Source organism: Arvicanthis niloticus, chromosome X (assembly GCF_011762505.2).
Source record: "Arvicanthis niloticus isolate mArvNil1 chromosome X, mArvNil1.pat.X, whole genome shotgun sequence".
Classification (NCBI taxonomy): domain Eukaryota; kingdom Metazoa; phylum Chordata; class Mammalia; order Rodentia; family Muridae; genus Arvicanthis; species Arvicanthis niloticus.
In genome coordinates, this window is record NC_047679.1 from 25,061,261 (window position 1) to 25,133,349 (window position 72,089).

Below are 72,089 nucleotides of genomic sequence, written 5' to 3' on the forward strand. Positions count from 1 at the left end.
ATCCAAGGTTCCCACATTTTCAGACCCTAATTAAGAAAGAGGATGTGCTTTAATGATTGGTCTAGTGGTACAAAATGCAAAGAATATTCTGGTGGATCATAATCATGGAAAGAGGGGAGTTAACGAAGAGGAAAAGCACACAGTCTGGTTTAGAAGGCTTGGATGTACTAGACAAGTACTCTAGCATTGAGCTACATCTTCGGGCCAGAATGGGTGTAGCTGAATAGCTACGGTGAGGTGTTAGCCCACCACAGCAGACTGGCTGCTCCTTTTGGAAAGGTGGCTTCTCACTATTGGCAAGTAGAAGCACGAGTTTGGTCAGTACAGGGAGTAAGGGTATAGTGGAGGAAAATGAACAGCCGGATGGATATCAAGCCTTTCTTTAGTCTTAGGAGAAGTTTCTTTGCTGTGAGCTGGGAATTAGGGGCATGGCTGTTGTTATGAGTCATTCAGAAAGCTAACAGCATTTCCGTCAAAGTATGGCATAATTCTCTGGGTGTTTCCGGGAGGATGTCTCACCTTGTTTATTGCAAAGGGAAGCGCAACCGCAGTCCTGTCACCATTGGGAGTCTGCGAGCTTCTGTGCCTTTCGACTTTTTATCTTAAATTACTTTGATATTAAAAAAATGTGACTGTAGACATGAGATTGGAAATGAGCAGCATGCTTATTTCCCCAGAGGTAAAAACCCCACAAAAAGAGAAACTGAACAAAAATGTGGTTTTGCTGAAGAAGAAATCGAAGCTGCAGCTGCTGGATTTTCCATCTTATTTTTTATTCTCTCTCTCTCTCTCTCTCTCTCTCTCTCTCTCTCTCTCCCCTCTGCTTTCAGTTCCCTAATTTGTTGTTGTTGTTGTTGTTATTGTTACTTATTCACACTTTACATCCCAGTCATTGCCCCTCTCCCAGTCACCCCTTCCCACAATCCTTCCCCCTCCCTTCTCCCCTTCTTCTCTCAGCAAGTGGGGACCCCTTGGTTAACCTCCTACCATAGCACTTCAAGTTTCTGTGAGGCACATCCTCTCCCACTGAGGCCAGACAAAGCATCCCAGCTAGAAAAACATATCCCACAACCAGGCAACAGTTTTGAGGATAGCCCCCTCTCTAATTCCCTAATTCTTTATCCGTAGTTTCTACTAACTTGTCTCAGCATATCTTTTTTCCCCTCTATTCTTTTTTGTTCACGTGACTTCCAAGGAGAACTCCGAGTCATGGCTATCTTTCTATTTCTACCTTTTGTACCTTGAAAAGAAGTGGGAACTGACGGCTCAGTTTCCAATGTTAAGACCAGAGTTATGAGCCATGGAAATGCAGTCATATTGCTTCTCCTCCCCCCCCATCTCGTCTCCTGGAAGAGGAGTGCAGATAGCCTTGCACCACTGGATGCTTTTATGGACTGCAGAAGAGAATTGATGTTGGTTATTTCTAGGACTTTGTCCTCTGTCTGTCCTCTTTCCATAGATCTTACACTAGCTGTTATCTGGCTAGTTATCTTGGTTTGTATGGAACACAAACATATTTGAAATACACTCAAATGGAACCATGCATGCTAGTGTAAGCATACTTGGAGGATAAAGTAGGATTACCATGAGTTCAAGGCTAGCCTGGGCTAAAAGGCCAGCCAAGTTATATATAGCAAGAACATGTCTCAAAAATAAAATATAATGTCCACAGAGTGAAACAGGAAAGGATTGGAAAGGGAGGCAGAAAAAATGGAAATTTTCAATGCATCTTTGAGGTGTTTCCCCAGGCTGACAAGTCAGCAGCCACTTTGAAATTGCATGCTGACCATGCCACTTCATTCTCAAGACTGACTGACATGGAGCACCTAAAGCGTGGTCTGGTGGCTTACTTTTTGCTGAAAGTTCCACTCTTCCTACTCAGCAGAGGTCTCCATATTGGGAGATGAGTTCTGTGGATAGCACTGTGAGCCATGTTCATAATGAATTACATTTCTGATGCTGGAAAAGCCTATTTGTAATGGAAGGTTTTAAGCACATACACAAACAAAGGCAGAGCACAAGCCCTAGGTACAACCAGTCTTAAGGACCTGCCAAGCTACTCCTGTTTTAGTTTTGCGCACCCCCCCCCCCCGTGCATTTCTCCACTTCCCACATGATGTTGAAACAAGTCCTGATTATCACACCATTTTGGCCATAGTATTTCAGCAAGTCTCTGTGGGCCAGCATGCCATCTTACAAATAAAGTTTCCTGGAATGCAGCCACACTCGTTGTTCATTTTCCTACCATCTCTTGGCTCTTTCCCAGAGTCAGCTTAAGGCTTCACAAAATCCAAAATATTTATCATTTTGTCCCTTAAGAAAAAGTGTACTGAGGTCTGCTTTAAACAAAGGATTGAAAAGTTATTAATTAAACAATAAAAATAATGGCTTTTAAAAAACAATTATTATTATCATATCTCAAAAGTGATAATACTTGACAACATAGTCACTTAAATTGTTTAGGAATTTTTACATTTTTTTATTCATTTTCAGATTCTTTGTTCTTTGTTATTTCCTTTGAATCATGCAAAGCGAGTGTCAGAAAGAAAACCAAACCATAGTATTCTTTAAATTCCCTTTGTATGCAAAAACACAGAAGCATAGAGAGTTTTTAAAAGAATGACCCTTGACTGATCAATTGAAGAGAGTAAGAAACTGTGGTGTGCTCAGAATTAAATGAATTTTATATATTACCCACCCCCAAGGGATCTTCAAGGAAGGTTGGGGCGGGGCAGAAAGATTGTAAGAGCCACAGATGATGATCAGCTTCAAGGAAATTGTTTTCTGGTCACAACAGGGTAGTTGTACTTAGGAACTCACAGAGATTGTGACACTTTGACAAGATGTCCATAAGCTCGAGTATGATAAAATTCCAAGATGGAACAGAGGAGCTGTTGGCACTGACAGCTGCAGGAGAAGGAATCTATTATCTTAATAGTCTGACATCTAGTAGGTCAACCACATTCCAGGGCACCCCACACACACACACACTCCCAATGTAGCTAAGCAATACAAATTGGACTCAATATATCATTTTTTTTAAAAAATAAAACTCAAAGTTGGGTAGATAGGGACATGAGGGTAGAGAGGGTGGATCTAGGAGGTAATATGAATATGATCAGAATGCCCTGTATGAAATTCTTGAACGACTGATAAAATATTATTTTTAAATGACATAAGCAAAGGCAGGTAGTTCAAAGACCATTTGAATAGGATGCCTCTACTGAATATGATGGGGCATAGAGAAGTGTGAATCTTGTAGTATGTGACTGATAAATTCCCATGTGTTTCTTAGGTGCTATGTCAAGAGTATTTGACTTGAAAAAGCTAGCATGGGAAATATATTTCAGACATGACTTGGAGTTAATTTAAGGTGAGCCTCCTTCAAGCAGTAAAAGTAACAGCAGTTTTATATTGAGTGAGAGTTCCCATGGAACCACTTTGAGTCTTGAGTGCCATACTGGCATTTGGAGGAAAAAAATCTATGGGTAAATCTTTTCTAGCATCTTCCTTCAAGAAGAACACAGTGTGTTATTTTACAGGCTAGATGGGCTGGGGCGGGGGAGGTGAAAAGTGAGATTTGAACTCTTCAGTTCCATGACCACCTAGTGTCTGGAGGTACAGCCTGGCTCATTTGTTCCTTAAAACCTGCTAAAAATACAATAAAACATAGATTTTTCTTAGAAGACACACATTGGAATTTTTAACTGTTTTTCTGGAAATTCTACTCTATATTTGAGAAGAAAATCCAAAGAACATATAAAAGTGGCAATACAGTATGTTCAACAGTACTTTAAAATCTATAAGGATAATACTTTCATTTGTTATTTTATTTATTTACCTATTTATTATTTTGTGACATGATCTTTTTATGTAGCCCCGAATAGCCTCAAGTTCCAGATCCTCCTGCCTCATCCTCATAAATGCAAAGATTAAGAGCATAGATCCTTAGAACTGGAGTCACAGATGGGTATCAGCTATCTGATATGGTTGCTGGGAACTGAATTCTAGTTCTCTGCTTAGCCACCGAGCCATCTCTCTGGCTCCTCATTGCTACCTTTATATAACTTGAAACCCCTCAAAACAACTGAAGTTCATTACTGAAGCAAATTTCAGATTGCTTAAAGGGCATGCTTGTTTATACTGACTAATGAGATAATTTTTTAAAAAGACATGTAAAATGTTTTCCACAGAAATCAGTTAACTCTTTGGGAGCAGGGCCCACGACTTGATAATTTCTGTATTTTCAGGATGTAGAACTGGATCTGGCAAGGAGTATGGCATTTCTTATATGTAGCACTGAATGGATATCAATATCATTCTTTATCTATATATAATTAAAATCACATTTCTAGTAATTAAGAGGAAACGATTACCCTAAATATCACTTTACAATGGAGAATCCTGGGAGGCACCACTTTAACCAAGTGATCAAGTTTAATATTGCCACTGAGGAATGACATGAGTATCTAATACCTGTTGTGGACTTAATAATGGCTCCCAACAGTATCCAAAACCTGGTCCTACATCCAGTATAAATATATCCCTTTATATAACAAATGAACTTTGTAGACAAAGAATTTTTATTAAGAATTAATAAAGATATTTAAGATGTAGAGATTATACTGGATTATCTAAGTGGGGCCAATGTCCCACAAGGGTCCTTATCAGTTGGAGGCAGAGAAGACTTGCTCATAAAGAAGAAAAGGCAATGTGATGACGGAAACAGAGAATGGAGTAGTATGGCCATAAGCCAAGGGAATACTGAGTCCAGTTCTCCCAAGAGCTTTCAGAAGGAACCTGCCTGAACAACAATCTGAGATTAGTCTTAAAGGTTCTTTTCAGAATTTTGGGACACAGAAGTGGGAGAAAACGAACTCTTCCTCCTCCCCTCTCCCCCTCCCCTCCCTCCTCCTCCTCCTCCTCCTCCTCCTCCTCCTCCTCCTCCTCCCCCTCCCCCTCCTCCTCCTCCCCTCCCCCTCCTTCTCCTTCTCCTTCTTCGACATCAATGATGCTCCTTTGTTATAGAAGCAATTAACACAACTTACAGATAAGAGTTTGTTGTTTATTTTCCCTCCAGAATTCATCTCACAAGTCTAATAATGAAGTGTTAGGAAAAACAAAATTGAAGAATATCCTACAAAATACTTAAATCATACTCCTTAAAATAGTGTTAAGATCAAACTAGGTCTAGTAGCACAGGTCTGAAATGCCAGATACCCGGGAGGATGAGGCAGGAGGATCCGCACATTTAAAGTCTGTATGAGCTAGAGAGTTAGAGAGTGAATTCAAGGCCAACCTGGGTTCAATCTTTAATAATGAGCATGCACGCACGCACACACACACACACACACACACACACACACACACACACACACACACACACGCAGAGGGGGGGGAGGAGAAGAGAAAGTAAGGGAAGTCTGAGAAGCTGTCACAGATACAGCAGATGCAGATTCAGCACTGGACTAAAGAATCATAATGATTAACTACCACGGAGCATCTTGGATTGGACCCTAAAATTGAAGATGACAATAGAAGGACCAGAAGTCTGACTAAAGTCTATAGTCTGTACAATAACATTGTACCAATGTGAATTTCTTAGTTTTGTAAGATGTTAACACTATGGTGAGTTGGATGATGGTTACATTTGCAATCTTTGCCCTGTCTTTTCAACTTTTCTGTAAATTTAAAGTTATTCTAGACATCTATTTATGGAGAGGTAGAAATAACTAAATGATACCTTTCAGGGTATTTAGGATTCTTCAGGGAGGAAAAGAAAAGACTGGGAAGAAATGGCTGATCTTAAAATGGTGCCTCTCTTGTATGCTGTAACTGTTATTGGTTGGGACTGATGCCTCATGTTGTACTGGGGCAAAGGCAAAAGGAAAATTTCCCTGTATTTCACAGATGGAAAACCACAGCACAGAGCACTTCAGTAACAAATAATGCTCATTGAATTGATTTGACTTGCCCAAGCTCACTGAGCAGACATAGAGATGGCATATAAATTGTCTAATTTAATATGGTGGCCAAGCAACTAAGTTCAGCTCATTTATACCATTTTCAAAATATATATATCTCATGCAGATAAGAAACTTTGGTGTTCTTGGATGACAAATGGATTACAGTCTGCATAACTTCTCCAGACTGGACCAGATTTTTACAACAAGGAACATCCTGTCTAAATACTCAAGATTCAATTTAAGTTTACAACACTTGCCTCTTGTGGTCCTTTGTTTCTTTTTTCTATTTTTAATGATTTGTCTTTCTTCCTCTTGTCCATCCACTGTACTAAGTGTATTCCATTGTTGTGTAACAAATTACCATCAACCAGTGGTTTAATAGTAACAAACAATTATTAACTCACAGTCTCTGGTGGTCAGGAATTTGGAAGTGGGGTGGTCCTGAGTCAGGGTCTGTCATGAAGCTGCAGTCATGGATCAGACAAAGCCTTGGCTCTAGATCAGTGTTTCTCAACCTGTGGGTTATGACCCCTTTGGGAGTTGAAGGACTCTTTACAGGGGTCACTCAAGACCATTGACTTACCAGATACTTACATTATGACTCATAACAGTAGTAAAATTATAGCTATGAGATAGCAATGAGAATAACTTTTTTGGTTGGGGGTCACCACAAAATGAGGAATGGAACTAAAGGGTTATCACAACATTTGGAGGGTTGAGAAGCACTGCTCTAGACGGTCCTACTCCTAAAATGACACACTGCTAGCTATATCAGTTCTTCATCAAGTAGGCCCATCAATAAGGACCCTGAATTCTTGTAATTACCTAGCCTTCTTTATATTCATTTCAGGACCCCGCCCATAGACTAAGATTGCCCACATTTAGGGTGGGTCCTCCCATTTCAATGAACCCAATCACCAAAATCCTTTATAGATATACTCAGGGATTTGTTTCCAAGGTGATACTAAGCTCATCAAGTTGGCAATCAAGGTCATCCATCACACATATCAAGAACAGGTAGAGTTAAAAGCCACAACATTGGACATTCCTTTAACTCTAAGGTGGGTTAAGAATATAGTCTTCTTCTTGAGGCTTTCTCTGACCATCAACATCTGTTTCTGCATCACTGTAGAGCTTAAACTGATTTGGGAACACTCCCCTCATCTTTCATGGAAGTTTCTCAGCCCATGAAAAGTCAAGAGTATTGAGGACAAAAAAGGGAACTTGAAACAATCCCAACATTGTAGGATCTGGAGAGACTCATCTGCCTTGTCTGTTCCTGCTGCAGCACTAAAATTTGACATCTCTGATTCTTTTCAAGCAAGAGTTGCTGCAGTCCTCTACCCAGCTCCTCCCTTCTGCTGTCACAGCTCTCACATGGAAATCATGTCCAGTGCCCACAAACCCTCAGCATATCACCTTGTCATCAAATCTGAATGTCAATCTACTCTTGACTCTTTTGTCCTATGTTTGGACTGTTTGGCATTTAGCATTGTGGTTCTCAGTTCTCTTCATTACTTACCTCTCTGTGTTCATCTCTCATTTTCAGTGATTCCTGTTGCTATAGTGAATTCAGTTTGCACTGAATTCAGCACGCTCAGAATTTCCCTCTGGAGTGACTTCTATCTTATTCTTGGTTTTTTATTCTCAGAGTGATATCCCTAAAAGAAAAAAAAAAAGAAATCACCATCCTATGGGTGAACTGGCACATACTATGATTCTCAAAAATCAGAAGGCAGAGGCAGGTGGATCTCTGTGATTGGAGTCTTGCCCCTGGGTGTAGTGATGTAGCCTAAGACACTGGACCAACTCTCAGCCATTATCAGGGATATGAAGAAGCCCTGATGCAGTATTTTACTTTTTTTCTATTTGTTCTGTAGTCTGAAACTCTTGATCCTCCTGCCTTAGACTCCCATGTATTAGGATTACAGGCTCACATTACCACACTGAGTGCAGGGCTGCAGTAGTTCTTAGTTAAATGTGGTTCAGTTAAAGAGGTGGTTCAGTTGCTGGTTTCATGCTGAGTGTGAGCCTCTAGTCTCCCCTACTCCAGTGAGCCTAGTTTCCTGTTCCTATTCTGTTTTTTAAAAACCATTTTCCCCAGATATTCTTGATGCCTACATCCCTGCATCATAGACTTTAAACCTGCATATGAATTTCCTGGGTGTCTTGTTGTAATGAAGGTTATTTCTTTTAAATGCATTTTGCTAGGGGGACTAGAGGAGTGCCTAGGACTCTGCATTTCTAAAATTGTATTTATTCATTCATTTATTTACTTAATTTTGCATGCACGGGCATGTACATGCCACACAACATGGAGGTCAGAGGACAACTCTCTGGAGTCAGTTCTCTCCTGCCACCTTGTGGGGTTCAAGGATTGAAGTCAGGTTGCTAGGCCTAAGCAAATGCCTCTACAGGTTGAACAACACCACAGTGCTCACGACTCTAAATTTCTAGTAAACCCTGAGGTCATGCTGCTGGATTAAGTATTTACTCTGGGTAGCAAGAACACATAGCAGCAATCTAAATTTTTATATATGTTCCCTTCCTTCCCCCCTCATCAGAAGGAACAGAATATGGACTGTCACGCTGTCATAATCCCTATAGCCTATGCTGTCTGCCTCGGTAGCCCTAAGTGGAACAAAGCACTAGAACCCCCGAGGGAGCTAATGGAAAAGAATCATTATTGGGTTCTGTCGTTGAAGATTTAAACTTAGTAATATAGGGTAGGACCTCAGAAGTTGTATTTTTATGAAGCATCCCTGACAATCTTGCTTATGTAAGAACATATATTTTGTCAAGTATGTTTATATGTGTATCTCTGTGTGGGTACATGTTTGTCAGTGCTGATACCTGCAGAAGCCAGAGACATGGATTCCCCCTAGAACTGGAGTTTGTGGGATGTGGGTGCTGGGAACTGAAACCAGGTCCTCTTGAAGAGTAGCCACCTTTCTAGGGCCACTTTTTTGTTTGTAAAGATTTGCATCTTATATGTTAATGCCAACCTGAAATCTTAAATAAAAAGTCTTCCCCAATGGATCCGATGTCCTTTATTCTATTCTATTTTGGTCTCTCTCTGTCTCTTTCTCTATCTCTCTCCTCTCTCTCCTCTCTCTCTCTCTCTCTCTCTCTCTCTCTCTCTCTCTCTCTCTCTTTCCCTCTCTCCTCCTCCCCTCCCTCTCCCTATCTTGCTTTGTTATGGACACAGTCACTGTAACTAATTCTTATATATGTATACATGTATATATATGTATATATACATATGTGTGTGTGTGTGTGTGTGTGTGTATTTTAATCTAGCAAATAGTAGGTGTCAAGCCTCAATATACGTTCACTCTTAAACTACCATTAGAACATTTCTATATGGTTGTGGAAGGCACAATACTAATGGCAGCTTTGAGAAATCAACACCTGTCCACATCCGCTTAACTTACATGGGAAGAAACACTAGTAGCCTAATTGGACTTAAGTGAGACTGACTCAGCACACTGACGAAAGGATGGGGAGAAATAATGCCCACAAGTCCTCTTTGTGTACCCAGACTCTACAGACAAAACTTCATAGCAACAACAAAGGATTCAGTCTCGCCCAACTTGCCTCCAGCTGTGTTTCATGTTGTACTCTCCTCGCCCTGTTTCTGCTCATTTGAGTGACCTTTATAAAGGGGCTTATAGTGGTTCTCTTGCTCAATGCTTCCCTGCTTGCTTTGTGCCATGAAGCATGTCCTGCTTTTTCTCTGTTCAAAAGGCCTAGCACACACCTAGGAAGTCTTTAATGTCAAGTGTCACATTTTCTGGGGTAAAAAAGGTGGTTACTCCAATCTAGAAAGGTAATGGGTCTAACGAGTGATCACCTTGATCAGTGCCACTCTCTAGCTTCTTACATATGTAGTACGTGGCAGCTGTACATCTCTCTTAAGTAAACAGAGGAGTTGATGATCCACTGGTGTGTGTGCACTCGCGTGTGTAACTCCTGTTTATTGATTTGAGATCAATCAGTCTTCTGAGCTGTTCCAAAGCAAATCTTTTCCTTTCAATCCCCAAATGGTAATCATGGTAATAGTGATAAGCAGCTAAAATTAATCAAATGGAATGAATACTATACAGTCTAACCAGGAATTTTTTTAATTGAACTTCATAATTATCCCTGCTCTACAAATAAAGAACTTGAACCTGAAGATGCATAAGTAGCTTGCCCAAGCAATGTGCCAAGGTAATAAATGGAAGGGTCAGTAAGGACAGAAGCTCATGTCCTGCATCAGTAAGTTGTACTTCTAGCAACTGATTGACACCACGAAATTCATGTTTATTGACTCAGTCCTGGCAGTGCTGGACTCCACTAAGAAACTCTTCTACCTGCAAGCATGTAGTGTCCGTCTTCTGACTGCTGCCTACAAGGAACCTTTCATATTACAAAAAGGGTACCTCAGCCACCTAGGCATCAAATGCTGCAAGCATCCATGGCAACGCCGTTGGAAGCTTTCTTGGTGGTCCTGACATGGTAGCAAACACACATTTCTTTATTTCTTATGGGTCCTGAAGCATGAGCCTTTCACTACCACCATCTGTTATTAACCAACTTTCTGACACAAATCAAAAAGGGCCAGCTCAATAGACATCATGAAGGTATAGCCTTAAGATGTATTTATTAGTGATAGCTAAAGGTCAATCCTTGTTCTGATAGCATGTTTAATAGAGTCTTTCTCAGCACTCTTTTGACCATAACTCATTTCTTTCACCAGTTCCCCCCTGCCCACCCCCGTCTCCCATTTCCTGTTTCTTGGGAGAATCTACAACTGTTGTATACTTCAGAGGAAATTGAAAGCTTGCCAAAAAATGCAAAAAGCTACACCAAAAAGCCAGCTCATATGATTTTTAGATCAGAAGAAAATAGTGCTTTTTTTTTTTTTTTTTTTTTTTTTTTTTTTTGGTCTGTAAAAGATCATTGATCTATGTGCGCCGAGCAGGCAGCTGCCTCCATGGTTAAGGAACACAGACAGGGGCTTGGGAAGTTTTCAAGAAAGAGCACATGTGCACCAGGCTTCTGGTTTTCCTGAAGTCTGTTCCTGTAGGTTTAAGGTGTGAGTCCTGTGCATGCAATTCTCCGTAGCAGTCGCTATTCCAAAGGAACTAATTGGGACAGCTCACACACAGACCCAGATGTGCCATTTTAATACATTAGTAAAGATGAGAAACAGGAGGCTCATGAGTCACATCTGAACTCATGGAGATAAGTATCAGAGATATCCCCAGACTTTGCAGTGAACAGGATTTATTAAATGCCGACTATAGGTTCTGCCAGCTTAAATGAAAAGGCAAAGGTATCTGTTAAGCCACTTAGGAGTTGCGATCTGCTGCCTGACTCTCATTTGGAGAAAGCAGGCAGCTGGGCAGTGATTGAAGCGTCCAGCAGGGGGCTGGCATTCGCTGTCTATACTTGGTCCTGGCTCCTCTTCAGAGCGGCAGCTCAGGAGAGCTGCCGTTTGCTGGGGAAGCCAGTGACGTCCAAAGCATCCTGCCTATAGGATTGGAGGCTTTCTTGGTGCAGTTTTTTTCTACCCACTTTAAACCTTCAGGTTCTACAAATCAGGGAAGACGGGAAATGCTGTGTGAAAATAGCAATCCAAAAGTTCTTAGTAAACTGCAGCCAGAGAGACTCAGTCTAGGATGGAGGTAGGAAGAGCTGAGACAGAGTGGGCTTAAATCTAAGCTTTTCTTCAGGCTGAGTTTCTGTTGCTTGTTAACTTAGTGAATTTACAGATGTATTGCTTACTGGTGGTGTGAAGGCTGGGACAGAACCAACATCAACATACTGAGCTAGAGTTTGGAATACCAGTGTGTGTGTGTGTGTGTGTGTGTGTGTGTGCGCGCGCGTGTGTATGAATTCAGTGTTTTTAAGGGAGATCAAGAGCTTCGAACAGATCTTCAACCCAGAAGTTACAAAGCAGCATCCTGAAGGCACATTTGAAGAGAGAAGTCTTGAGATGGCTCCCAATAATTGTTCCCAACTGAACTTGGAAGTGGACCCTTTCTTGTCCTGCAACGACACCTTCAATCAAAGTCTGAATCCCCCCAAGATGGACAACTGGTTTCACCCAGGAATCATCTATGTCATTCCTGCAGTTTATGGGCTTATCATCGTAATAGGCCTCATTGGCAACATCACGCTGATCAAGATCTTCTGTACCGTCAAGTCCATGCGAAATGTGCCAAACCTGTTCATCTCTAGCCTGGCTTTGGGAGACCTGCTGCTGCTGGTAACATGTGCCCCTGTGGATGCCAGCAAGTACCTGGCTGACAGGTGGCTATTTGGCAGGATTGGCTGCAAATTGATCCCCTTTATACAACTGACTTCAGTGGGGGTGTCTGTCTTCACACTTACAGCACTGTCAGCTGACAGGTAAGTACTCATTGAAAGTTATATCCTCTCTTGGGGTGGTGGACCACTCAGTGAATGACACAGGAGAGCTGTCTGCCCGAAAGGGAAGTTTTACTCAAACTCACATCCCCTTCCAGGCATGGTTTTGTTCTGGAAATTACTTCTGGAGTTTGGCATATTAGTTTAAGAGAAGAAAAATGAGTGAATGGTGGAGACCCGAGGAGACAAATGAGAATTAAATCTCTGAGCCTGAGACTGAGGGGCGTTTTTTTTTTCTGAAGAAAAGTCATTGCCTCTCCCTGTCATCTCTTTCTCTGAAAAATTAATTGAACAGTGAAAAGGACAATCCTACCTCATAGTTTCAACCTCAGGCTAATGTTTCTTAGAAGCAATTCCGAATCTTTCAGAAAACAGAGGAGTTCCCACTGACCCTCTGTAAAATCTCCTTTGAGAAAGAAAAAAATAGGCTCCATTTTCTGAACTTTGTCTTCCTCGGACAGTCTTAACTTTTCTTACAGCTCATTTTTGGGTGTGACTGAACAGAACAGTTGTGTGTTGATTTTTCTAAGTCTCTCTTCAATGACTTTAAACATGATTGCTTCCTTTGGCTCAGCTAAGCAAGTTCAAGATTGATTTCTAATTTTAATAGCTTTATTAATGTCCTATGTACAATGACTTTGTAGTTTGGTGAGTCTGAGTGTCCCCTGTTCTGAAAACTGCACATCTGGAAAATACACATGATATATGTATGTGTGTATATATATATATATATATATATATATATATATATATATATATATATATGTGTGTGTGTGTGTGTGTTATGATTTATATTGATATAATCTTAAGCCCATATTTATCAAATATCTACCATGTTAAAAAAGAAAACTCATGCTTGAACAAGCAAGTAAAGGTATATTTGAAGGATATCCACACACATTGCTGATTGTATTTTATGTTCTGAAAATTGAACACAGAAATGATTAGACTATCAGATACAACATATACTAAGTGGCTAAATTAAGAAAAATGGGTCTAGTGAACCAGAGCTTATAAATTGTTATCTTAAGTCAACTATATGGTATATGTTAAAGATACATAGGATCAGAGTGTATACTGGAGAAAGTATAGCTGCAATTCTTTAAAGTTTAGAATCTGAAGAAAAGGGCCTACATTTTACTACTTGTGCTTGAGTTTTTTGCTATAAAAGAACAAAACGTCCTCAGGTGATGTGGCCTTCATAAGTAATGGACAAATAAAGATAGTGTTATCAGTATTTGTGGCCATGTGTTTATCCTAAGCTACTTAAAGTACACTGCTCAGCACAGATGACATTCTCAGAGACTAAAAAGTAATGGTCCAGAAATGAGGGTATTCTGTGGACCAGACAGTGTTTCTCCACACACCCTCATCTTGCTTGTACCCTGCCTATTTGCCTTCCAGGTACTAATGACAACAGATACTTTCTGTGTTTGTTCAGGGCCAGAAAACTTCAGAGCTGGCAGAAACTCTATGGCTGGTTCCCACTGGTGGAGGGCACGTCAGGCTGAGCATAATTTTCTTGATAGGAAGAAGAGATTTGGGTTTCCGGGCTGGTGAATGCAGTGGTCCAGATGGTGTTTACTGTCTCCTCAGGGAGGCGAGCAGCATGGAAAGGGAGGGCATGGAATGGAAAACTGCAGCTGCAGGGACCCTCTTCCTGGAGTTTCAGACCAGACTGAGCTTGCCATCAGCAGTCAGGGACAGCTCTGTTCAAAGCTGAGTTGAATGCCACCGCAGCTGCAGTGTATCCTCACTAACGTTTTGTAATTGGCCTGGCCTTGCAAAGGCTGATGGATCACTGGAATGACAGGTGGTGTATCACACTAACTTCGACGAGAATAGATGCCAGGCCAGTTCAATAACACAAAACTGTACTTTTCTATTTATCTTATGTTTGAAAGCTCCAAGAGTCTTACAACAGCTTTCTGGGCTTGGCAATGTAAATGTGAATTCTATACTTTTCAGCAATGTGACATCTGTGTACATAGTAAAAGAGTAAGTTAACAGCTCATCATTTTTACATGATGTCTGTGTGACTGTGTAACTATAATAGTAAGGATGGTGAGGAGTCCAGTACCTTGCCCATTTCTAGTTAATATTCCTAAAGAAAGGCAACCGTTTACTGTGATTTCATTCACCCGACATTACTTACTGCAATTCTTGAGTATATAAATGAGACATACAGAGAATACAGCTTTGTGTTTGCCTTCTTATGCATTGCATATTTCTGTGGTTTTCATCCATATTGGCACATTTAGCAGTGTTTTTTTTTTTTTTTTTTTTTTGTTTTGTTTTTTTTTTTTTTTTATTGTGTCCAGGGTCCCATCGGAAAGAAAGAAAGACTTCCAATTATCCTGATGAAAACTGATGTATTTCTGATTTGGGGCAGAGAACCTTTTCTGTATTTTGTTTGTTTGTTTGCTTAGAATTTCATACAATATATTTTGATGATATTCTTTACTCATCTCCAATTCCTCCCTGATCCTATCTCATTCCTACCCACTACATTCTTCTCTCTTTAAAAAATGAACAAACAAGCAAGCAAAAGCACACAAAAACTAAAGAAGATAGCGTGGGGTCCATTTTTGTATTGGACAAGTGTTACTGAGCATGAGTCCTGCCCTGGAGTGTGGTTGATATACCAAATGTCACTCCATTGAAGGAAATTGATTTTTCCTTCTCTCAGCAGCCATCAAGTACAGAGAGCTTTTTGGTTAGGGATAGGACTTTGCATCTTTTGGCTGACATAAGAATTTCTTTGTTTTAGGTGTATGTTCAAATCTGAAATGCTGAAGTTATTAGTGCCTCTATTTAGTACCTCTTGCCAGTTTCCGAGTGAGCCTCTATATTTTGTAACTTGGTAAAAGGGCAAATCAAACTGTCCAGTGTGGATGACTATCAGAACTAAAAGGGGACGTTGAAACAGTAGCCTTCATCATAAGCTACTTCAACAAGGTTTCCAACATGTGAATTGGAGTTAAAACAGCAATCATACATGCCCATCCAGTGTAGGTTTTTAGCAAAGCCAGAGTTCATCCCAGTCACCCTTCTGTAGCCCCCTGTATCCACAGGTAAGGTTGAGTCTTTGTTGCTAAGAAAAGAACATTTTTCTAGAAAACTTTATACCAGTGTCACCATCCCAAAATGGAGATTTCAAGGATTTCAAATGGAACCAAGAGATTACCACGGTTTACCAACTTCAGGTTCACATGCAAGTACCTTCAATCTTAGTCCCTGTCTTCTCTCTTCACTTGCCCTCTCTGTCCTCATACACACACGACTGTCCTCATTCATGCTATTACATGGCCCCATTCAAAATACAGTTGGATTCCATTTTCCTTCTCATGACAAGGAGTTCCAGACTCCTGGAGCTGTTTTAAAAGACAGTGGCTGAGTGACCCAAAGCAGATCAGTTTGGAAGAGGTCCTTCCCTGGTCACTTCAATGGTTCTTAGGCTATGATGCCTACCTTTCTGGATTCTGAAGAATGATCTCTTTCTCACAAAAGAAGACTCAATTTAGTTCCTTATAGAGCATCCTCCCATAAATTTCCTCAGTCAGAGGAGGTTGGGAGGGCTGCCAGATCCTAAGTTCTATCTAGTTTTGTTTTTCAGAGGCATATGCTGCCACCCTGGAAGGAAATTCACCTTGTGTCTGCCCACAGCCACAGTGAACCAGAAGTGCTGCCCATAGCTTCTGGGAATGAGCAGAGGCCAGGTGTTGTGGAAATGGGTTTTCCCAGCCAGGCTTTCTCTCAACTGGAATTCAGTGGCAGAGGAGAGGAGGGTAACAAAGAACTTCCATGTCTCTCACACATTATTTTTTTCAAGTGTCAGCCTTTTATGTGATTAATTAAGTATCATTCTGGCAACTTAATATGCATGAAGGGAAAAAGAAGCACAAGCTTCCTCATGAAACACGAAGTGTCTCACGAAGGGCTCCCTGGTGAGGTCTTTTGAACTGTGCCTGTCAATATCATCCTTTAAAAATAGACTAAATTTACATTCTTGCACTTATAAATCTTCCTGGTGTGTGTGGTTGCATAAATTCTCCTTTAATTAAAACACATGCTTTCAGAATAAAACGGAAAGTTTCCTCTTTTTCACCTCCGAGTAAAAGCAAAAAGGGAGATCTAAGAGGTTTCTTTTGCACAGTAGCCACCTCCTCTAAGAGATCTTGTTTGGCCACTCAGTCTAAGAGGATGAGCAATGGAAACCTATCAACTAGTTCCTTTCTTTTTTAGGCTTATTGGAATGCAAGTTGTACTTAGGGGGACACATCTATGAACTTTGACACTCCCACCCCCACCATATTACCTTCACTTCTGTCATCCCCTGGAATTCTTTCCGGTCCCTTTTTAGTGTACCCCTCCCTTCCACCTCAGCTTCTGGAGACCTTGATCTTTTCCAGGATGTCCCATGAATATGTAACATACAGCCTGGTTTCTTTTAGCACACTGTATTGCATGGTAAGCTTATGTAACTCACTCCTATTTTACTGTGTAGTATTCACAGCATTGAGGTGTCCCGGTTTGTTTATCTGTTCTCCAGTTCATGATCAGTAGGACTGTTTTCCACTTGGGATAATGATGAACAAATTTGGCATAAATTCTCATTTACGGTTTTACTATGGACATGTCTTCAGTCCTCGTGGGTACAGGCAATCTATGATTATTTTCTCAAGAGTTTCCTTGTTCATTTGTTTTGTTATGCCATACCGTATATTTATAAGTCTTATATTTACAAGAGTCTAGGGGCTTGGGGAGATGACTCAGTTAGCAAAGTGTTTGTCTTACTAGCCTGAGAACCCGAGTTTCGCCCCCAGAACATGCCTGTAATCCCAGCACAGAGGCAGCAACACAGACGTAGAAGATATCAGGGGCTTGCTAGCTAGCCATTCGACCTCAATTGTCAACTTCTGAGTTCAGTGAGAGACCTTGTTTCAAAATATAAGATAAAGAGCCATCGATGTCAACTGCTGGCCTTTGCTCACATGTGCACACACATCTACAAAGTAGGAATCCATCTCCTGTACCGAGTGCTCAAGATGCCCTTGCTGAACAGATGAAATGAAATATGCATGAAAGAAAGAATAAAGGAGGGAATGCATTCAGATGGCTTATACCGGATGAACCTAGAATACTTGATTATGATCTACAAATCATGTTCATTTCCTCTGATGATTCACAGAGTAACACTAGCACAACAATGGTCCCAGCCACAGATGACAAGAGCTAGACTCTAAAAAGAGAAACCAAATGAAAGTTTGAACAAAAGGCAGATAAGCAAATATTTAAAATCACTTAAAACTTATACAGTGGAGTTGGTAATCAAATGAGTTACAAATTAAGTGGATTTAATAAATTCCATAGTCATCGTAAACATTCAGGAAAGTACCATAATATCTATGAACAAGCTTCCTGGCTCTTCTTTACCATGCTTGTTTTAGTATTTTGGCTCCATCCTCATCCGTCTCCTCTTAAATTATTCATCATTTGGACCTATTTATTTCTTTTCCTTTGCTTTTTTTCTTAAAGTTCTGGAGACTGAATTAAAGGTCTTATGCATACATGCTAAACATACACTCTACAGCTGACCCACACTCCCAGACTGATAAGTCATTTTTCCAAAATATTAGAATCAGTCTTCCCCAAGGATGAGTTCCCTGGTAGCTTATCCATTCTCAAGTGGTCAGCGTTAAACCAATGTACAAGAGCAACAAATGGACTCCACAGGCTGTATTTATATATACATATGCATAGTGTGTGTAAGTTGTATCTCTAGAAGAGGTCATGGGTCTGAAAATAATTGGGGGAAAAGTTGAAGGGGGAGATAAAGGAACAGAAATGATGTAAATATAGTACTCACATGTGAAATTCTCAAAAAATAAAAGGATACCATTCATGGCTTACCATTTCCTTGAAAAATGAAAAATTGGCATTAAAACGAGGGAAAATGGTTTTTTTTTTTTTTTTTTTTTTTTTTTTTTTTTTTTTTTTTTTTTTTTTTTTTAGAAATTAGAAGGATACAGTTGAGTTTTATCATGGTTAATTAAAATCCAGTTCTTTACTAGATGTCAGAAAAGTTTTCATCAGGCCTGGGAGGGGATAGGAACTATACAGGAAGACCAAGAGGCTCAACTAACCTGAACACTTGGGGGCTCTTAGAGATTGAGCTACCAACAAAAGAGCATACATGGGCTGGACCTAGGCCTCCTGCACATATGTAGCAGATGTGCAGCTTGGTCTCCATGTGGGTCCTGACCAACTGGAGTGGGGGCTATCCCTAAAGCTGTAGCCTGACTGTGGAATAAGTTCCCCAATTGGGCTGCCTTGTCTGGCCTTAGTGGGAGAGTATGTGCCAAATCCTTCAGAGACTTGGTGTGCCAGGGTGGGGAATACCCAGAGGAGGCCTCCAACCTCTCAGAGAAGAAGGGGAGGGGGAGAAGAGGGAGAGATTTGGAGAATGGGGAGCCAGGAGGGTGAACAGCAAATAGGATGTAAACGGAATAAAAACTGCTAAAAAAAAGTTTCCATTTAATTTCACAGCTCATTATTGAGCCTGTCATATATAAACATTTAGAATTTTTAAGTTTTAGAAAACTATTGGCTTTGTCTTGTTTCTCTCTTGTTACAATAGAATAGTACAGACTGAATAAATTATAAAGATAGAAATGTATTTAGCTTATTATTCTGGAAGCTGTGGCACCCAAGAAACACCAGAAAGTGGTGAGGGGGATCCCACTGCTGCACAGTGACAATGGTATGAAGGAAATAAAATGTACATGAGACACCCAGCAACCTGAAACTTTATTACAATTTACTGAGAAGGGGAACCAGATAGGGCAGTGGGGCAGGGGAAGGGAGGGGAGGGGAGGGGAGGGGAGGGGAGGGGAGGGGAGGGGAGGGGAGAAAGACAAACTACCACACTGGGTCTCATGTTAGAAAGATAGGTAGATAGATAGATAGATAGATAGATAGATAGATAGATAGATAGATGTTCAAAGATAATAGAAGATAGATGTTAAAAAGATTACAGATACATACATTTACATACATACATACATACATACATACATACATGACAGATAATTATTCTTCACTTCCCAGGTTCTTTCCTATCCCTTTGTAGGGTTGTGAACCTTCAACCTCCACCTTAGTTCCTAGAAACCTTGATCTTTTCTAGGATGTCCCATGAATGATAGCATACAGTCTTGTTCCTTTTAACACACTGTATTGCATGTGTAAATACCCCACCCCTACTTTGCTGTGTAGTATTCACAGTACTGATGTGCTCTGGTTTATTCCTCTGTCCTCCAGTTCATGATCAGTAGGAGTGTTTTCAGTTTGGGATGGTGATGAACGAATCTGGCAAACATGCTCATTCACAGTTTTAGTATAGATATAGGTCTTCTATTCTCCTGAGTACACAGAATCTGCAGTTATTATCTTCTTGAAAATCCCCTTGTTTGTTTTATACATATGACTTGAAACCAGAAGAACTATTAGGGAGGAGAAAACAAAGGGAGGGATAGCAGAGGGGTGAATATGAGCAAAACATTAATGATACATACACCCCAAACCTCATAATAAATATACAACTAAATTCAATAAATAAAAAGGTAAGAAAGTAGCCATTCACTGTTGGTGTAACTAATGTGTTTCTGCAATAATGGTGTTAATCTATTCCTAACGGCAGAGACCTCATAATCTGATCACCCTCCGAAGGTCCTTCCATTTGACACTATGTTGTTTGAATGACAACCAAATTTCATGAGTATTTTATGCAGACAGTCAAACTGCTACAACCACTACCAAAATTTGTTTCCCATTTAGGCAGCTATAATTGACAGTAGTTCTATTTTCTTGTGTCTTGGGTAATCTGAAGAATGTGTTTGATGAATGGCGACATCTACTATGATCCCTTTGCTATCTTCACCAGCCTTAGTATTTTCCGATGATGCATAACACAAGTGAATTGATATTCGTAATTTGGTCACAGGCCAATTTGCAAACACGTTGGTAAATTCAGTTCTACTTAGATATCTAAATCAAATATCTTACCCTATTACTAGATTTTTTTATTGGTCTCACTTGATCTATAATTTACTCTTTTCTTACTGCCTGTGTTGTCTAGGTTTTATGTCCACTTGACACAAGCTAGAGTGATCTGAGACGAGGGAACGTTAATAATGCTTTTATAAGATTGGGCTGTAGCAGACCTGTAGGGCATTTTCTTAATTAGTGACTAATGGGGGAGGACCCAGTCCATTGTGGGTGGTGTCATTCCTGGGCTGGTGGTTCCAGGTTCTATAAGAAAACCGGCCAAGCAAGCTATGAGGAGCAAGCCACTAAACATCATCCCTTCATGGCCTCTGCATCAGCTCCTGCCTCCAGGTTCCTGTCCTGACTTAATTCAGTGATGAACTACTATGTGTAACTATGAATGAAATAAATTCTTTCTTCCCCAAGTTCTATATTGGTCATGATGTTTTATCACAGCAATAGTAACCCTAAGACAAACTTTAAGTTGATTTAATATTTTAATTATTCAATTTCACTCTCCCATGAATGTATTAATAGAGAAATCCTTCCAAAACTCATTTAGGTACATCCGTAAAGTTTACAATGTGTGTCCTTGACTTAGACTGTATTAAAAATTAGAATTTCCTCACAATATAGACCTGTGAGGATACTTGAACTTCATTTAAAATGCCTCCTTCCCCTTTACCTTTTATTCTATCTGGGGAAGTGGGATAGCTATTGCGTGCCATGGTGCATATGTGGTTTTCATCTTACACCTTTATCTGAGTTTTGGGAATTGAACTCTGGTCACCAGGCTTGGCTGCAAGCTCTTTTATCTATTGAGACATCTTACTGGCCCCTGTCTGTTCTATATTTTAATTCTCTCTGTGTTTCTATAACCCACACTACACCATTTGTGTTGTTTGCACATTATATTTGCTCACATACTAACCTAAGATTTAAGTCTAGATTTTAATTTCTCTTATTTGTCTTTCCTTTATTCTTCATTCCTGTATCCTTTATTCCTGTCTACATCTCTGTGGCTTTTCACCAAAGACCATTTTCCTCCTGTCCAAAGAATTCCCTATAGTGTTCCATTTATTAGTAAGTCCAATAGGGACTATTCCTCTCAGTTTCTGTTTGACACTGTCTTATTTTGGAAAATATTTTTAGAATTCTAGGAGGATGGTTTCTATCTTTTGGCACTTTGCAGCTGCCATTCATCGTCCTCTGAACTCTTCTGTGCAGTTACGGTTTTCTTATAGTTCCTTTAACAACATTGTGTTGTTGTTGTTATTTTTATTTATTATTCAACATGTTTTTATCTTTCCCCTTCACTTTGAATCATATTACTGTGTTCCTTATAGACCTCTTTCTTGCTTGCTTTCTTGCTTTCTTTCTTTCTCTCTTTCATCCTTCCTTCTTCCTCCCTCCCTTCCTTCCTTTCTTCTTTCTTTACTTCCTTCTTTCCCATGCTTAGGGTCCATAGTGTTTCTTCAATCTGTGGCCTGAAGGTTTTAGTCAGCTTAGAGAACTTTATATTCATTACAACTTCAAATATAAATTTCTTTCTTTTCTCTCTTATCTTTTTACTTATGTACAGAATAACACAAGCCAAGTTTGCATTTTTAAAATCTGCCTCTTTCACCGTTCCTAAGACTAGCAATTTCATAAAAGCTCTGTTACTAAAGGAGATGCCATTTCTTTATTTATATGGTTCTTTTTCATTTATTTGTGGGTGCTAAAGATAAAAACTGTTTTAAACCCATTTTAATGTTATAACTTTGTCATGACTTATAGATGTGCTTTCCCATTTCTGTATTGCAATTCTAGAATTTCTATTTGGGTCACAGATAGACTCACAATATATTTTTTAAACTTTGTGTGGCTGGTGAGATGTCTTGGTGGTTAAGAGCACTGGCTGCTGTTGAAGAAGACCCAGCTTCAGGTTATAGAACCCATATGATGCCTCATGACTGTTTACAACTTCAGTTCCAGAAAATCTGACACCCTCTTCTGACTTCCTGGTGCTTCTACACTCACATGTATGCACATGAACTCATGCAAACTACACATCAGTAATAAGCAAATGAATCTTTAAAAAACATATGTGTGGCAAACTCTAACCTCTGGAATGCTTGTTGATCTATTTCTGTTGGAAATTTACCTCTTTATTTTATGGCCATTTATTTTGTCTCCTACCAGACTAAGTAAGATTTGTTTGAATACCCATTTTTTTTGTATGAAAAACCATAGGTAAGTTGAGGCTTTGGATGATATTACCTTACCTTCCAGAAAATACTAGCCTTTGCTCTTGCTTGCAACTGGAAGGTAGTATTGTATCAGACTTATCTGGAAACTGAGCAGATTGGAAGCTAAGCTTCGGCATCTGAGAGAGTTAGTCTGTGTTTGGGGACACTTCATATCCAAGATATTACTCGGTCCATTTCCAGTTTTTCTCTTCTGTTGAAGTTTACCTTTCTGGGCATCTCAACTTAACCTCTGTGGACTCTACTTATTATTTATCTTCACCCTAAAGCTGCTTGAAATTTGTAAAGGACTCAAGGGGAAAATATGAAGCTGAATGCCAGCCTCCTGTCTGTACTTCATTTCTCTCTAGGATTTGAGTGTCTCACATTGTTATCTCCTTGGTATGTCTTCGATGTTTTTTCAAAGAGACTTTTCTAACATTTTGTATTTGAAGCTCCGCCAGGCCACAAGCTAGTTTGGCCTGATCAGGAGTGGAAAATCCTTCACCACCTCTCTGAAAGACCTTCTCTGCTGCCCTTGAAGGGGCAATCAGCCCAGCACTGCTAACAAGGAGTTCCCAGCCACCTAGTTGGGCCTGTGAGGTCAGCATTCAGAGTCTCAGCAACTTAGCAATAGAGAGCTGAGTTCTGGCTCATTCAAAGTGAGAAAGTCAGAAATCTCAGCAGAGGTCTTCGGGAATGCCTACTGCTGAGGGTGCAGGCTCATCAAAGCCTCGGGGATCTTGAAACTAGGCCAGGACTCTCATCCAGTGAGCAGGGCTCGGAGCTGATATTTAGCTACACAATGAGTTTATAACAGTTGGAATTCCATGGGAGGAAAAGAGCCAGAATGGTCCTAATATATGCTTCTTTAAATTTCATTGTTTAATATTTTTGAGAATTTCATACATGAGTATTATATCATGTCAAGTCTTCCCTCTCTCTCCTCTAGTTTTTCCTGTAGCCCCCTATTCCTTCTCAAACTTATGACCTCTTTTTCTATAATTATTATTGTCACATACATATGCATGCATACATACGATATATATACACAGATATATAATCTACATTATCTTACTGAGTTGAATTAGTATTGTCCATATGTACATGTGTTTAAGGCTCACCACTTGGGATAGGATAACAGTTCAGGAGCTTGTCCCTGGAGAAAATGATTTCTTTCTCTCAGCTGCTCCTCATGTTTAGAAGACACTGTCTTATAGTTGTTTCTTGGTCCTCTGGATCTTGCAATGTTCCAAAATGATCTCCTCTTCCAAAATGTTCCTTGAGTCTGAAGTGTGTCTGGAATTGACTTGTAGATGTACCAACAGCTGCTCACCATTTGAACACTTATTCTATACATTTTACCCAGTCTGAGGTTGACTTTTAAAATCATTGTGTATCCTTTGTGTACACAGTAGCGGGTTACATTGAGATGGCTTCATACAAATGTAAACTGTATGCTGAGAAGATTCCCTACACTACTCGACTCCTTTCTTTGTCTCCCCTCCCATTTCTCCTCATAGTCCTCTTTGTTTCCCTTCTTCTTTCATACTATATATACATGCATGATTTTATGTCACTTCTAATAAAAATCTAGGGGCCACATATAAAAGACAGCACATGGTACCTTTGCAACACTGGCTTAATTTGCTTAATATGTGTGATGGTTGCTTTGAATTGTCAATACAATCTTGAATGAGCTTGGAGGAGGGCCTCTGAGAAGGTCTGTTAAGGATTATCTTACTACATTTATTGAAGTGGGAAGGCCTCCCCACTGTGGGTAGTGCCAGGGGATCCTGAGCTGTTTAAGAAAGAGCACTGAAGAGCAGCACACATGTATTCACTGGTCCCTTCTGACTGTGGACGCAAGGGGATCAGTTACTTCAAGCTCTTATTACTGTGACTTTTCCACCTAGAACTGTAAGACAAAATAAACTCTTTTCCTTTAAGTAGTTTTTGCCTGAGTATTTTATTACAGCAGCAGGAAAAGAAACTTAAGACCTATTTTCCTGAAAAGGCTATGACTTTACTCTTTTTCTATGACTGAAGACATATATATGTATATATATATGTATATATATTTCATATTCATATATATATTTCACACACACACCACTTCCTTTGAGCCACTTGAGTTAGTGCTCTCACTTAGCTATTCCAAATAGTGCTGCAATAAACCCTGATGTGCAAATAACTCTGTGATATATTAGCTTAGAGTTCTTTGGGTAAATACCTAGGAGTGGCATAACTGGGTTCTATGGAAAATCTATTTTTAGTTTTATTTCTTTATTATTTTCCTCTCTTCCTTGTCTTCCTCTTTTTCTATCCATATCTGATTTTATCACCTCTGTCTGTCTCTTGCATTCTACTCAGGCTAATTGGACCGTGAAAACTACTGAAGATTATGTTAAAGAACGGGGGAAATGCAAACATTTTGCACATAATGACATTTGTCTTCAATCAGAAGGACTTGCTGTGATAATAGCATGTTTATGTGACTCACTTGTTTCTTTACACTGTCTACATATAAATCGAACTATAGGTCATGTTGAAGTTTTTCAAAGTTTCCTTTTGCCTTTTGATAATCTTGTTTTATTCTGTTTTGTTCTTTTGCATTAGGATGTGTCGTACTTGGGTCAAATGTCTGCTATGAAAAGTACTTTAAACATAATTTTTAGAACAATAAAAATTATGTTACAATCAAGCAGCAGTAGTTTTCTCCATGAAAATATAGAGAGAATACTGTTTTTTAATTCTTTTTTTATGTGTATGGATGTTTTGTCTGTATGTATGTACATATACTACTTACATGGCTGATGGCTTCAGATACCAGATATGGTGTTGTATACACTCGAATTGTAGTTATAGAAGGTTGTGAGACACTGTGTGGCTACCAGAAATTGAACCCAGGTTTTCTACAAGAGCAACACAATCACTGAGCCATCTCTTTAGCCCTTAGGAATGCTTTCTAAAATATGTTATCCAAACTAATTTTTAAAGGAATCTCATTATTGGGTGATAATCTAATTAGATATTGCCTATTATTACATCAGATGATCAAACACATTATGGAAGAATTGGAGCCCCATTTCTTTCCAAGATTGTCAACAATAGTGGAATTGAAGGTTGAAATGATAGTTTGAAGGAGGCATGGATCACAGGATGCATATAAACATAGCATTTAAGCATCTTTTACTTGTGCTTTAAAGGAAGACATGAGGGTCTAAAGAGCAATGCCTTTGTCCCAGATCCTCTGGGTAGTGGCTTTCACGATACCAGAAAGCACCATGCTAGCATCCAGAGGAAGTAGGCACCCAACTGTCCTACTCAGGTATGATGCCTATGAACCGCCTCAACAACTATCATGGCACATTACCACTGAAGGTGCAGTAGTGGCATATACACCTTGGCAATAACCAACAACTCTCAAATTGGATTTAAGACTCACTTAACAAGAGGGAAACCATGCCTGGTACTGGAAACTAGCTAACTAATCAGTGCCACTGAATCATGGTTTTAGGAGGAGAATCACTAATTTACTATACTAGCCTAATCCATAGCAACAATCTATAAGCATTTGTCCTTATACCTACAGATTAGTATAGTCTACCCCTCATCAAGGAAACTTCTTTTTGCAATAAATTGAGTCCATTACAGAAAACCACACATAATCAAAATGCAGATTTTATACCAAACACTTACACCATGTTTTAGTAAGTATTAAAAAAAAAAAAAACAGCTGCTGGTCAAGCTGACTATCTAAGCTGTGGCGTCTCTGCCTAGCTCAACCACATGGCCAGAGAGCACATGTGTGCCACAGCTAGAAACGGCCAGCTAGAAACACCAGCCCTGCTACCCATGAGATGCCAGCGTAGGAGATAGCTCTGCCAATCTTCCACGCTGTCTCTGCAAGGCTGGGCAGTGCCAGGACCATCCCGCTAACCACACAGGCTTAGTACAGATGAGACTCTAATGCTTAGATTATCCAAAGGCTTATATATTTAATAATTATCAATAACAAGATACCCTTACAATCAGAGGTGTAACCCAATACCCAACCTAGATATACCAACTACCTTTGACTGTTACAGACAAGCAAACATCAGCCTTCATGTCCACTTCTCTCCTTCTCTGTCTCCCCTAGCTCCTCCTCTTCCTCTTCATTACTCCTTTTTCTCTCCTTACTCCTCCCACCTTAGCTCCTCCAACAGCACCACCTAAGGCTCAAAGAACATTGTGGAAGAGGGGGCAGAAAGATTTTAAGAACCAGAGGATCAGGAAGTTTGCCATGAAATTGTATCTCCTAGTAATATCAGAAGCTACACCCATAAAGTCTTCCCAACATGACTGCCTAAGAATGAGCTGAGTAAGGAGGACACCAGTGGGCATGTTGAAGTGGAAAGAGGAAAGATTTGAGGCTTCAACCTTACACAAAGGACTTTAGGCAGCTGAGGAAACCTAGAAGTTAGAGAAGTGGTGTACCCCAGAGAAGGAAGAGTACACCAATTGGTTGTCCAATGCTAAATGGCCAGCCTTAAAAACAATGTGTATACACGTTTGTATCCCAGGAATATTATATGGACTGAACATGTTATATTTAGGATATTATATATTCCTATCCAATATATATCTTATCCAATATTAAAAATATATGTGTATGAAATAAAAATTAATGGAAAAAGCCATGAATTTGAAGAAGGGTAGAGGGATATATGAGAGGATTTAGAAGGAGAAAAGGCAAGGGAGAAATCTAATTATATTATAATCTCAAAAACAAAACAATGGTCAGTCATAGGAAATCATCACTGATTGGGCATTCAGAGCCTTGGGCTCTAGGAGATTCAGCTAAGTGACTATGGCATGTCTCTTGACTTTGGTGTCTTCTTCTAGTGAAAGAAATCATGCTTGATGACTTCTTGCTTTCAGGTCTATAGTTGCATAGAAGAGAGAGTTGTAATTAGAAGGGCGCATGCATTTGTCTGTATTGTGGTAGCAGCGTGTCACATATTGATCTACTGCTATCACCTCTAAGAGCTCTTCACAGAGATCTGTGCAGAAATCATTGCCATGTTCATTAAGGGCTTTTGGGGGGCATATTTTTCCTCTCTAGTTAGATTATAAATCCTCATTGGCCAGGAACTTTTTACATTCATAGTGCAAAGCAGAGCCTGAAATACCGACTTAGTACTTCAGTGTGCTGCTAAATTGACTAAGCGTGCTGAGCAGTGATAGCTTGGTTCTAGAAGCCCAATGGCAGGGCTCAGTGGCCTATTGTCTTTATTATTACAAAGTAATAAGGCTAATAAGCAGTGTTGTGTGATGGAAGGCAGGCTTACTTCTATTTAAAGATGGAATGAACAGCTTTGATGGGGACAATCAAAGAACACAGGAACATTAGCTGTGTTCCTATATTCAGTGAGCAGAGGCCAGTGCTTGGCAAACATTTCTGTAATGGCCAGATGATAAACATTTGAAGATTGGAGGACCATAGGGTCTCCAATGCAAGCACTAAATTCTGCTTTGTAGCATGAAAACAGCTATAAGATAATGTGTAAACATATGGGCATGGCCATGAGCCAGTAAAACTTTATTTATGAAAGCTGAACTTTGAATGCTGTGTAATTTTCACACATCCCATAAATATTAGGCTTTCTTTTGGATTTTTTCCTCAACCATTTAAATGTAAGAAAACATTAGTAGTTCATGGCCATACCAAAAGAGAAGACCTGATTTGATCAATGAGTCCTATATAGTTTCCTGTCCATGATGAAGACTTGTGTGCACACTTTCTGCAACGGCCATTTAACAGTGAGAGTTTCTTGTTTAAATCGAGTGTGCCTAGGAAAATCCATGTTTCTGTTCCAGTTACCCAGGAAAGAGGTCCTAGGGAATATTGTATATAAAATCCCTAAATCTAAAGGGGAGGGCATGTATAATTCAATTGGTCAAGTGTTTGTCTTGCAAGCATGAGTTTGATCCCTAGAACACACATGAAAAACTGCCCATGGTGGTATGCAGTTGTGATGCCAGCTCTAGGGGGTCAGAAACAAGCGTGACTGTGCGACTCACTAGCCAGCTGGCCCAGTCTACATGATGACCAAGTCAGTGAGAGATGCTGTCTCAGAAAGCAAAGTGGACTGCAGTTGAGGAGGAACTCCCAACACTGTATTTTGACCTCATGGCACACATGTGAACACACACGCACACAGAGTTCCACAGCTCTGTGGTATTATAATGTTTTGAGGCTTGGCCATAGCATGCACCTGAGTTTTTCAGATTAAGAACCACTATTGTCTATCCTTTTAAATGGTAATGTGGCGTTCTGCAGCACACAATCAGAGAACAGTACAACTGAGAGCAAAGCCGAGGTCTTTTAGCTAGCTAAGTCCTCCTGCATGCTCTTGGTTGTCAGTGATGTGAACAGTTTAACTAGGAAAAAAGGAAAGGCTTTTAAAGACAAGGCTTTAGCTGGATTCCAGCACACATCATGCTTCTCGCCTCTCCCTTTGTGTGTCACCATTGTGTATGGTGCTGCTTCCTCCAAGGTCTTCCCATCCAACTCATGGAACAGATTTAGTAAATTGTAAAAAATAAATGGGGATGGAACTGGGCTTGGCTAGATCACTTCCTTAGTTATCCCTAATAAATTTTGAAGTCTTGAAATGGTCAGAGAAATAAGAAGCATCTGGACTGTGTAAGGTGTTCAGAGTAATGCTTTGTAAGTCCTTGAGAGGATGGTTTAGCTAAGTGTATGGTAGGAGAAGAATGAATCACTTTGAACATCTCAAACCTGTTTCCTAAAGTCCATGAAATGGCAGGTAAATGGGATGAAAAATTCCTAGTTTTTAGTTTTAGTTTATTCTGTAAATGAGGCAAGCATAAAAATGAGCAAGATATAGACTCCAGTCCTAACACCAATAGACATGTTATCACAGGCAGGGGAACGCTCATGGGGCTTTCAATCCTACCCAAAGAACTACAGGCAGCTAAGGAATGCTGAGAGTGGGAAAAATAATCTTCCCTAGGGAAGAGCACACCAGTTGGTTATCCAATACCAATGGTCAACCCTGAAAAGATACATACACATAATATTGTATAGGTTGAGAAGGTTGCATTTCAGTTGTGTATGTGTGTGTGTGTGTGCAGTATGTATGTATGTATGTATGTGTATGTGTGTGTGTGTGTGTGCAGTATGTATGTATGTATGTATGTGTATGTATGTAAACATATACACATATAACAATAATGAAAAAGGAGGTCATGAATTTGAAAGAGAGTAATGAAACTTTAAATGGAAGAAAAAAGGAGATGAATGATGATGTAATTATGTTATAATCTCATTTTTTTTTCAAAAACCTCATTTTCTTATGACCCAGAATGAATTGACCTTCTTTTAAAATTCTTATTATTTTATAATTATATGTAGGTGTGCATACCTGCATGTGAGTATGTGTACATAAATCAGGTACTCAAGGAGGCCAGAGGCATTGAATCTCCTGGTGCTGGAGTTATAGATGGTTGTGAGCTCCCTAACTTGGGTGCTGAGAATTAAACTCGAGTTCTCTGGAAGAGCAGCATGTGTTTTTAACCACTGAACCATCTCGCCAGCCTGAATCATCATCCTTAATTTCCAGAATGGAGTATGAAAAGAGTTGCTTAGCGTCCAGGTTTATGGATCCATTTGTATTAACTCATTTCTAGTATAGAACCCTGCAAAAGTAGATACTTAAGATATGCTTGTGTGTTACCAGACATGCTGCTTTCCGGGTAGTTGGGAGTGTTTTGCTTCATTTGAGCTAATTGGTGGAGGCACATGAATAAGTAGAGACTCTGTTCCCTAGAGATTACCAGACTTTCTTGAAAACAAACAAACAAAAACCCCAAACCAAACCAAACAAACAAACACGCACTGGCCAGAGGCTTGCGAGCATCATCTGCAGAGTACAACCTGATGTTTGGAGGGGCATCTGTGTGATATCACGAAATGCTTATATGACATACTGATATTAAAAGATACAAAAGGTCGACTTTTAATCCTGTAAAAGAAGACCAAGGAAGAGGAAAGAAGAAGAAGAAGAAGAAGAAGAAGAAGAAGAAGAAGAAGAAGAAGAAGAAGAAGAAGAAGAAGAAGAAGAAGAAGAAGAACAACAACAACAACAACAACAACAACAACAAGAACAAGAAGAAGAAGAACAACAACAGGAAGAAGAACAAGAAGAACAAGAATAAGAAGAACAAGAAGAACAAGAATGAGAAGAACAAGAAGAACAAGAACAAGAAGAACAAGAATAAGAAGACCAAGAACTAGAACAAGAAGAACAAGAAGACGATGACATTGGGAAGAATTATATCAAAACAAATGTATAAGACTGCTGTGTAATTCTTGTTTTATTTGTAGGATTCTCCACTCTCTAATTGTTGATTGTTTTATGCTGAGCTCTTAGGACTCTTGTACTGTGTTCTTATAAGTGAGTAGTCCTTCAAATTAGCTTACTGCTTCTCACCCACTTTCCTTGTTGATCTCTTTACTGACTCAAGGCAACTATATCAGTTGGTTCTTGGTCTATATGTAAGGGTGTGGGAGGGTTATTGGGAGGACTGAGGATGGAACCCAATAAAGAAAATAGAGCCTCTAAAATCTTCAGACCTGAGCCTGGTCTCAGGAACCAGATGGCCTCTGATCAGATTCTAGCTCTGCCATTTGTTAATGTAGCCTTGGGAAAGTTAGTCACTTTTTCAGTTCTTTTATTTGTAGGAGTTGTGAGAGAGAAGAGGAGGAGTGGAGAGAGAGAGAGAGAGCGAGAGCGAGAGAGAGAGAGAGAGAGAGAGAGGGGGGAGTGAGAGAGAAAGAGAGACAGAGACAGAAACAGAGAGAGACAGAGACGGAGACACAAAGAAAGAGACACATAGAGAAACAGTGAGAGACAGACAGACAGACAGACAGACGGACAGACAGAGACAGAGAGAAAGAGGTGAGGGGAGAGCAAAATGCTAAACAGTACTTACAGCCTTCTATTGTAATAAGGACTTTTTTTTTAAGGTAAGACTAACTATTGAAAAGTATTTCATAGAATATTATGCTCTTTTCTTCTCAAGCATGAGGTCCAAAGTCATTTGACTGAGGACGCTAATAGATACAGGCATAACTGCATTAAAGTTAGATTTAGATTTTAGTGACAGAAAATGTTTCGAGACTATCCATCTCTTACATTGTAAAACTTGAATTAGGGACATTTTATCATTTAGTGTCAATCGAGCGTTTCTTTTTTGAGTTAATTCTTGAAACCAATTGAGAACTGTGGCAGACACATAGTGTGTGCAATGTGAGTTTTCATTGGATAACAAAACAGTCAAAAAGAAATGTTAGGAGCCATGCTGCGTTTGCTGAAGTAGCTATACGCTCGCCATTAGAAGATGGCGCTGGCTTCCTGTTCCTGGTTCTTCTTGGCCTTGGTGTCTGCAGCTGTGCGCACGCGTAGGTGCGAATTTTCCCGCTGATAGTACTATCAGTGGATATGTAAATGAGACCCCAGTCTGTAAGCCAATGAGGACAGATCATGTCTCTTTGATAGTATATAAGTCAGTACATTCTGGGGCTTGGGGTCCTTCCTTTGTCCTTCCTGTCCTTCCTTTGTTCTCCATCTTACATCCTTCTAACTAAAAGAGCTGTAACAATAAAAGACGCTGTCAGAAGAATCTTGAATGTGACGTGCTCCTTATCGGCGAGGTAGCGTGTCACAAAGAAACCCAACAATAACAAAATAAATTGCTAATAAAGAAAGTAGAGTCTAAGAACTGACCTTATTACATGTATGTAATCAAAATGGTATAAAAGCATAAAGAAAGAGTGGTATAGGATATGGGATTCTAGGGAGGGGAAATGGGGAAAGGGGATGACATCTGTATTGTAAATAAATAAAATATCCAATAAAAAGTAGAGTCTAGGCTTCCCAAGCCTCACCCTGCCTCTGTCTTTGCCTTTGGCTTTTTCCTTACACAATAAGACCCCCCCTCACCAACACCACTAATGCCAATCTAAGAAGTTACAAAGCTCAGTCACTCTCTTACTACTTTTCAAACTTCTCATCAAAGTGCATTTAAATATATTGTTGTTAAACTTTTATAATTAGACACAATGAGTCATATGCCATGATGGTATTTTTGACCTTCAATGCATCTTGTTTGGGCATGAGTTGTAAGACATTCTATTAAGGTAATTTAGAAATTCTATTTTTAGCCCCAGTAATGTGAAATATATTTAAAACTAAAAATGTCTCTGATATTTTAATGTTTAAATATATGTTAGATAAACTAAATCGACCAGAAGAATAATTTATGCTGTAGATGGTGGTTGTGTCCCCTGATATACCCTGGGAGACTTGGGCTTCTTTTCTCAGAGTAAAGACAATCACTGAGCCTAAGGGAGGTTTGGGACAAGCTGTGGCCATCTGAGGATGAGCATCCTGTGCAATTCTCAGCCAAAGAGGGCCCAAAGAGGGTTAGGGACCGGTGGGTAAATGCTGTCACTTTTTTCTTGGCTGGCACAGTTCTGCAACATTGAATTCCTGACGCTTTCAAGGGGTTCCTTGTTCCTCCCCTTCTTGTCTCTCCTGGCCTTTCTGGTGACTTTCTCTTTACTTGATCCAAATTTTCCCCTCTAAATCTGTTTGGGGGTGAATGAGTAGTTTTGAAGACAATCTATGACCCAGAATTATTGATCTATTCTACTGTAGAACACGGGTAAACTTTGTCTTCCAGATTTGTCTTGTTCTGTGTATTTTCTAGGCTGCAAGGTAGAGTGATTTCACTATGCTCGACTTCAATGTACAAATGGAATCTGGAAATGTTCTTCCAAGTTTGGGGCTCATAAACTGTTGAGAAGTGTAACAAGATCTAAATATATGTTCATCCCTCCATAAAGTTTTTGAAAAATGGTCCACGAACAGCTTGTGCCAAGATGCATGCATATCTACTGAAGTTTAACTGGATAACTGCTTTCTTATGTCATTTAAAATGTAACCAAGGGCAAGGGCAATATTTCAGCCTGCTTATACCCCTACTGACAGGCTCCCTTATAAGATTAGCATTGAACTCTGGAATTAGATCATCTTGATGAAATTCATTTTTGTCCCAAGGTTCAATTGGTGCCTAATTCTTTATGAGAAAGCATTATAAGATGTTTTATAACTGATCACTTCTCTCTTTCCACTGTATTCCTATGATTTTACAGGTCTCACATTCTAGAATCAGAGGACTATGTTACTGTTTTGTAGTTTTGAGAATTGAACTCAAAGCCTTGCATGTGCTAGGCAGGTGCTTCCCAACTGAGCTACATGCTCAGTCTCATCTCTCAGAATCAGTATCTTTCTGTCCTAAATATTCCTGGTATCATCTCAGCTGCATTCTAGCTTGTAGGCTTCTGGTTCTTCACTGATACCAACGCCTTTTCTTTTTAAACCTCACTCTAAGCTCTCACTCAGATGACCCTTTTGGGCCCTGGGGCTTCTAAATATAGAAGAGATCTCAGTGTTCACTCTAAGCCTCAGGCCATCTCTCTCTCTCTCTCTCTCTCTCTCTCTCTCTCTCTCTCTCTCTCTCTCTCTCTCTGTGTGTGTGTGTATGCATGTGTGATAGAGAGAGAGACCCCAAGCATGGATTCCTATACCTGTAATTCTAACAATTAGGGAAAGAGAGACAGGATCCCTTGGGCTTTCTAGTCAGCCAATCTAGCTCAATTAGTAAGCTCCAGATTTAGTAAGAGATTCTGTCTCAAAAAATAAGGTGGAAAGCTACTGAAGGAGACATAGACATGTGTCTCTGGCCTCCACATGGTATATACACAGATGTACATATACACACATTTACACAAATACAGAAATACATTTTAAAAAATATTCTCACATGGTGAATGCAAACAAAAACTTTGAAGCAGAAAGTATATATGTAGAGATATGGCTACCAAAAGCCCTTTGTTCCCAGATAATGAAGGAATTTTAAAATCCTTTATTAGGAAACAGCCTTCTCCCCATAGCAGACGGTGAACACACTGACTTCCATTGTTCTATGGAACAAATAAGAGGTAGTCCCACCCCCAAAGCCAGCTATGCTCTCCTGGATATACTGGGTATGTGGTGGGAGAGGATATGACGGAGAAATTGCAGCCCCCAGATAAACAACTTTAGAATTATACAGGGTACAGTAGGGTTCTGCCCACAAACAATTTGTGTCTTGGTCTCTTTGAGGAAAATCAAAAATTCAATTACATTTCACAATATAGAATATGACCCACTCCTTTAGCCCAGGTTTAAAACTTTCTTCTTCCCAAAATGGGAAGATCTCTGCTGAAGACTCCTAGGAAGTCCATTAAAATCTTAACTACATCTTCTGGAAACTTTCATATGGGACAGTGGATGCCAAAGTGGAGATCAGTCACCTGGAGAGGGAGTTGAGACCTGTCTGATGGGAAAGGGAGAAAAGTAGCAAACCGTCTATTTATATTGGCTTCTATTTAAATGGAAGGATAAATTAAACATTAGTGTCCAAAGTGAGGTTCACTCCCTCTTTGCTTTATCCCAGTATCCCTTACTGGGTGTCCTTTAGGCATCAGCAACAGTGCCCTCATCCACAATGGCAGCTGTACACTTCCCTGATCTCTCAGCTCATATCCAGCCACTATAAACTGATGTGTGTTTTATATAATCTAGTTTTAATTAAACTAGCCTCCCCAAATGAACAAGTGGCTTAAGAATAGTCCTGATGAAACAAAAACAGCACACAGCAAAACCTCACAGGTTGTAGATGATATTAAAGGCACAAACCCGAGAGAACAATGTGACTATTCTTTGCTCTTGGTGTAGGTGCTGAGCAGATATGATACATTCAATCACATTTCAATTATAACTTAATAATGTGCATGTGGCAAAGGCTTTCTCCTTTAATGACATAAAGTAGAATATATGACATTATACCTTAGTTACTTTTCTATTATTTGAAGAAGCATCATGGATAGGGCAACTTATAGAAGAGTTATTAGGTTTATAGTTTCAGAGGATAAGTTCTTGATCATCATGTCAGGGAGTATGGCAGCAGGCAGGCAGGCATGTATGGTGCTGAAGCAAGAGCTGATAAACTAACATGTTAAGATAATAACCATGAGAAAAATAAGTGGAGGGGTAATTGGGAATGGTATGGGCTTTTGAAACTTCAAAGCCTGCTCCCAGTGACATACCTCCTTCCAAAAGGCCACACCTCCTAATCCTTCACAAACAGTTCTACCAACTGTAGAATAATCATTCAAATATGAGAGCCTATGGGGGGGGCATCCTCATTCAAACCACCACACATTATTTTACCCCTTTTCTCTACTGTTAGATAAATTTTGAAAATTTATAATTTAAAATACCCTATTATATTTAATAATAACTATTTCCTTGATTTTGCCCTTACCATGTAGTATGTATGAATATGAGCATGTGTACTTATATTTGTTTGCTGTAGTCTGTTTTGTTGAGCTTTGAAAAGTATCTTGAACTTTTATCCCTATGGATTTCATTGTTTTTCCTCAGAACAAGGACAGTCTTCTATATACTCAATCTCATCATTTGAACAAAATTAAAAACAATTCTTTAATAACATCTAATACTTAACCCATAATTAAAATTTGCCCTATTGTCCTTTAAAAGTCTTTTATAGCTTCTTTTTTTAATAATTACAGATCAAATAAAGACTTATGCATTACATGTCTCATATCTCTTTTATTGCATTCAAGGTAGAACTTTTCATTTTCTTTAGTCTCCATTTCTTTAGTAGCAATATTTTAAGAGTATTTCAAATTTGTTGTTTGGCAATTTTATACATGCATACAGTGCATCTTGATTGTATCCATCCCCAGATTTCCTTCTAACTCCCTTTGGGCCCCTCCCAAAACATCTCCCTCCCACTTCATGTCTTGTTTTCTTTTTAAAAAATTAACCCAACTTCCCATGTATGCCTGAGCACATGACTCTCTACTAGAGAATGAGAAACCTACTAGTCCCCACCTTCCCAATAAAATGACTCCCCTCTTCCAGCAGCTGCCAATACAATAACCAATAGTTCCACAGCTAGGGGTGGAGCTGTATGAATATCTTGTCACTCCCAAACCTCTAACCCAATGGCTTCATTGCTTTCACCTAAATCAATGATTACAAGTGATAACAAATGAGCATTATCTAGACATATTTCTACCTTATTACCTGGCCTTTTCCCTTTTGTTAATTAATTTTAAAAGAAAGGCTGGAAAGATGGTTCATTCAGGCAATGCTTTTTACAGAGAATCTGAGTTGGGTCTCACATCTGGTAGCTCATAGCTGCCTCGGGACTCTGACACCATCTTTCAGTCTTTATAGGCTCCCAAATGCACATGGAGCACATAAACTCATGCACAGGCACACACATACACATAAATATGTATAATAATATAATATAAATATACATAATAAAATGGTATAGATTTATGAATAGCTTTAAATTCAATGAATTATGTATCACCACTGCTCTAATTTGTTTTGCTAAAATTGTCCTAGGAAGACTCTTCAATATGCTTTCTATGTCCATACATACAAATCTCTCATACTTCAACATTTCCTTCTGTCTGGCATCATAATGTATTTAAGGTTCATGATACATATTTTCTACTTCAGATGTACAATTAACCATTTCCCCAAAGCTCCTGTGTTTTAAAGTGGGTACAAATTTACATGTTTTCTTACTGTACATGTATATTATTTATAAATAAAACTACACAGGTGCACGTCCCTAATTTGCTGTACTGAGTAGTGTTCCCAACTAGCACAATGGGGAATGGCTTTACTGTGTATTTGAAGCTGAGTAGCTCCTTGTGTCATTTCCTTTATCACCTTTTATTTAATGTGAATGAAAATCTTCTTTGGTACTTCTACAATAGGGAAGAAAAATTGACCTCAACCCTATGTTCAACTTTTCTTTGTTCATATCACTTCCGCCAAGCCTTAGATAGGGAAACAAGGTGTACAACTGTATCAACTCTGCAAGTGTTCAGGATTTTCAGCCATGTGCTCCTAGTGCCTATTGCATGTTTGGAAGGTATGCATTTCACACGGTAGTGTTGTATTTCACTGAGAGTTACTACTTTCTGAGTGACAGCCTTACCCCATTCTTAAAAACTTCTTGAAAAAAGGACACAGGTACTTTTCCCCTAAGTATACAATTTCCCTTCAATTAACTTACTCCTCTGATGCTAGCTGTTTTAGGAACAGCAAGGCACATTGACCATGTCCAGGTGAATACATTGACAAGGGCATGAAGTAACAACAGAGTCATATTAAAAAGTCAGACTAAGGTTTAGTTCTTCCTTCTCTTCATTCCTTTTTCCATCTCCAGTTACCCAACATTTCCTCCTATTTCCTGATTTCTTCTCTAGTCTTCTCCAATTTGCTTCTTTGTGTCCTTTTTTTCCCTCAACCCTTCCCTCCATCCATCCATGTCCCTGGGGATTCTGCTTCAATCACAAGTCTATGTTATAAATCAGAAGAAACTAGAGTATATTAAGATGGAATGAAAAGGAGCACCAGAACAACTAACCTGGAGAAAAAAATTAGGAAAGGATGACTGTAATATATCACATATTCAAAACAGAAGAGTTGGATCTGCTAAAAGGACCACCAAGCTGCTTGCTGAGAAATGGCTCAGAGGGGGATGCAAAGAGGATCTGGGAGGAGTTGGGGGAAGGAAATGCATTATCAGAATATATCCCATGAAAAAACTTTTTAAAGATTCCACTGTTCTGTGCTCTGGGTTACAGGTGTCTTACAAGTCAGTTAATGACAGTCTCACATTTCTTCAAGGGGATTATAGGTGCTATTCTCAAGGGAAAATAGATCCAGGCTTTTGGAGTTTTGTCAAAGTTCACCGGTAGGATTCTCATTTAAATGCATGCAGTGTGTCAGTTAGCTCGGAGACTAGTTTGTTCATTTTGTTTTCTTTCCAGACCAATCTTCTCTGTAGAATGAGCACTTGGTTTGTATTGGAAGTTTTAAAGGGCTGATATTTAACAATTCCTACTGACTACAGCAGGTAATTATAGACAAGCAAGGCCTGAACTATTTGAATAAAATAATGAAACAAAAGACAATTTGAATAAATGCCATGCCTTTCTGTGGACAAAGCTTTCCAATCTTGGACACAGGAGCCAATCAGTTTGTGTCTTTGACACATTAATTTTATGAAGACCATCCTTCACCCATTCCAATGTTGACACTAGAAAAATGAAGCCCAGGTGTTTTTAGAAGTGGGAAGAATTGTCTTGTGCCTCGTACTATCAGCAAAGTCAATTTGCCCATTTATAGAAGAATGAGTCTTACAATGTGTGTTATAGTGAAGCCCCCTCCACAGACACACACTTGTGAGGATGTGGAAATAAGAGACTCTTTTGCAAGTTATATTTTGGCAACCAATAGCAAATGTTTGCTGAGCTCCTACTTAAACATGTGTAAAAGAGTGACTTGAAACATTCTACATAATACAGAAAGAAATGAAGGGAAGGAGCCAGAATCTTCAGACCTCAGGAAACCAATAAAAAAATCAAATAGAAAAATCATACCAATAAAATATTATCAAGCAATTAACAAATCTGGTTGGGTGGTGCAGCCCATGATCCAAATTACTCAGAAGGCAGAGGCAAGAGAGTTGCAAAATTCAAAGCCTACCTGGGCTACATAGAATTTTCAAGACAAAACTAGGAAATTTATCCAGACTGTCTCAAAATGAAAAGTAAAAAGAAGTCTGGAGCTCTATACAGAACCTGTGTAGCTTACATCAGTAAGGTCTTAGGTTAATCCTTAGTACCACAGATCTTAGATAATTATCTAAAGACAGTGCATAGTCATTGTAAAATGATAAGAGCTGATAATCCCATAAAAAAATTTAGCTAGATTGGGAGAAAGAATGGGAGTGTTTAAGGCATTGACTAGTCTGCAAAATCTTCAAGACGCCACTTACGCTGGGATACAGAAGGATTGGGTTCACAGGTATGGAGAGTGTGGGCTAGAGCCTGAAGAGAAAGAGAGAAACAAAGGTGCAATAGAGACATAAGCACTTGGGTACGTATCTCTGGAATACAATTTAAAGAGGCAAGCTTACTCTTTTAAGGGTTTGGGAGTGACACATGGGAAGCAATCCTGGAAATAAATATGGTGACAACTTCAAATGGCCATTGTACTTGACTGTCTCATATAAGGCTCTTTTCGTCACGAAGAATGGAAGCCATGCAAAGTAACTCAAAAGAAAAGGCAATGAGAGAATATTTCAGATTATAACATGAGACTGGATGTTCAAAAGTAGTTCACAGATCAGAACACAAGGACCCTCTATGACATAGGACCGCCTCATCTCTGTTTCTGCCCCATTTGCTTCACTGTCTTTTCCTTCCAGTCCGTCTACTCTGTTTATCTTTTTCAGAGTTCAAGCACAGCTGTTCTGATCACTTCTTTGACAGTAAAACCTTTTCTTTTCATCATCAATCATTAACTAGCTATATTTTCTGGATAAATGTTTGAAAGAAAAAGAAACTCTTTAGTACTTGAGTAAATAGTCCATCAGCTGGTTTAGCTCAGGTATCCACCCCCCAATAAACCTTTGTACCTTTAACATCAGGCCTGTGTCTGTTTTCTAGAGTAACCCAAGGCAATAGAGGTCCAGGCACCTCACAAAGCAGTAGGGGGTCTAGGACAGAAGGAAGAGTAAGAAAGTGAAGCAAAGATTAGTTTGTTAATTACTGGTCTCCTTCTGGGTGTAGCATCCTCAATGGCCTATTCGTTCCCATTCTTCAGAAGAAAGAAGAGAAATATTGAAAGTGTTCAATGACTTCAGATTCCTAGAACTGGATGTGAATATTCAAAATCGAGATTTTACAAAATATAAAACAAGCTCCTTGTCTCCATATCTCTCTTTAGGTAGCAATTTGCTTTGTTATTCATTTCTGCAATCTATTAAGAAAAATGAAAGGAACATCAACTTTTCTGAAAAGAACTCCTAAAAATCAAGAGACAGGGTGAATTGTGCTGCACAGTGACTGCAGTTGTTAACAATGTATCATACGCTTGAAAATCACTGAGTCAGTTTTAATTGGCTTCACAGAAAAAAAACCAGATAACTATGTGAGATAATGCATATGCTAATTACTCAATCTAGCCTTTGTATAATGTATACACATTTTTAAATAGAATATTGAATACAATAAATAAATATATATAATTTTAAAGAGGAAATCTCATGGGAACCCACACATAGACAAAGAACTCCAATCATCTAAGGAATGCTGGGGAGGAGGTTAGCCTTCCCCAGGGAAGACTTCACCTAATAGGTTATTCAATGCCAAGTGGTCAGCTCTCAAGTTATATACATACAAGTAACACTAAATGGTATGAGCATATTCTCTTATATATTTAAATGTGTGGTTGTGTGTTGTGTGCATGTATGTGAGAGAGGGGGTACATGGAAAGAGGGAAGGGAAGAAAGAAAGTGATATAAATTACATTGTATAATAATTTAAACAAAGAAACTAGGGGAAATGTACATAAAATGATTTAAACCTCTAAACTAAAAAGAAAGAGAAAGGAGAAACAAAAGGGGAAAAGAAAAAGAACAGATTGTTACTGTTAGTTGTTTTAAGAAGTCCAACCGCAGTTCAGAACAGACCATTCCAGACCACACAGTTCCAAGGGGGAGGAGGTTTATTCAGGAGATAGGGCAAAGGTGGGGAGAAGAAGGTGGAAAGGTAAGAGAGAAGAGAAGTAGAGGCCGGCCATGACCACGTGGAGAGAGAGGAAGGTGGGGGAGGGGACAGAGAGGCAAGAGGGTAAGAGAGAGCGTAAGAGAGTAAGAGATTAAGAGAGAGAGGAGGGGGCAAGCAGCCCCTTTTATAGTGGATCAGGCCTACCTGGCAGTTGCCAGGTAACTGTGGGGAGGAGCATACCTGGCTGTTGCCAGGTAACTGTGGAGGTGGAGTTTAGACAGAATACTAAGAGTTACTACTACTACTTCTTCTTCTTCTTCTTCTTCTTCTTCTTCTTCTTCTTCTTCTTCTTCTTCTTCTTCTTCTTCTTCTTCTTCTTCTTCTTCTTCTTCTTCTTCTTCTTGTTTTGTTTTTTTGAGACAAGGTTTCTCTGTATAGCCTTGGCTCTCCTGGAACTCACTCTGTAGACTAGGCTGGCCTCCAACTCAGAAATCTGCCTGCCTCTGCCTTCCAAGTGCTGGGATTAAAGGCACCACTGCCCAGCCAGATTGTTACTTCTTAAGGCATCCATTATAGAGCAACCAGACTGAGGTAAGGGGCATGTCCAAAGTGCCAAATTTCAGAAGGCACTAACTTTGAGGGTCACGAGAATTCAGAGTAAACATTTTCATGAACTTAAGAGTGAGTACCTCTTTAAATTTTACACCTCAGCACTCTAACTTGCCACACCCAGGTCCCAGCTGTGCTATCATCCATAATGATGTCTAACAACTTACAAAGAATCATTGTCCTTTTTGCTGCCCCAGGTACAAAGCCATTGTCCGGCCAATGGATATCCAGGCATCCCATGCCCTGATGAAGATCTGTCTCAAAGCTGCCTTGATCTGGATCGTCTCTATGCTGTTGGCCATCCCAGAGGCTGTGTTTTCTGATCTCCACCCCTTCCATGTGAAGGATACCAACCAAACCTTCATTAGTTGTGCCCCCTACCCACACTCCAATGAGCTGCACCCTAAAATCCACTCCATGGCTTCCTTTCTGGTTTTCTATGTTATCCCACTGGCGATCATCTCTGTCTACTATTACTTCATTGCCCGAAATCTGATTCAGAGCGCCTACAATCTTCCCGTGGAAGGCAATATACATGTCAAGAAACAGGTGGGTGCTTCCTATGGATTTATTTTCCTCCTTAGGCACCTGACCCCTTGCATTAATTTTGAATCTTAGTGACAAGTATGGTGTAGAAGTGACCACATCACTTGACTTTTACATTCTAAGAAGTGAGTAATACTTCTTCATTAAGGTTTCCTCCAGTGATGGGGCACTTGCCTAGCATACACAAGGCCCTGGGTTCAATTCCCCAGATTTGTGAAAAGGAAAATAATTTGAGGGACTCCAATGTTTTCTATAGATACTTCTTTTAATCCAAATACATTGTCCAGGAAGAGAGTTAGCACACAGATGAAAAGAGGGAGTAGAAAAATGAGACTAGGTGAAAGAAAAGAAAGAATCTAATTAGGAAAGGCTCATGCTGGAGGGAGGTAAAGAGGAGCAACTAAGGTCAAAAGACATGGCATTCTTGAACAACAGTATCTTTGCAAAACCCATCTCTATGTATGATGAATGTGTATCAATGAAAAATGTAAGGTTTATAGGATGATGGTTCAAATCCAGATTTGATTTCTCCTCTTGGGGCCTTAATTTTCTTATCATTGTTATACCAGTGATAGCTTCAAGTTTGGAATGTTATTGAAAAATTATAAGAGTATGTCACACTCCTCCTAGCCTGCATATAGATCTTTGATATATTTAATGGTAGAACAAAAAGACCTCCAACTCCATGGAAATGAATAGGTCACCCCATTTAGAGGGCTCCCTTTTCAAGGTTCTTTTCCTACCAAGTAGAAATGGCAGTTGACTGCCTATTTGAAAAGCCTTTATTAGTAAGCAGATACCCACTGTACCCCAAATTGTTTAATGAAAAAGTATCCCCCCCCTGAAGTCACAAAGGGGGTGAAGTGCAAAAGAGATACTCACTCCACTTTGTGCAATCACCTTCCTCACTGTGTCGTCCAGAAATAGAGATTAAAAAATAATAATACAGACTTATCTCAGCCTTGCCAATGAGGAAGAATAAAGCTGGCTGCTGTTTTGAGCATCAGAGGGGATAAGAAATAATTAACTGTAGAGCAAAGAAGGGCATGAAGGAGAATGGCTGATAAACTGCCCCAGTGCTCTCTGGAAGAAAAAGAGGGCACTTACTAGAATTTCATTGTGTCGTCCATTCAAGCATGTAATCAACTTTGTTTAAAGATCTGTTCTCCGCAGCATGTTCTAACTATTTTGCCTCACAGGTGTCTGCTTCCCACCTTGTCAATTTGTGTATTTCTGATTCTTTTTTTGCTTCCTTCCCCTTCTCTCTCTCTCTCTCTCTCTCTCTCTCTCTCTCTCTCTCTCTCTCTCTCTGTGTGTTTGTATGTATGTGTGTGTGTCTGTCTGTCTATCTCTCTGTCTTTGTCTCCCCCCTCCATTATCATCACCCATTATCATCATCTCCAATTACACTCTTTCTGTAGCCCTACTCCCTCACCCATTTCTCTGTCTCTGTCTTCATACCTTTAACACTGCTCCCTTTCTGCTTCTCTTCCTATTCAGATCGAATCCAGGAAGCGGCTTGCCAAGACAGTACTGGTGTTTGTGGGCCTCTTTGCCTTCTGCTGGCTCCCCAATCATGTCATCTACCTGTACCGTTCCTACCACTACTCTGAAGTGGACACCTCCATGCTCCACTTTGTCACCAGCATCTGTGCCCGCCTCCTGGCCTTCACCAACTCCTGTGTGAACCCCTTTGCCCTTTATCTGCTGAGCAAGAGCTTTAGGAAGCAGTTCAACACTCAACTCCTCTGCTGCCAGCCCGGCCTGATGAACAGGTCCCACAGCACAGGCAGAAGTACCACCTGCATGACCTCCTTCAAGAGCACCAACCCCTCAGCTACCTTCAGCCTCATCAATGGAAATATCTGTCATGAGGGGTATGTCTAGACTAACCTTCAACCTTGCCTCTTAAGGAACTCCTGGTATTGTTCTATGGATGTCCAGGAGCCCTGGAATGATTGTTGTCTCTATACCTTCTGAAGACTCTTCAGGAGGATGAGTGATACAGACAGGTGGGAGAGATGTCCAAATGCATCAATCACCATTATATCTCAGAGTAAGCCAGCAGGCTTCATTTTCCATCTCAATTTTGAAGGCTTCTTTTGATGGAGATCAAATCTTCCTTTAAAAAATAAGGAACACGTTGGAAATTATTATTCAAAGCTCCAATCCCTGCTAGGCAAGTATGGTCAATTAAGTCTTAGAAATTGTATGAGCAAAGAAAGCAGAGAAACCATGCATTGGGTATCTGCTCTGTGAGTTATTTTCTTTAAACAGAAGCTGATTGCTTTCAAAACATGGCTTAGCTCTTTTTTCCCCAGAAATATCTATAATATGTAAACCAAGGGACAACTTTTATTTACATTCCTAAAATGAAAAGCCAACTCTAAAAAAGAGTCCCATGTGTAAGGAATGGACTCCATTTATAACATTATAAGCCAGTGTAATATAAAACAAACCGCTAAATATTGACTTTTTTCAAAGATGTTGCTGAGGACACAGAAGAAACACTCAATAGAAAATGTTAAGGCGAAATACAAGCAACCGGAGATCCATGCACAGCTATGGAGCAATGACTTATGCTCAGATTTCTCATTTCATAGAAATTCTGATTCTTGTTAACCCAGTTTTGCTCATTATAGTATCCTTCTACCATAGAAGATAGATCTTTTTGTGGGAAAATGCTCATTTTGCCAAAGTAGTAACTATTACAAATGTATAAAGGACGGCATTTACTCTTGATGTACATGTTTTGAATCAAGTGTATTTGCTTAGGGTTAACTGTCCTTGATGTAGTAAAGCAGTAGATTCAATACAAGAAAGATAATTTTTTTTCTGTGCAGAAATAAAATCATGTTTATATTAAGTGTATAGTTCCTCTAAAGTGTGCAAAGAAAATTAATGTAATTTTACTAATGTGACCTTGTGTCTGAACATGTGTAAAAAAAGGCACAGAAATCTTAAATTGTTGAAGTGACTAAAGAACTCACTACAAATAAAAAACGGTACATATTTGTTTCCACTTAAAAATGTGTGTGAAGTAGCCCACATGCAGTAAAAAAGACTGGACTAATAGATCCATCTCTTTGTAAAGTCATAGAAATGGCTCTGTAGTACAGTTGGGACTATTTTATTCAAGAAAGTCTGCTTTCACTGTTTCTGAACTCAAATATGGGCCAATCCTGACACTGTGAATATGAGGACCCACTTGAATCTAAATCCAAGTTGTACGAGTGTCCCCTAGTATGTATCCCTTAAATCCTAAGGCAATTTTAGTTCAAGCTTTCTTTGCCTGGATGGGATATAAACAGCAAGCACATAGCACGGATAAGAAAGCCTTCTGATGCTTGATGTGGAGGAGTACTGGCTGGCTGTGGAGCTTAGGCATTAGGACCAAGGCAAAACCCTTTCCACTCCTGCTTTCTCTAGGCTCTTATGTACTATAAACACTAGTTTTCCTGGTATTCCCAACATACATTTCACTTTTTGAAAAGACAGACAGACAGTGAGGGTCAAGAACCAAGCTGTCTTAATATCCTGCTTTTAGCTGTATGACTTTGGCTATCTGGCTTCCCCCTCTAGGTTCCTTTTTCCATGAGTGAGAAGGGAGAGCTAAGTCCCTTCTCTTGCTAAGATTCTCTGAGTCGCCTCATCTCCTGCAGTTCTGTCTTGAGAGCATGTGTGTGGCCCACCTCCTTAACAGTTAGCACACTTCTGTTTCTCTTACAACCATAAATTTTTGGAGAACCCCCTCAACCATTCTTCCATGTTCCTGTGCACATGGCAGGATGAAAGAAGCTAGGTTGTTGTGCTGCTTAGGGACTCCTTGGCATCATTCACATTAATAAAAGGTCCATGAGCTTGCAGTGGTTTATAATTAGAGCTGAAGGATACCTAAGAAAACACGTGGCCTGGTCTTCTCAGCAGTCAAAGGGAATTCTTGCTCTTCATTCTTCTTCAGCTTTCACATGCCTGCTCTCTTGAAATAATTGCATCCCACCTTTGCTCTTTTGCCTCAAACCTTCAAAACCCTTGAACACAAATGGCTCATTGCCTAGATAGTTGCCAACATAGACAGCATTCTGGATGTCTAAAATTCTGACATATGGAACTTAAAGATAGTAGTTTTAGCATCTCTGGTATACCTGCATCTAGAGGCGATTTAGGAACAGGATACAGCTTCCTGTCTCCTTCAGTCAACATCAGGGCACAGACAGTGTGTCTCTTTACTAGCTACTAGACAAACAGTGAGAAGATCAAGGTCTGGATATTGTTGTGTGCCCTAAGCCAAATCTTGTTACTTCCTCATGCGTTGTAAATTAAAGAGTTGGAGGGAGTTTTGCTAGCCAGTGACCAAAACTGACAAAACATATAGTGGATTAAATACTGTGTTAAGCTAGACCTTCTCATAAAAAAAAAAAAAAAGTAACTGGCCCATCTCTTCTTTAAGGAAGCAGAAGTTTTATTTCATTTTAAAATTGAGAACCTAAAATCAGATGAGAAACCCGAGACCCATGTGGTGTCCCTTCTTTGCCAGGGCAGAACACACAGGGGCTGGAACCAAGACATTTCATGCCTGGCTTCCAAAGATAATCACGTTTAGCACTTATGTCTTTGGCGAAGGAAAAAAATCAATTTTTGCTGTGGAAAACCATCTGTGTTTATTCAATTGACAGATACTACCTTTCAATCTATCTTAAATTGAGACTCCCCGAGGCAGGCAGCTCAACAGTGATAGATTAAGCAATAAACAAAGCAGTCTCCCCACCAAGGAAGAACTGCTGCTGGCAGGGAAGGTCCAGCTGCCATTGGGAGTGATATTCTACAGAAAGACGATCCTCCCAGCTCAGTGCAGACAAGGCCCTTCCCTGCTGATGATTTTATGATTCCCCATAAATGTGGATGGCTAAACCCAGTTCTTCAGGCTGCTCTTACTTCTCCACTAAATCTAGCTTTCTGCCTCATTAGCAGGGCCTCTTTGCCCCACTAATAATTTGGTTCTTCAGCTTGGAGGATGGATAGCCCATAGGGAAACTGTTCAGAAGCTGCTACAGAGGAAGCAACCTCATCTTGTTATGAAAGTGTACACTGAACAGAAACAAATGAGCTTGACTCTAGGACATGAGAGAACTTGGGTTATAAAGTTCTCGTTTCTGCCAAAAGGAACACTTAGTTATTGGTTTCCAAGCCCCATCATGTGTCAGATGGCTTCTAGGAAAAGAGATTATCTTTGTTTGGAGAATGATATGTTGAATGGCACCCTCATCCATTGGCTAAAAGGTAGTTAAGTCACTTTGCCCAGAAGCCAGATAGAAACAGTTGCCCCGAGGACCTGACTGTATGAGAACTGAATGAACAGTGTACCTTGAATCTTGGTAAAATGGGGGAGATACATGCTTTCTTGCCATCTTCCCTCTTCCCATCCATACTAGGAGGAAGCTGTTGTGAGAATGGATTAGAATTAGCCCTGGTGTCCTGGGAAGAACAGAGAATATTAATTCATCTACCTGTGGCCCCATTTTTATGGGTTGAACTAACAGCTGAAAGGAAGCAGGCATTCTTTACTTTTATGGGACCAATCTCTCTCACTTTCTCTCTCTCTCTCTCTCTCTCTCTCTCTCTCTCTCTCTCTCTCTCTCTCTCTCTCTCTCTCTCTCTCCCACCCACCCGGTGTTCATGCACACACACCCTATTCAAGAAAACATAAGTACTTTAGGTTCTTCTTTCTTCTGTGTACAGATTGCTATTTCTCCAGCCACCCCTCTACCACGTCACATAGTAGACTCCATTCTTACTATAACTTTGGCCTTCAGGATCCGTGAAATAGTTCAACTGGTAAAGGCACTTACCACTAAGTCAGACAAGCTGGGTTCCACCTGAAGAACCCATGTGGTAAAAGGAGAGAACTATCCTGCAAGTTATCTTCTGACCTCCTCCACACATGTTTCATGTCACACGCATGCCCCACATATAACCACCCTGTCCAACACACATACACACACACGGGTGTGTACACACACACACACACACACACACACACACACACACATGGGTGTGCACATACACAGAGATACAAAGATAATAAAAAGAAGTTTTGCAATATTATCATTTGGGCCTTCAAAGATATCCTTTATTAGATAAAGGAGGATCATGTGTATGCTCCAGAATATCTATCTAGAGCAGTCAACAAACAATACACAAAGAACAAAGTTTCCTCTTATGTTAGAAATGCACTGGATGGAGTTTAAATATCTTTGTAAAGTTTCAAGGTTGCACATGTGTTCAATTTTGGAACCTTGGGTTATACTATTACGATCCGTGATTAATTCAAAAGAATATTGCATTTACCTCATGTTCATGGTCTATAAAGTATTCTCACACTCATTACCTCATTAAACTGAAGGTTTTCCCACTGGCCAAAGAGCCCATTTACATCCTTTACTGTGGGAATTTAGGAGTACTAAATTCACTTGCTTGTGACCATCTAGCACTGAATTAAAATGCCCATGGAACCATGGGACTGAAACATGAGCTGTCAAAATCAGACCACATTTGAGCTATGAGAAAGCTGTTTCATCCACACTGCAATTTAATCTGATTTCTGTTTGCTCTAATCTGAATTAACTATGCTTTAGTCTTTACGTCTTATTCTGTGAATATGACAATCACTGCTTCCATAGCTTCCAGGACAAAGTCTACTTACCTTGGTACAAAGAAGTTAGTAAGGTTATTCTTGGCTGAATAGAAGTGTGAATAACTTCCCATGTTATAAGGAAGTGGAAGGCAGAAACATAGGACAAGATGCTTTGGGGAAAATGATTGTTATGAAATGTGTAACATTTATCCAGAATCTGAATGAAGTCCTATGGCTTTGAATGTGCTAGAAGGCAAGGAACATAATGTCATCAAGCATCCATATATGAACTGCTGTCCTGGTTCAAGAGCATTGCTTAATAATCTTAAGGGTACATGCAAGAGTCAAATGGCAGAATACACATACAGGTCAGAATTTTTCTTCCACCCAGTATTACTTCCCAAATCCAGGCTGTGTGAGAAATAAAGCTCACAGGACTTAATACAAAGCTCTCTTGCTACTCTAGATACTTAAAATGAAAGACTCAAAGAGGATCAAAACACACAGGTAAAGGACTCCCTGAAGGCCAAAGTTGGGATGCAGTACAAACTGGTGGAGCAGGGAAGTCCCTGAGCTTACAGCCTCATCCCAACCCAGAGATATACTTCAGTTGCAAACACCAACTAAATCCCATGGTTGTATTTCCAGCACTCAAGAGGTTGGGGCACAAGAATTGCTCTAAGTTCTAGGCCAGCCAGGACTTTGAGGCTTTGTCTCAAAATAGCAACAAAACCCAACTCAACAACAAGTAATTCTACAACTGATAAAGTCAGAGAAGAGGACCCAAGTATCTAGCCTTCTTTGATGTCAGGATTCATTGGAGAAGGAGGATCAGGAAAGAGGCAGAGCCACTCACTTACTCACTCTCCATCTTCCTCACTAAATGAATAAGATATGGCCATGGTTGATTTCTAGGAGCCTAGGGACATAAGCTACATGAATGGCTTCTAATAGGAAAATACTTTGTGGACTAAGGGACTTGGCCAGGAACTCAAATATGAATCAGTAATAGAGATGCCTAGCTCTAGATGCCCTGCTGGAATCCCAGATTTCACTGTCTCTCTGTTCTCTCTGAGCTCCACATTTCTAGGCGATAAGATTTATATTCCCCCAAATTCAAAATTCACTCCCAGAATAATAGAATATAGTGAGACTTTCATAACTTTATGGTTTCTTAAGAGAATTGTTTTAATGGATGATAAAACTTCATATATTCAAGACTTCATTAACTTCCAGACAAGCTTGAATTTTTTTCTCTCAGTTTAACTCAGGACCTCAATATTGAAGACACACTGTAGAATTCAAAGTTTTTTTTGCGTTGGCCTTAGCTATTGACATTGATATGCTCATGACAATGACATACAGGGTTTGAGATGACACAGTCCAGTGAGTTGTGAAACTACATGGCACAAACTTCTTTAGTGTTATTTTGTGTTTTGTTTTAAATAATAGACACATGTTATGTAAATTATAATTGTACTTGTTAATATTAGCATAAATATTTATTGCTTTGAAAAATACACTCTGGGTTAAATAACTCAGAATGAGTTCCAGGTGTGGGACTTAATGTAAATAATGTCATGGTTTGGTTTTGTCTGGACTCTTTACATTAATGAATCATGTAGAAGAAGAACACGACAGACTCAGATCCTTTTAACTTTGTCATGTGTGTAACTCTGTGGCCAGGTGAAGCTCGCTGGGCAGAAAGTATGCTCAGTGATTGATTTGGCTTTTTCAAGAAACTTTTCCAGTGCTACTCGCCCATCATATGTCCTCTCTGTGATAGTATCTTGACTCCAGTGTAGAAAATCTGAACATTCAAAGTGGTAGAAGATAAATTGTTACTCTTATTTTGTGACATAAAAAAACATAATTTATGAACTGGACAAATGCATGTATCCAATGCTCAATAAAACTAGTTGTTGCATGACTGCACTCTGTGGCTCTGAGTCCCTTTTATTGCTACTAATACATGTTGTTATTATTATTATTACTAATTTAGGGGAGCATGTACACCAGGGCATGCATGCAGGAGACCAGACAACAATTCATGGGAGTGAGTTTCTTCTTCTGCCATGTGGGTCTTCGTGATCAAATTTAGTTCTAAGGCATAGTAGCAAACACCTTTTACCTGCTGAACCGTCTTACCAGCCCTGTCCTGTAGACTGCTGACTTTTCTGACTTTCATCAGAATCAATTAGGGTGATTTGTTCCAAAATACAGAGTTTCTAATATTTTATTGAGATTGAACACTGCATTGAAAAATAAGCATTCCAGGCAATTTCCCATAACTAGAGTTTTATTTCATTTTTACTTATACACTTAAAATTTTAAAATATATTTTCTTAATTCTTTGAGAATTTCACAAATGTGTTTTGATCTTATTCTTCCTTTACCCATTCCCTAACTCTTCACAGACCCACTCTGACCTCCCTATTCACCACTACTACTACTTCTTCGTCTTCTCCTCCTTCTCCTTCTCCTTCTTCTTCTTTCCATTCTTCTTCCTTCTCTTCTTTCTTCATTTAAATAACTTCTTGAGTTTTAATTGTGGTGTCCATATACTCCTGAGCATCTGGTGGAACATGATTGACCTTCCAGGAATTACATCCTTAAAGAAAATTAATTCTTCCTTCCCCAGAAACCATCAAGTGTCCATAGTTCCTCAGTTAAGGGTGGGAGTTTGTGAACCTCTTCCCTCTCCATGCTAGAATTTTGACTGTCTTGGTCTTATATCAGTCTTGTCTGGCAACCATTCACTGCTGTGAGTACAGCACAGAGTAACTGTACAGCACAACATCCAGATGACATTGGTTTGCTCTGATGCTCCTCAATAACTGTCTCATGGTTCAGAACTCTAAAGGCATGAAAATTGATATCCAATGCAAAGTTAATCAACCATCAATGTACTTTTTCCTCACAATGCTCAACACCTATCTCCCAAGCCCTGTAGTTAGTGATCATTGTTGAGCTGTTACTAGTTTCTTTATGTTTCCTGCAGTGTTTACACATGTATACACACAAATAACGAAACATTTTTAAATATTCCATCCTCAGTTTACAGAAATGGCAGCCTATTGGTTGCTATGCCCACTTGTTTACACATAACACAACATATCTCAAAGTTTTTTCTCTACCAGTGCTTAAAATTGTTTCTCATCCTTTACTACACATACAAAGCACAGCCACATTTGTTTACACAGTCTCACTTGAGCAATATTTTGCTATCATCAGCAATGACATGATAAATAACAAACATATTTGTAACTTCATACATGTAAAAGTGTTTATGTATGAAAAATTCTAGAATATGTTGTTTGCAGAAATGAAGAGTGGATGCCTTTATATTTGTGACAATTATCCCAAATGGTTCTCCTTAAGACTTGGATGCTCAGTTTTAAGGATCTTTGCTTTCCGGAATTATCCTAGATACTATGGGATGGAAGAACTCTTAAAATTTATGGCTTAAACCAGACCAAAGCATGGAGAATGGAAGTGGCCACGAAGTCCCACCCCTAAACAAGGAGATATTGGCAATCATTAGCCTCTGGAAGGAGAACCAGTTTTCTCTATGAGTGTAGCCCCTGGTAATTCCACTATGGTCCAGTGGAATACCAGACATCTAAGAATATTTGGCCAGCATAAATTGGACTTTATGGGTTTTATTTTTAAAAGGATATAAACTTGTTTTGGGGGCCAGATCTTGGAAAAGTTGAGAGAGGAGGAATAAAAGTAGTCAAAATTTGTTATGTGACATTCTCAAATAAATTTTTAAAACATACATTAAAAAGAAAAGGTGAGTGTGAATGAGGATATCTCCTATTATTTTGCACAATGAATATATAAAATTATGCAAGAAACTATAATTTAGGTGTTTGTGTGGGTGAGAGGATCCTTAGGAATCAAAGTGAAGAAATCTAGCTAAAGATCCAACATAGTTAACACATTGCCCTACTGGGTTTTACTCTTTTTTTTTCCATTTAGCCAATGGCTGGTTTTGAAGAAAAATGAACAGATAAGGTGGTAGTTCCAAAGATAATGAGGCTATCTAACATTCAGTTCATGAACTATTTCATTCATTTCTGTAGAGCCAATAACCAAAAACCTAATTCTTTCATTCTTTGTCACCAACTCACTTATGTGAGATGTGTGTCTGCAATGGTTTCCACAGTGATAAAGTCTTTTGAAATATCTAAAATAGTCAACGATAGCTACGGCTGGATATGGTTTGATTATCTCCCAGGGCTTCATTCTTGAGCTGCAGTCCCTGCCGTGAGGTAACAAGAGGATCAAGTTTAATCCAACTATGGTATTTAGAGGTGGGCTCTTCCAATAATGAGGATTAAATAAGACCCCCATGATTAAATCCTGATGGCTTTATAGAAAGAGGCAAAGAAATCAGAAAGCAAAATATCATATATTTTTCTCTCATTTGCAGTTTCTGGGTTTTAAGTCGTGTACAAAAATGTGTGTGTATATGTAAATGAACATAGAAGTGATACGAGGAGAACAAGACAGGGGGGAGGGGGGAGAAAAGGGAGGGCATGATTGGAGGCAGTATGCTTTGTGTATAATATAAAGCTATAGGAACATTTAAAAATAAAATACAATCTAAAACTGAAGCTAAAAGGAACACACACATACACACATACATACACACACATATACATACTCCCCCACACCATACCCTACACATAATACACCACACACAGACACACACACACTGCACCTGTCTCTTCACATATAATGTCCTGCACTGACATAAAGAAAGCCATCTGGCCTTGGTGGCACATGAATGCCTGTAATGTCAGCACTTGAAAGTCAAAGAAAAGAAGCTAATTAAAAGTTTGAGGTCAGCCTTGGCTACTTAACAAGTTCCAGGTCAGTCAGGACCACAGAGTGTGATTATGTTTCAAAACAAAACAAAATAAAATAAGCAAGCAAGCAAGCAAGCAAGCAAGCAAGAAAAAAAAAAAAAAAAAAAAAAAAAAAAAAAAAAAAAAGGATGATCACCAGCCTTGGCTCCTTGATCTTGGCCCTCCACAGATGGAATAAAACTGTGTTCTTGGTGACAGAAAATGGCCAATGCAAGAAAGTTGACTGCAGAACAATGGCACAGTCACAGTGGGTGTAAATATGGTCCACCCAAGCCCCGTGCCTTCATGAAAAGAGGTCATTCTAGGGGCTGCCTATCAGATGTAGTCAGCCAATGTCTTGAAGGGCACACTGGTCACCATGCTAAGGAGCTTCCAGAGCATGGATGGGCCTTTGAATTCATTTGAAAGGAGGTTCCTTCACCTCCCACATTCCCTGCCATGCACTCCACCCTCTGGATATGTAGTGTGTACAGTCCACAACTAAATTGTAAATGCTTTATGGAAGTGTCAATACTTCTATATCATAACTGTGCCTAAAGGAGTACTTGAATCTCTGGGTTCCATGGCTTATATGGGAAGGTAGACCAGCTAAAATCTTTTGGGATATCCAGGCAATTCAATGTTAACTGAAAGTAAGGTTGTTCCACTTTAACCACTCACCCAAAGCAATGGAAACTCTATGGATTGTGTGAGCTGACACTAGCAAAGACTCCTAATAATGGGGGACAGGGAGCCTGAACTGGCCACCCTCTGTAGCCAGGCAAGGCCTCAAGTGGAAGAATTGGGACACCAACCCATCCACAAAATCCCTGACCTACAGTTTTTCATGCCTGCAGGATGTGTTGGGACCAGAGCTTAGCACCAGAGAGACTTCATCCAGCAACTACTAGGAGCAGATGCAGAATCCCACAGTCAAATACTAGGTGGATCTCAGGGAGTCCTGCAGAGGAGGGGGGGAAGGATTTCAAGAACCAGAATGGTCAGGGACACCATGAAAACATGGCCCACAGAATCTACTAAAGGGAACTCATGAGGACTCACAGAGATCAGGGAGCCTGCATCGGTCTGATTTCTATATACAAGTTATGGTTGTATAGCTCAGTGTTCTTGTGGGATTCCTAACAGTGGGGACAGGGGCAATCTCTGACTCTTTGCCTGTCTTTAGGACCCTTTTCCTCCTACTGGATTGCCTCATCCAGCCTTGAAATGAGAATACACCTCTGGTTTTATTATAGCTTCTTATGTCAGGTTTTGTTGATCACTGGAAGACCTGCTCTTTTCTGAGGAGCCATGAAGGAGGTGAGTGGGTGGGGGGAAGGGGAGGTGAAGGGAAGAGATTGGGGGATGGGAGGGAGGGGAAACTATACTTGGGATGTAATATATGAGAGAAGAATGCATTACAAAAGAAAAAGAAACTCTGAACTCTTCGTAAGTATTCTACTACCATGTCAGAAAAAAAAAGTTACTAATCCACAGATTGTACTAGAGAGAGGGTAATACTCTCTCAGGAGCATGGAGTATTAGCACTGGAACACACCTTAGAGAATGCCATATATAGCCCCTAATTTTATAAATGAAGAAGATAAAGGAAAGTGTCACAATTTATGCTTCACTTCGTCATTGGGGTTTGAGAAAATGAAAACTAGTGGGCTTGGAGTTGCTGTAGATGAAGTGGGCAGAGTTTCATCAGTCCATTTTTGCTGGAGAAAGGCAAATCTGTACAGGACTACATTGTAACATACCAAGCTTATTCATTAGGCTCAACACTGATAAGCCATGGTTTCTACTACAAGAAAGATGGGATGATTTCTCAAGGAAATAACATAAAAGCATAACTCCTATCCTTTATATATGGACTGAATTGTGACTTCTATTATAAAAAATGAATTTCCAAAAATACAACCTCTTAGTAGAATTGAAGCCAGGCCAACTTTAACTTCTCCAAGACTTTCTAGGCTTTTCAAAGGTACTGCAATAGTTCTAACCAGTGCTAGTCTACTTTTGGGTGTTCACTCTGGGCAGTGGAAGCTGGGGTATGGTTTAGGACCCATCACTTAGGAACTGGTTAAAATGCACACCCTACCTCTGAGCTACTGAATCCAAATTAGCCTTTTAATAAATCCTTAATTGATTTCATTCTTTGTGGTTCCAGGAAATGATCTAGGATAGCTATATTTTAAGTTTGGGATGAGCGAGTTTATGTAGTATATAACATGTAAAAATAAAAGAATAAATAGCAAGCAACAGATAGCTGGCAAAACGTCATCAAATGGATATGTAAAACATCCAATAGAAACTGGGCTGTGATGGTGAATGCCTTTAATCCCAGCACTTGAGAGGCAGTGGCAGGAAAATCTTTAAGATTTCAAGGCTACCTGGTTTACAGAGAGTTCTAGGACAGCCAAAGCTACATAGAGAGACCCTGTCTCACAAAACCCAACAACAAACAAACAAACATTCAGGAGAGACAACTGGAGTAGACCAAATGAGAGAGCAAACAAAAAGTAATACCACCAAATAAAGGATTACAAATATCCAGCAGAAATACTGGAGAAGCCCCATTGAGACAGTCAGCTGGAGTTCCCAATAGAGTCTCAGGCAGAACAAAATGTCCCCTCAAGTGAGGTTTCCAAGTGAAAGAATAGGACCACTTAGAGATAACATCATCAAATCAGGCACTGGCAAAATCCAGCAGAAACCAAGAAAGGGAGCTGAGGGAGTCAGATGGAGCTTCCAAAAGATTAGCTTCCAGTTGATGGACATCTAGTTTCTTATTTCCATGATAGGCACTATTATATCATGGGATAAAATAATAGTGACCTCTGTTAAAGATGCTTCACCTTCTGGCTTTTCTCAAGGACACAGTTGGGCCTCTATTATGGTTCTCTCCTCCCTGTCACAGTGTTAGGAAGAAGCAATCCATCCCTTGACAAGGGACTTTGGAGGACACTTTGAAACAAACATCCTTGGGTTTGAAATGGAGGGTGGCAACCTTACTTCAAGTGATTTCAAACAGCACATGACTATTTACCAATATAATGTAAGTTACAAGTTTCTATGTATATTAAATTCATGGTCACTAGCCAAGAACATCATATACCATGAAGAAATATATGTTGCACATGGTGCATCTGGTGCCTATTATCAGTGCTTTTCTTTCCGGTGGTGTTTAAAGGAGATGAATGTACAATGGTTATTGTCTACTGAGCCCAAGTCACATTTTGCTCTCAAAATCCAGTTTTCTCTCATAGCAACTATGGTGGTTTGAATAGGAACAGCCCCCATAGACTCATGTGTGTGAATGTTTGGCCCATAGGGAGTGGCACTATTAGGAGGTGTGGCCTTATTGAGAAAGTGTGTCACTGTGGAGGCAGGACTTTGAGGTCATACATGTCTGGGGTATACCAGTGTGCTACCCAGTCCACTTCTGCTGCTTGCAGAACAAGATGTAGAACTCCTCCAGCACCAAGTCTGCCTGCATCCTGTCATGCTTTCCACCATAATGATAATGGACTAGATTTCTGAAACTCTACGCCAGCTCCAATTAAATATGTTCCTTTATAAGAACTGCCTTGCTTGTGGTGTCTCTTAACCCTAAGACAGCAGCTAATTGATATAAGTATCCAAGGTTCCCATGAGAACCTTTTGAGGAAACAATAATAAAAACAAGTATCTGTTGATGGAGCTTGGGGATTCTTAGGGAAGAATAGGAGGATGGATTGCTGGCCCTGAAGGGGATAGGAACTCCACAGGAAGACCAACACAGTCAACTAACCTGGACCCTTAGGGTTATCAGAGTCTGAACTACCAACCAAAGAGCATACATGAGCTGGGCCTAGGCCTCCCCACACATATGTAGCAGATGTGCAGTTTGGACTTCATGTGTGTCCCGGACAACTGAAGCAGGGGCTATCCCAAAAGCTGTTGCCTGTACATGAGCTATGCTCTTCTAGCTGGGCTCCTTTGTGGGAGAGGAAGCACCTAGCCTCACAGAGACTTGAAGTGCCTGGTGGGGGGAATACCCAGGGGACCCTTACCCACTCAGAAGAGAAGGGGAGGAGGGGAGGAGGGAAAAATTGTAGGAGGAGGTGACTGGGAAGGGGGCAGTGAGCAGAATGTAAAGTGAATAAGTAAAAAAAAATAAATTTAAAAACCTTGTATCTGGAGGCTGGAGAGAAGGTTTTCTCTGTAATTAAGATCTCTTCTAGAGGATTGGGATTCAATTCCCAGCACCCACGTGGCTACCTGACCATTAACCCACCTCAAAGGAAGTACAGTCCTTCTGATTAGACCCTCTCACCCATATTTTCTTTAAGTTAGATTGTTTAAAGGCCTACTGTACCTATCTGCTCACAAGCACATTCCTGATTCCAGCCAACCCATTTGCGATGTTTCTTTTCCTAAGGATGTGTGACCAAACCCCAGACAGGTCATTGATAAACTAAAGAAACAATTTCATCCAAGCTCATGCACCAATGAATTTATTGAGAATCCTTACAGGACTTTGAGTGATTCAAGATCAGCTCTATCATTAAAAAGTCTTGTTCCAGCATGAGTGACAACCTCTCAAGTCTGCTTAGATGAAGTCTCCCCTCAAGTCAACTTTTCACCTCCTATATTCTCTAGTATCCCTTGAAGATAATATGTTTCTGGAAAACAGAAACAAGTGGTTAAGTGGTAAATGGAATCTGAGGAGAGGGCCTTGTGATTGTCCTCTTTCCTCCTATGCAGGAGTACTAAGAATACCATTAATATTATCATATATCTAGCTACTGCTGGAACAAAGTATTCTGTAGGTCAGCATAGGAATTTTGGTTCCACAACAGCCAATGTTACTGCCAGACCCAGAGCAAATAGCTCTATTATATCTCCCTTTGCTGTCCTTAAAGTGGGAGGATTCTATACTGCTTTGACACATTAAAGCAGGGAACTATCTCACAAGCCAAGAACTTAAGCCAGTTGGATCCTATCTGAATTCTGTCAAGAGAACAAAGGCAGCAAGTCCCTTAATGATCTCTAGGTGTCATGGTGTCTTACAACATCTTCCTTGTTGCATATTTTAAGAAAACATGAAAGTTTCTCTCAATTTTGCAGGTACCCAATAATAAAATCCAGTCCCACACTGATGCCCAACCTGATTATGTTCAAAATCAGTATCACTGTCCCTTAAGAGCCTTCACTGGTTCTTTTCTGTGCTTTGCCTTCTAAAGGCTGTCAAGATGTCCTCAGTCCCAAACCTCTAGAGTTTATCATCATTTCTGATTCCTTCCACTTTGATCACTCACATCAACCAGTCCCAAGGTCTACAAATGTCCTTCAGAAAGGTGTCAAACAGAAAGCTTATCTCCCCAAGGGCTACATTCAACAACGAGATGTTGGTTCAAAGGTCCAAAAGTTCTCTATAGCCTCAGCTTCTCTAGGATCCTATATTTCTATTTGTTCATCATGCAGAAAGTAAAAGGTTGGGCCTCCAGAGCAGAGATCTAGGCTAAACTGGATAGTGAAGGTTCTTGTGGACTGTTCTTGTGCCATGCCTAGGTTATTACCATTTTTCTTCCTACTTTTAAATCTGCCTACCCACATTGTCAGCATCCTTAAAATAAACTCCTACCTCAAGTTGCTTTATCTTTCACTTCCAGATAATAGCTCATCACTGAGGGAAGTCACTGTAGAAACTCAAGCAGAGCAGGAATCTAGAGGCGAGAACTAAAGCAGAGGCCATGGCAGAGTTCTGCTTAGTGACTTGCTCCTTGTGGCTTGCACAGCCTACTTTCTTATACAAGTCAGAACCATCTGTCCAAGGGTGGCATCATCCCCCTCTCATGAGCTGGGACCACTGACATCAACCATTAATCAAGAAAATGCCTTACAAGACATACCTTTAGGCAATCTGATGAGGCATTTCCTCAACTGAAGTTCATTTTCCCAGATAATTATAGCTTGTACCAAGTTAAAAACAATAACTAAGACAACTGACCTCTTGTTAATTTGTCACATCAATACATTACTATTAAGCTATAACCCTTCATTTCATGTTTACTCACCAAGTTGTCATAGGAATACTAATATCACAATATAAAACAATCCAAAGTCCCACAGTCTTTAAAACTCCAAACACTTTAAAAGTTCAGTATCTTCAAAACATCCAAAGTCCTTTCAAAGTTCTAAGTATCTTTAAAATGCTAAAGTCTTTCTAAAATATCCAAAGTCTGTCCAAAATTTCAAAGTCTCTGTAAAATTCCAAAGTCTCACAATTGAGAGCTCCTGTGTGTTTTTTTAAGTTACATACTATCTTACTCCAAGAAGGAAGAACCTGGGCACAGTTAGATTCAAATCAAAGCAGGCCTAAAGTCCAACAGTGTAAAACTTCATGTTAGACATCTGGAATTCACAATCTTCTAGGCTCCAAAGGCTTCCTTTTCTCCAACTTTACTACCATTTTCAGCACTCAAAGTTCATCTCCTAGGTTCAGGCCAGCTCTAATCCACAGCTGCTGCTGTCCCTAACAATCATCCTATGGTACTAGCATTTCTAAAATGCTGACGTCTCTGCTGCAACTGAGCTATGCCTTCACCAATGGTCTGTACTAACCTCTCTTCAAGGGTCCAAACCCTGCCACATGGTTCCAGGCCTCAACCTCTCACAATGACATGGCCTCTCATGATGCTGAACCTCATTTGCTTTCTATGAGCCCTTAAGGCTTTCCAAACCTCTATCACCTGATAATAACTTGGTAATCACACATTACCAAGCATGGCTGCCAGCACAAGATACAGCCTTGGATCTCTTTGAACCATAGCTTCTGTTGTATGCTGATTGTGGAAATAATTTCCAGAGAATTTTGGCTTAAGTTTCTTCTTCTTCTCCTCCTCCTCCTTCTCCTCCTCCTTCTCCTTCTCCTTCTCCTTCTCCTTCTCCTTCTCCTTCTCCTTCTCCTTCTCCTTCTCCTTCTCCTTCTCCTTCTCCTTCTCCTTCTCCTTCTCCTTCTCCTTCTCCTTCTCCTTCTCCTTCTCCTTCTCCTTCTCCTTCTCCTTCTCCTTCTTCTTCTTCTTCTTCTTCTTCTTCTTCTTCTTCTTCTTCTTCTTCTTCTTCTTCTTCCTCTTCTCCTCCTCCTCCTCCTCCTTTTCCTCCATTTTCCCCTTTTATTGAAAATAGATTCTTTTCTCATACAGTGTAAAAGTAATTTTTATTCACCAAATGTAATTGTCATCTTGGAGTCTTATCACTGAATCAGCTCATCCTTTCTAGTTCTTTCTGAACTCTGGTTGGCTGGTCCAACTCAGCTGTTCTGGCTCAAAATTCCTCTCCAAGCTGATTGATTCCATCTGAATTCTCTCAGCTTATCACTGAATTGCTCTGCTTGGCCTCAAACTAACTCTGGCAGTATTTTCTAATCTTCTGACTCATTCTCATTCTCAGCTCATTCTGTCTTCACCTGTGTCTAGTTTCTTCTCTCTGCCACATGACTTTGTAAAAAAAAAGGTCCTGCTTAAAATACACACACACACACACACACACTTTTCTCCATGTACTGCTTTTAAGTAGACTCTTTCCTGTCTGTTCTTGTGAGAGTTGGGTGTATCCTATCTGTAACTCATTCTGTCAAATCTTTCTCTGATTGTCACTTTGTCTCTCCTTCAGTTACACTTCAAACATGATTGCTTCCTTCTGCAAATTAATGTTACCTACATTGTTTGGGATTAAAGGTATGTACTAAGGGCATGTTTGTATTCCAGCAGGAGGGATTAAAAGTGTGTCATTCTAGTCAGATAACACAAACTTAGAAGGTCTTTGGATGTGATCCCTTGCCAGAGCAGCCATGTTGCTGGATTAAAATTCCTTTACAATAGAATATATCCTGATTATAATTTCCCCTTTCTCTACTCCTCCCAATTCCTCCTCATCTCCTATCTCCTCCAGATCTATACTCCCTTTCTGTCTCTCATTAGAAAAGTACAGGCTTCTAAGAGATAAAAACCTAAACATAACAAAATAAAATATATTAAGTTGAACAAAACCTTTCATATTGAAGGTGGACATGGCAATCCAACAAAGGGAGAAGGGTCCCAAGAGAAGGCACAAGAGTCAGAGATCCACTCAAAAATCCTATAAAAATAGTAACCTAGTAGCTATAATATATACAAAGAGGATCTGGTGCCCACTCCTGTAGACCCTGTGCTTGCTGCTTCAGTCTCTGTGGGCACATATGCACCTTGTTTAATTAATTCAGAGGGCCCTGTTGTCCTGGTGTTGTCCATCCCTTTCAGCTTTTACAGTCTTTCTACTTCCTCTTATGTGGCAATCTTTGAGTTTAAAAGGAGGGATTTGATGGAGGCCTCCCATTTTGACTCTTTCTGTATAATGTCTCACTGTAGATCTCTCCATCTCCTCTCTGGTAATTACTACATAAAGTACTGAACTATGAGTACAGCAGAACATCATTAAGAATCATTTTATTGATCATTTTTAAGACCAGTAGTTTTTGGGTTTACCCTAGGTCTGTGGGCATTCCAGTCTTTGGTTCTTGGTTATCCAAGTAGTGTCAAGCATGGAATCCCTCTTGTGGAGTGGGCCTTCAGTCAAATAAGACATTCATTGACTACTCCCACAAGTTCTGTGCCACCATTGTCCTACTATATATTGCATGTAGGACATATTGTAGGTCAGAGATTTTGTGTCTGGATTCGTGTCCATTTTTCTCTTTTGATAGCCTGCTGAGTACCTATCTACGCCAAAGAGACTAGAACATAGGGGTGAGGGCTCCAAGTAGGTACCAGCTCGACTTCTCCAAGCTCAATGAGTTTTGTGGGTGCTGTCCTCACCAATGGGGCCCCACTGTTCATTTGCAGAGAGCAATCCTTTTTTCTTAGCAACAGTCTGGGTTATTTAGAAATTTCCATGTGACCCCCTTGGCCAACAACCTCCATGTGGCCGTCTTGAAACTCAACTGAATAAACCTTGAAGCCTCACTTCATGACAAGAGATGACCTGTTGAGATTCACTATTCCACATTACTACGAATCTTCATTTGGATCACCTGCATACATTCCAAGAAGTTTCCACTGTACTTGGTTTCCACACCACCCTCTAAATACCCCTTAAATCCAGCCATCTCTGCCAACATGCCCTCCCTCCACCCATCTTCCCATTACCTAATCCCCTCCCTGCTGCTCCTGTCCCTGAAGATCTATTTCTCTCTCCCAGGGAGATCCATGTGTTCCTTCTAGTCTCCTCCTTTTTAGCTGACTTCTCTGAGCCTATGGATTGTAACTTGGTTATCATTTACTTAATGGCTAGTATTTACTTATAAGCAAATATATATAACACATATATCTTTCCAGGTCTAGGTTAGCTAACTCACTCAGTATGATTATTTCTAGTTCCACCCATTTGCATACAATTTTTATGATACCATTTTGTTTAAATAGTGGAGTAGTACTCTGTTATGTGTATGTACTGCACTTTCTTTATCCATTCTTCTGTTGAGAAACATGTAGGCTATTTCTAGTTTTTGGATATTATGAATAAAATTGCTATGAATATAGTGTTTATGTGGTGGAATGGAGTGTCCTTTGGGTATATGCCCAAGAATCGGTGTCTTAGTTAGGGTTTTACTGCTGTGAGCAGACACCATGACCAAGGCAACTCTTATAAGCACCGCATTTAATTGGGGCTGGCTTATAGGTTCAGAGGTTTAGTCCATTATCATCAAGGCAAGAGCATGACAGCATCCAGGCAGGCATGGTACAGGAGGAGGTGAACTTTCTATGTCTTCATCTGAATTCTGCTAGTTGAAGACTCAATTCCAGGCAGCTATGACTAGGGTATTATAGCCCACACCCAGTGTGACATGCCTACTCAAACAAGGTCACGCCTCCTAATAGTGCCACTCCCAGACCCAAGCATATACAAACCATCACAAGTGATATAGTTGGTTGGTTCTTCAGGTAAACTAATTCCCAACTTGCTGAGAAACCCCTGTATTGATTTCCATTAGTGGCTGTACAAGTTTGCACTCCCACCAGCAATGGAAGAATGTCCCCCTTGTTCCATATCCTGGCCATTATGAGCTGTCACGTGTGCATTTTATCTTAGCTATTCTACAGGTATAAGATAGAATCTCAAAGTCATTTTGATTTGCATTTTCCTAATGGCTAAGGATGTTAAACATTTCTTTAAGTATCTATTTAGAGTTGTACACTATGTTTGATTGGGTTATTTTTTATATCTAGTTTCTTTTTATATTTTGGATATTAGTCCTCTGTCAGATGTAGAGTCAATGAAAATATTTTCCCATTCTGTAGGCTGCTGTTTTATCCTTTTGACTGTGTCTTTTGCTGTGGAGAAGCTTCTCAGTTTCATGAGGTCCCATTCATTAATTGTCCTTAGTACCTGAGCTGTTGGTGTTCTGTTCAGAAAATTATTTCTTGTGCCAATTAGTTTAAGGATATTCCTTACTTTCTCTTCTATTAGGTTCAGTGTATCTGGTTTTATGTTGAAGACTTTATGTTGAGGACTTCGATGCACTTGAACTTGAGTTTTGTGCAAGGTGATGAGTATAAATCTATTAGCATCTTCTACATGCAGAGATCAAACTTGACCAGTACCATTTTCAGAAGATGTTATCTATCTTTTCAGTTTGTATTGCTGGTTTCTTTCTTTTTTAAAATCAGGTGTCCATACATGTGTGGATTTATACCTGGTTCTTTAATTCAATTCCATTTATCAACCTGTCTGTTTTTATGCCAACACCATGTGTTTGTTCTTATTGTAGCTCTGTAGTACAACTTGAAATCAGAAATGGTAAGATCTCCAGAAGTCCTTTAATTGTTCAGGATTGTTTTACCTATACTGGGCTTTTGTTTTTCCACAAGAAGTTGAATATTGTCCTTTCAAGGATTGTACAGAGTTGTGTTTGAATTTTGATGAGGATTGCATTGAATCTGTAGATTGCTTTTGGTAAGATGGCCATTTTTACTGTCTTATTCTTACTGATCCATGAGCATGGGCAATCTTTCCATATTCTGATATTTTCTTCAATTTCTTTTTTCAAAGACTTGAAATTATCACACAAGTCTTTCACTTGTTGGTTAGATTTACATTAAGATATTTTATATTATTTGAGGCTACTGTGAAGGTATTGTCTCCCTGATTTCTTGCTTAGTCCATTTGTTATTCGTATAAAAGGAGGGCTACTGATTTTTCTGAGTTAATCTTGTATTCAGCTACTTTACTAGAAGTGTTTATCAGCTGTGGGTGTTCCTTGGAGGGATTTTTAGTGTCACTTATGTATATCATCTATGTATCCCTTCAGTTCAGATATCTTGATCTCCTTCAATTGTCTTACTGCTCTAGGTAAAACATCAAATAGCTATATTGAATAGATGTGGAGAGACTCGACAACCCGGTATTGTTCCTGATTTTAGTAGAATTGTTTTGAGTTTCTTTTCATTTAATTTGATGTTGGCTAGAGGCTTGCTGTGAATTGCCTTTGCTGTGTTTAGGTATGCCCCTTGCATTCCTGATCTCCCCAAGACTTTTATCACTATGGTGTGTTGAATTTTGTCAAAGGCCTTTTTCTACATCTAAAAAGATTTTCATATGGTTTTGGTCTTTCAGTTTGTTACTATGGTGGATTACATTTATTGGTTTTCATATATTGAACCACCCCTGCATCTCTGGGATGAATCTACTTGATCATGGTGGATGATCTTTTTTTTTTGTGTTCCTGGATTCAGTTTGCAAGTATTTTATTGAATGTTTTTGCAACTGTGTTCTGAAGGGAAGTTGGCATGTAATTCTCTTTCTTTTTTGAGTATGTGGTTCGGGTATAAGAATAACTCATAAATTTCATTTATGTGAAACTCATAAAATGAATTGGGCAGTGTTCCTTCTGTTTCTATTTTGTGAAGTAATTTTAGGAGTAGTGGCATTACCTCTTCTTTAAAAGTCTGGTAGAATCCTCCATGAAAACCATATGGCTCTGTGCATTTTGGGAAGATTTTAATGACTGCTTTTATTTCACTAGGGGTTATAGGTTTATTTAAATTGTTTATATGGTTTTGATTTAATTTTGGTAAGCAGTATTCTAGAGAAAATTATGCATTTTTTATATTTTCCAATTTGGTACAGTACAAGTTTTTAAAGTATGTTCTTATGATTTTCTGAATTTCCTCAGTGTCTGTTGTTATGCCCCCATTTTCATTTCAAATTTTGTTAACTTGGATATTCTTAATCTGCCCTTTAGTTAATTTGGATAAGGGTTTGTCAATGCTATTGATTTTCCCAAAGAACCAACCGTTTCATTGGCTCTTTGTATTGCTTACTTGCTTGTTTATTTGTTTCTATTGTATTGATTTCAGGCTTGAGTTTCATAATTTCTCCTTGTCTTTTGGGTGTGATTTATTCCTTTTGTTCTGGAGCTTTCAGGTGTGCTATTACATTGCTAGTACGAGGTCATTCTAATTTTTCATTATTAATCATTTTATTCATTTACATTTCAAATGACATCTCCCTTCCCAGTTACCCCTCCACAACTCCCTCTAATTTTTTTTAATGTAGCCACTTAGTGCTGTGAACTTGCCTCTTAGAGAAATCTTTGTTGTGTTCCATAAGTTTGAATATATTTTATATACATTTTCATTCAATTCTACAAAATCTTTAGTTTCTGTCTTGACTCATTTTTTTTATTTAATATAGACTTGTTGAGTTTCCATGATTTTGTGAGCTTCCTGTTGTTTCTGTTGTTGGTGATACCCAGCTTTAATTTGTGGTGATCAGATAGGGTGTGGGGAGTTATTTAAATATTCTCATATTTGTTGAGACTTGCTTTGAGCCCAAGTAGGTCAATTTTTGAGAAAGTTCCATGAGATGCAGAGGAGAAGCTATTTGTTGTATTTGGGTGAAATGTTCTGTAAATATTTGTTAGTTCCATTTGGTTTATATGTAATATCTGTTAGCTCCAGCATTGCATTTCCTGCTTTGAATTATGTTGACTTGTTTGAGTGTTTCTCTCTCCCACTAGATCAAAGATTGGAAGACATTTTCTCTAAAGAGCCAGATAATCAATACGTTAGGCATTAGAGGACATACAACCTTTGTAGTGACTACTGAACTGTACCATTACAGAATGAAAGCAGCCTTAGATAAAAATCAAAATAAATGAATGTGCTGAATGTGCCTATGCCTCATAAACTAGTATTTACAAAATCAAGATGTGACCTGAACCCCTTAGTTTGCTGACCCCTGCATGAGTCTAATACAGCTACTTGGGGTAACAAAACTTCTCTTGTTTTTAACGCCCCCCATCACTTCCCCAGTGTCCATTACAGTGCCTAAACTAATTAGCAAACAGCATACCATTTCCTCTCTGGAACTCTTGTCTAGTCAGTTTCTCACAACTTAGCCTAGAGCACAAGTAGCCAAAGTGAAACAGAGAGAGGCCAAGTTCCTTAGTTCTACATTTTAGGCAAATACTAGTATTTACCTATAATTTACAATAGAACCAACAAGCAACTACTCCTTACCAGTGAACATCTTCCCATGCCAAAATAAAATTCCCATATACCATGCTATGGGCTACTGAGTGCCTTGAGAAGGTTAATGAGGTACAAATTAGTGGATAAAGTTAGTGTGTGTAAAGAGGCAGCTGCCCAATTTGCAAAACCAGATTGCAGGTTAAACACACTGACTGGCAGCAACTTAGAAGGATTAAATAACTCATCATTAACACACACACACACACACACACAGAGAGAGAGAGAGAGAGAGAGAGAGAGAGAGAGAGAGAGAGAGAGAGAGACTCAAGACAAGAGGGGCAGAAAACAGGTACAGACATATCAACATTCTGAGAGCTCTTTAAAATATATCACCATGAGTGATCAAATGTGTCAAAGAGATTCATCTAAATTGTGGACAAATACTCTGGATGAAGCCCATGGAAAAACAAAATCAATTTTCTTAAAAATAGTCTTTGAGTATTGCTTATTTGGAATAGAACAACATCCATATTGTTCTGTTCCACTCAGCCCAACACACAGCTTGTGTGTTCATTTACATTTCTTTTACATGCTCTGCAACTTGTATCTCTGGTGATAACAAGAAAGACCCTGTATACAAACTACCAGTTTATAATCTGTAGCCAGAGCAATAAGAAGAAAATAAATGAGAGGCACAAGTGGGGAATACAAAAGAGCTGATGTCTGATGACCAGAATATCATCGACATGTACAAGGCCACCTGAAAAGAACCAACGATTCCCAAAATCATGTGCATCTTGGGATGTGGATATGATTCAATTAGCAAAGTGCTTCAATTGCAAGTATGAGGGGCTGAGTTAGGACTGCCCAGACCCATACAAAAAGCCAAGGGCTGGGATACATGTACTTACTCCAGCACTTGGCAAGACTATGGAGCCAAGTGGATCTCTGAAACTCGCTGACTTTGTGACGTGAACTCACCACCCACATGCAATCAGAGGCAGTTTGATTGGTGCATCCTTGGGGAAAACCTCCAGACTAGTCAAGTAAGGACAGTGATTGTGAACAGATCATTCACACAGAACCCCACTAGTGCTTGTCCTCAGAGACCTGTCCTTTGAGCCTCTTCCACCCACCACCTATGCCCTCTAGTTCAATCCCTAACAGACTTACCATACTGATTTCTACCTGGAAGAGTTCAGGAATCTAAGGCTTGTTATAAGGGGAATCCAGATTCCAGAGAGGGAAGAGGACTTAAGCCTCGGCAGGATTGGGAGCCCCAGATACTAACGAGGAAGCCTGGGCTCAAAAACCAGGAAAAGCAGTAGTTCTTGCTGTTGGGCTCCTTGCAGGTGTAGACAGATACATTATGCCGAGACATTTCCTCTAGCAACTCAGAAGTGGAGGACTTTATCTGGGTTTGATTGACCCAAGCCCAGGGAGCCAGGAGTTGCAAGTTCTACCATGAGGCAAGGTCAGAACCCCTGATATAGAATAAAGTATATGGGATCAGTAGGTAAAGGTGTTTGCCACCAAGCCTAACAACCTGAGTTCTATCCTGTGACTCACAAAACCTCCCCCAAGTTGTTCTCTGGCCTCCACATGTACAGTGTGGCATGTGTATGGCCCCAATAAATAAAGGAAGACTATAGAACTCATTCCTCCTGTGTAGCATCATAGGTCCTAATCAGCATTAACAAGCTGTGCTGTACCCTGAATGTCCATCTACTGAGGTATTTAGTCAAGGGCAGTTCAGCCAAAGGCAGAGGTCTAGGACTGTTCAGGTACAAAGTTAGAGATGCCGGGTTAGGAAATGCAGCCCATGTAGCCGAATAGAGAATACCATACTAAGCCCCTCCCATAGAGAGGACAGAGCAGATGGACTCAGGTCCCCCTTGACCTCTGCCTTCAGGGATTTAATAAAACGGGCCTTGGTTTAAGGACTTCCTGACCCAGTTCAACATGGAGAGGAGTCCCATGTTATATGTGAAGGTAAAAGTTCTATATGAGAAAGCTGTAAAACAAGCACTCCAGAGGAGGCCACCTAAAGTGTCAGCTTGGCTGTAGGCTCTGGGAAACCAAGGGGAAAAGCAATTAGAATACAGTGAGTGTCTCATTTCCTGAAGTACAGGTAATTCCCCACACACACACACACACAAATGTGTGCTAGTTGTACATACCAATGGATAAAGCTCCAGTCTTCAAAGAAATATTTAGTACTTGATAACAGTCAACACAAGAACACTGATTAAGATGAGGGCATTCTTCTCAGCAAGAACTGGCTGCATCAAGACTCCTTTCATACACAGTTCCTTGAATAGCATTTGAGGGAGGTGAAAAGTCAAGGTTAGCCCAGGCTGGCCTCGAACTCGTGATCCTCCTGCCTCTGCCTTCTTCAGCAAACCCTACCTGCGTGCACCACCACAACCTGAAGGGTGATATGTAGGAGGAGCTAAGGTGGGAGGAGTAAGGAGAAGAGGAGGAGTAAGAAGAGAAGGAGAAGAAGGAGAGGAGAAGCTAGGTGATGAAAGAGAGAAAGAGTGGGGGAGACAGGGAGGCAGATGTTCATGTATCTCCACCAGTCAAAGATAGTTGATATATCTAGGTTGGGTAGCAGGTTACACCTCTGATTGAACAATTCCAAACTTATAAAGCCTATGATTAACATTTTTTAAAAAAAAAATGTATAAATGCAAAAAGGAAAAGGGGGCATGGGATAGGCATTTTCTAAGGGGGGGATGGGGAAAGGGGATGGCATCTGAAATGTAAATAAAATATCTAATAAAAATGAAAAAAAAAGTCAAGGTTAAAGGAAATTGCCTCGGATTAGCAGTCAGAGGTTTTTAAGTTACTGCCAAGGAGCCAGAGTGAAGATACCCAGGACTGTGGGAACAATGAAAATATTTTTATTACTCCCAGCAGTCAGAGATCAACCATAGTTTGGGCTAGTTGAGATGAAGGTCAGTTCTTCCTAAGGATGCTGAAAATTTGAGAGGCTAGAATGAGGGAGGAAGCCTCAGATGAAATCAGACTGTTTTCTAGGTTGCAATAGGAGACACCTAAGTGGGGATTGAGGGGGACACCTACCCAGAGCATGAAACCTCACTAATCTTGCTTCTCTGTCAGACTTCAGAACACCTAAGAGATGTTAGATATGGTATCTGTATCCTCACTCTCATTCTGGTAACTTCAAGTTTTAAAGCTGGAAGATTTGGTAAGCTGAGGGGTGAGTCCCACATCCTTCCTGGGGTGAGACTAGCAATGCCAGCAACTTCAGCACATCAGAGGTTCAGGTAGTCCAGACCTTGCTACTAAAAAGTACAGGTGCTTAACAGGTTGGACAAAGAGTTGCTGTGAAAACTGAACACTCCACATTAGCTCGGGCGCTGCTTGTAGAAGAATGCGAATAGATCCATACTGATCATCTTGCACAAAACTCAAGTCAAAATGGATCAAAAACCTCAACATAAAGCCTGATACACTAAACCTGATAGGAAACAAAGTGGGAAATGACCTTAAACTCACCGGCACAGGAGGATAAGACTTTATGAACAGAACACTGATAATGCAAGTACTGAAGTTAACAATTAATAAATGGGACCAAATGTAACTTTTAATTTTTTCAAAGCCTATTTTTTAATGATGGTTCTTAAATGCTTTAACCATCCTTTTAGCCCACCACCCACCAGAGACAGTGGAAAAGAAAGGATATGGAGGAAATGGACCTGTTTAGAAAGGTTCTTTGGAACAACTCTCATCTGTGTTGTCTGGAAATCAACAGTCCAGTTCATAGGTCAGCAGCAGCAGCTCTATCTACTTGCAAACACATCAGCAGTCCAGTTCCATGGAGTCAGGATAGCAAACATGAATCAGCACTGGTGGCACTACCTAGCAGAGACAGCCAGGCCCCTGCCAATTTGGCACAAGTCAGATGGAGGGACCAGGGCCAAGGAACACTAGGAAAAGTTCCAGGCTGTGCCTCTCTTAGCAAAGCAAAGAAGCAAGACCAAGAAGCATGTAGCTACGTAAGCAAGCCTAGCTCAGCCTCCTTCACTGTCGTTCTTTTTAGACTCCCTCCAAACATGTGTCCTCCACGGGTCTTGCTTGAGCACATGTATTGCCTCAGCACGAGTCTGTCCCAGCTGATCTAACTCTGCCAATCATCCCAAGTCCTCAGTACACTACCTGAAGTTTTTTGGTGCATTTCTTTCTGTGGAGTCCCAACAAATGGAGCTCAACTACACAATGTATGGCAGACCAACGCATGTGTGTCGTTAGCAAAGAATCCTTCATCATGTGTCCTTTCACCTCTGTCTGCTTCAACGAAACACTTCTTCATGAGTCTGCTTTAGCCTTTCACCTGTGTCCATTTCAGTGCAATGTTTCTTCATGTGTTTGCCCCAGCAAAACACCATCCAACACAACTGACTTTCCAAAGAACCCTTAAGTTTCCATTTCAGGCTCATGAAACTGAAAAGCTTCTGCAGGGCAAAGGAGACTGTCATTCAGGCAAAGTGGCAGCCTACAGAATGGAGAA

General features: G+C 39.8%; 1 protein-coding gene across 1 annotated transcript; it reads left to right on the top strand.

The window, feature by feature from the left end:
- The first annotated feature begins 11,543 nt into the window (after nt 1-11,543).
- Grpr (gastrin releasing peptide receptor) lies at nt 11,544-51,109 on the top strand. Its single transcript, XM_034485821.2, has 3 exons — nt 11,544-12,365; nt 42,215-42,566; nt 44,064-51,109. Exons 1-3 carry the CDS (start codon nt 11,845-11,847, stop codon nt 44,448-44,450), a joined length of 1,260 nt encoding a protein of 419 aa, XP_034341712.1. The 5' UTR covers nt 11,544-11,844; the 3' UTR covers nt 44,451-51,109.
- The last annotated feature ends 20,980 nt before the right edge of the window (nt 51,110-72,089 follow it).

Bases quoted from the DNA above. Each gene is read 5' to 3' on its own strand.
- Grpr (XM_034485821.2), top strand. From the start codon at position 11,845: ATGAATTCAGTGTTTTTAAGGGAGATCAAGAGCTTCGAACAGATCTTC. The intron at 12,366-42,214 runs GTAAGTACTCAT...TTGCTGCCCCAG, and splicing joins ACAGCACTGTCAGCTGACAG to GTACAAAGCCATTGTCCGGC. The intron at 42,567-44,063 runs GTGGGTGCTTCC...CTTCCTATTCAG, and splicing joins ATATACATGTCAAGAAACAG to ATCGAATCCAGGAAGCGGCT.